Source organism: Pogonomyrmex barbatus, unplaced genomic scaffold (assembly GCF_055798465.1).
Source record: "Pogonomyrmex barbatus isolate J1 unplaced genomic scaffold, ASM5579846v1 scaffold3, whole genome shotgun sequence".
In the NCBI taxonomy this organism is placed as follows: Eukaryota; Metazoa; Arthropoda; class Insecta; order Hymenoptera; family Formicidae; genus Pogonomyrmex; species Pogonomyrmex barbatus.
This window is the reverse complement of record NW_028297127.1, coordinates 13,998,198-14,059,145: the sequence shown is the minus strand read 5'-3', so window position 1 is coordinate 14,059,145 and position 60,948 is coordinate 13,998,198. Positions and strand designations below refer to the sequence as shown.

Below are 60,948 nucleotides of genomic sequence, written 5' to 3'. Positions count from 1 at the left end.
AAAGGGCTTTTACTGTCGCTTGTACTTAAACGCCGACGTCAATATAGTGGTATCACCGAACGTGTCCGCATTCCATTAGGCTTTACGACCTTCGAGCCGTAAAACCAAGGGAAAATAAACGGGAAGGAAACGTTTCCGTTCCGTTCGCTTGAGAAAAAGGCGACAGCTGATCGGCAGAGTGTCGGGTGCATGTCACCAGCCCCTCTTCTCCGCCTCTTCTTCCGAAGTGCATCGCGTGTCTTAAGGAAAACGCACGTTTAATCCTACCGGGGATATATCCAGGATATTGTTCCTGAGGGACGGAGAGAAGATCTCTCCTGTACGTGCCTCGGTGCCTATACAATATTTCGTAAAACGGAAGACGTCCCATCCGGCGTCGTAAAAGTTTATATAAGGCAGACAGCAAGAAGTCTGATCGTTTAATAATAGATTAGAGATTTTTTTTTTAACTTGGCACATCGATCTTACACGGGACTTTTATCAATATTATTATAAAGTCGCATCTCTCTCTTCTAAGGAAGGAGCTTAAAATTTAAATTATCGATATATATTTATAGAACACTCTAGGGGGATAGATAAAATAGCAAAGGCAACATTTTTTTATTTCTCCATAAATAATTAAAATTTAAGATTAATCGTGAATTAAAAATTTGTTCGTTGACTTGAAACATTGATTTTACAAAACTTTCATTTATATAGGTAGTATTTTTTTCCCTGGAATAGAAAGAGAACTAAACATTTTGCCCTCGTTATAAAACTGAAAAATGTAGAATAATGATAAACAGAGAAAAATATGTAAAATACATAAACCGAGTTTAAATACATTTTGTCATTACGTTGCAAACTAATAAAACTAATAAAACAATTATTAATCATAGATTGTGGACAATTGATATGCAATTTTTGATATTTATCGCTGCTTTACTCTCTTGTTAAAATAATATATAATATTTTAAAATGCACGTATCTTTATAAACATATCAAAAGATAAACTCGAAACTTTGTCATAACAATGTTGATATCACAACACGACTAAATAGTTTTTAATTAAAAGCTTACAATAAATTAAACTTCCTAAAATTGATTTCTTCAACTAATTTCAAGACTACGTTCCTCGAACAGAATTTTAATCTAAAAGATTAATTTACGGATATTTTTAGTATTTAAAGTTGATTAATATACTCCGATGATAAAAATTTAAAATTAAAATTTAATGAGCTAAAAAGACAGGATTATGTATATCTGAAAGTTGATATTTATGTATTACTATACTTGAAAGCGTTTGCAGATAACGAATTCAAAATTATCGCATCAATCTGCCATAGATTGGAATTGTGTTTATTCAGCGGTGAAATACCGTTGTCAACACTAAATGACATTTAAAGAGTTTAGCTATGACTGCTGTAAGGTTTGGTAACAAGATGTAGATGAAACTTGGCTGTCCACAATGTCTGACGTAAGGTTAAAAGCGTTCACAGGGATAAGACGATGATAAGATGGACAGAGATCAAGAGTCGAGTGAAGTTGATGGGCGAAACAGAGTGAGAGAATGGGAGCGAAAGCAAAAGGGGCAGAGGGAGAGAAACTTTCGTCGGAGGGCGGTTTGCTCGCGATAGAGAGGACTCGGTGGCCTGTGGTGGAGGATGCGGGGAAAGAGAAAATGAGGGAGGAATGGGGTTGGGAACGCGGGAGAGAAGAATGGGAGGCGAAGGTTGCGGGACGTGCAGCAGCGCGGCGCCGAGAGAGGAGCGAGATAGAGAGAGAGAGAGAGAGAGAGAGAGAGAGAGAGAGAGAGAGAGAGAGAGAGAGAGCGCAAAGGGGAGGAAAGGGTGAGACAGAAACAGGAGTGAAGGGTGGAGAACGGTGGCGGAACAGGGGTGGAACACGGGCGAGGAGAGAGAAAGCCCGAGGCGGGGGTTCGTGGGGTAGGATCGGTTGGGTCGTGTGTTGCGGGCTGCTGCGGCTCGGGCACGACAGTTCTGCTCCGGCCACCGGCGGTGGATTTTCGCGGGTGCCGCGCGGTGTACCTCCGCGAGAGAACCAACCCCATACGCGCGCCAACAAGAGAGAAAGAGAAAGAAAGAGAGAGAGAGAGAGAGAGAGAGAGAGAGAGAGAGAGAGAGAGAGGGAGGACAAAGGGTGGGAGGATTGAGGACGTGCGAGCGCGCAGCGGGTTCCTCTCTCGATCCGCATCGTGCGCCCGTAACCTTCCGAGGCCTCGGCTGTCCTCGTTGCCGATAACGAGCGGCCACGGGGTGGTTTTCCGCGCACGCGACGGAGCGGCGGCCAAAGACGGAGGCGCCGAGAACGAGGTGGACGAGGGGGACGGTGGCGACGCTGGCACGGACGGCGGAAGGGGGACAAGGCCGGAACGCGCGACGGCCTGAAACCGAGACGGACGGGGGATCAATCAACGATGGCATGAGGAGACGCCTTGGGGCGCCTACCATTGTCTCGTCGTCAGCAAGCGGATACGGCCGCGTTGTCATCGTCACTACGCGCCGCTGTTTCACCCACGAGCATACGCGAGCGCTCGGCGCGCGATGGGCGCCGGATACGAACGCTGACTGGCTGTCGAACTGGGTGTCATCGCGACTGCTTCGGACGGGACTCTGGTCATCTCTAATCTAAATCGCACAGTTTCGCACGAGAGACCAGCGTTTCGGGAACGACGCGGGAGAGGAAAGAAACGCGATATAAACGAGATATAAGGGCTGAAGGCCACGCGCGTTCTACTATTGCTACTTCGTGTTGTAAACAATATGTAGAAGGATACATAAGCGACAGAGAGAAATCTTCCTTCGCACACAAGTCGAAGTCGTCGAAGTTTTTCGAGATAATCGCTGCAACTGGAAGGAAAGGAGTGACGGCGGTGGAATTAGGAGAACGCTCGATGGATTCGCCCGGAATCTCGCGAACGAGAATCCGCGTATCTCACTTGCGCGAGCTCTCGCAAAGTTAGAGCGGTAGAGGGGTGGCTTTGGGGAGAGGGAGAAAAAGCGCGCCGGGGGTCACCGATGGTAACTGGGACACCGCGGGCCGACGCGATTCTAGTTTCGGGGACAGCGCGTCCCTTAACCTTCTTGGTGCTGAACACGCGTCAAAACTAACAGTCGGAAAGTCCTGTAAAGTACGAAAAGACGGAAAGTTGAAAGAAAAAAAAAAAAAAAAAAAAAAAGAAACGACCGTTTCGGGACTTTTCGTCGTCGACGTTGTAATCGTCGTTACCTACGCCTCTTCACACCGATTTACGTACGACGTTAATAAATGTTGGTGATATCTCGCAATTCTATGGAGCCTTTCTATCCTTATCGTTAATCTCGAAGCAGCGAAAAGATTAAGCGTATTTAAGATTAAACGCACGTTCAGCACGCCGTCCGACACGCCGGAATAATTTGGGGCGACTGACTTAGTACAGTAAAACATTAATGCGTTCGATAAGAAAAAAGTGCGTATACACGCATGTACATACGGGTACACACAGACACGCACACAACGCGGAACACCGCACGGATCTATATTAGATATATATGTATATGTATATATACATGTTAAAAGTTTATTTAAATACAGCGTAGATAAATATATAAATATTATACGTGTGTTAAACCTTTTCATAGAGATCTAAATAACGACGTTGACAAATTGCATAGTATATCACGTTACGCGATTCTCGATAATCAAATATCGATAATTCGACCGCACGGAAAATATACGCGATATTGAAAAGATAACGCTTGCGAGAAGGGAGAATTAAAATTCGAATAATCGAAAAAGCGCGGGAGGAAACGCAAAGCGAAAAAAAACGTTACTCACTCTTACAAAAAAAAAAAAAAAAAAGAAACTACGCACTCGGCGAGAGTGCGGATGGAGTGAGAGAGAGCAAATACTTCAATACTCGTACCGTGAGACTCGAGCGGTCGTTTGTGTTAACGGGTCCGAATACTTGAAACAATCTTTATCGATCAGCTGATCGAAGAAAACTGCCACGAAACATTTGCCAATTACATTAACGGAAAAAAAGTAGAGGGGAACTCTCTCGCGAGACTCTCTATTCCTCGTCAATGCGCGCAAGTATTCGCGCGAGTCCACGGTGCTCAATTAGACGTATAAGTACAAAGACACGCGGGCGTGCAAATTATTTTTTTCGACCGAGGTGTGCATCTCTATACTCATTAGTAAATAAGCGCGTCGAGTCTGTCCAAAAATCCCCTGGGTGAGAAAACCAATTCGAACGATCCTCGATCTACCTCAACGACTGTCGGACTCAGCTCCCTCACTTCCCTCGAACGTTTCCGTTTCGGCAAGAAATCATTGAGGCACAATCACCTTCGCGTGAATCTCGTCCAACTGAAAGTCCTAGAACTTAAAATCTTCCACTCGACACTCGAATGTTATAATTTCGCGTTTACGGAGCAAAATATCCTCATATGATTCATCGTCTAAATTATTCAAGTTAAGCTACTCATCTCTCGATCGAGAGATTTTTCGGCAAACGCTCGGCATCATTGTTCGCTACTAATTTGAATGTTTCGGGAAAACTGTAAAAATATAAGAAATACTGGATAAATTTGTAAAGATGATCGATGTATGCAGACCCGCGGGCCCTTTTCGAATTGCGCGAAATTTCGATCGTTCACTCACTTTCCCCGAGCTCGTCGGGCGATAGATATGACTCAGTAATCGCGTTACATACACCGAGTACCTATCTTCGAGATCGATTAAATGTGGACAATTAGATTCTTAAGTCGGCACACGTTACATCGTACGTGGTCACGCGTTGTGCAATTAACAAATCAAGGAAGTGATATGCTTTATCTCACGCGGGTGCGCGAACGTGATAATGCTAGCGGCGAGAGATGAGATTAGAGCACCAAGAAGAGAAAGAGAGAAGAAACAGCCATATCGCGGGACAGATAGAACAAGTCGCGCCAAGAAAGACGCACAGCCATGTCATGGGAGTCTATCTCGTCCAGGGATTACCTTGGGTAAGTATTGTTGCTTACAACTACCGCACTAGCAAGTTTCAAATTACGAGAATAGTTAAATACGATTCAATATAATACATCTTTATTAATCCACTAAAAGCTGAAATGTAAATAGATTAAATTAAAAATCAATTTATTGATCTATTGATTAAAAAAATAATATTGCAAAAGCGTAATATGATAATAACATAATCAAAAAAAATTGTTTTTACTACAACAAGGCTATTTCACTATAATAAGGCTATTCTCAATTGCTTGTCAAACATATATAAAAAAAAAGTTTGATTACTACTCCTTTTGTTTAAGTCATTTTATATATATTTATTCGAGATTTGAATTTATCATTTATATTTGATTTATCATTTATAATGATTTGTAACAAGTAATTATTATGAGAAACATTAAAAATATATATTATTTTACAATAAAAATTATTTCATTAATATACATCAAATATCAAAATAATTATCAATTTTTTATCGAGAGTAAATGTGACAGTAGATGTATATTAAAATATATTTATATATATTTATACGTTTAAAAACTATATAGTAAACACGCTTGGAACATTAAAATAGTAATATATATTTGGCGGAAAGAAAAAAATAATATAAAAATACACGCTTTTCACATATACATTTGTAAATCTAAAAGAAAAATGAGAAAAATGGAGAAATATTAAAAGCTGAGTATAATTCATTCAATTTTTTAGTCTTTCTTTCCAGCTTATAATAACCAATTTACGAGTTGTTATTAAAATAATTTTTAACTTTAATTTTCATTCTCTGCTCAATTTCTTATTCATTATTTTTTAGAACCATATTACATCATTTTTATTTGAAATTATCTTATTGACTACCTGGCTCTTATTAAATTATTTCTATTTGATATAAAATAAATTTATCCGGAATATTAAAAATAACTTTTTATAACACTAAAATGATAAAAAAATATATAATAAAATAAAAATATAATATTTATTATAACAGCATATATTTATTATAACAAAAGTAGCATGCCTGGACAATCTTTAAAAACATTTTTTATTTAATATAGAATATTGTATTTTGTAATTTAATATCAAAGCAAAAATGTAGAGAAAGTTTTAATGTAGCAGAAATGACATATTAATGTTTAACGAAATAGGTCACTCTTTACTTCGCTACTAATTAATGTGATAAAGTAATTATGAAAACTGTTATTTTGTATATTTACGAAAATTCGTGTGTCTGGTATTTAGAGAAATCACCAACAAAGGAAATATGAAACCATAAAAATAGCCATACAATTACATATCAAAAAGTAATAATGTAATAAAAATAATATCACAAAATTTATTTTAAATACTGTCTATGGATTTTATTGTGGATAATCTTTGAAAACCATGCTGGAAAACACGTTGAAGAAATAAATTTTACAATATGTAAAGAGAGATTCTTGTAAATAAAAATCCTATTATATTCTTATACGCGATTAATTATGCGTGTATATTTTCACCCACGCCATATAGAAAAGTGTCTTTGGTTTGAAAGGGTATTTCCATATAAATAAGGTTATATATAAAGTTCGTTACGAGGTCGCGTCATTACAAGATCAAACAGGGACGGGCTGCTTACGGGAAACGGAAGGTGCGCGACAAGAGGGGACGACAAGAGCAGGTGCCTTGTATTTCGTTGATCGACCTCGACGCGTGGAAGAACCGGGGGATGGTTCGATTTTCCACTTAGAATCGCAACGCCGTACCGTATCTCGTAGCTCGTAAATGGGTCAGCGAAAGAGGTCGCAGGTGCCTCGCCCACCTAGCGAACGTGGTGGGAAAGCGATAGAGTGTCGTATACTCTTCGCTTTACACGATACGAGCTTGTATACACACATACACACCGAAACATCACGAACGAGGGGTGGATATGCGCGCGCGCGCACAAGCACGCGACTGTTTTGGGAAAACTTTAGCAGGGGTGGAAAGTAATTTGCGACAGGACGTGATTCTCACGGGATTTTCTATCGGGGATCAAACGCGGTATTGTTCTCTCTCTCTCTCTCTCTCTCTCTCTCTCTCTCTCTCTCTCTCTCTCTCTCTCTCTCTCTCTCTCTCTCTCTCTCTTCTTTACGATTTGCCTTAACTAGTTCTAATATCTCATGATCATCAATTAATTCTTTTTCGTAATTATGACGACAAGAAAAAAATATATTAATTATTTAGTAATTTTTTTAATGTCCTATATATCGCATATATTTTAATTTAAACAGTTATTCCATTTGTTAAAAAAGAATAGTTTTCTTTTGAGGGTTTTCTTTTGTTATGACGATTGAAAGAACAATAATATTTTCTAGAAAGGTATAGAAAGAATATAATTTTTATAAACTATAATCTAATTCCATTAACATATTTATTAGATAAATTATTATTATAAAATAAAATATTTATTTATAACCTTTTTATTATCAAATAAATAAAGAAAGCAATAAATAAAAAGAGCATTAATTAATAGCAAGATGTGAGAAAAAGAATATAATTTTGTAAACTATAGTATTTATAGTAATTTCATTAACATATTTGTTAAATAAATTATTAATACAAAATAAAATGTTTATTTATAAAAATCTATTTATTATCAAATAAGTGAAGAAAATAATCGTACTAATTAGTATTCTCGTTAACATAATTAAACTTCTATAAATATATAAAACGTAAAATCATGTAAAAAGATTTAATTTTCTAATATATAAAGAAAAGTAAGAAGAAAATGTAGTTGATGACTGTAATTTAGGACGAGCGTATCCTAGTGAAGAGTTTCGGTATGCCTCAACACAGAATCATAAGAAAAGAGATACAAATAAATTTCAGTTTTCTGGGATATGGAGCAAATGTGCAATGGTCGCATTGCAGTAGGGTAGGTAAGAACTTGTGATTCTACATAGGGTGTTCTAAACATATCTATCTATCATTTAGAGACGGTTGAATCAATATAAAATCGTTTTATTTTTTTTCATAAAAAGGCAAAAAGACAAGCAAATCGGATTATAAGCAATTAAGCATGAATGGTTTCTTGGAAAACTCAATTGCATAGAGACACAAATTGGTAATTATACCATACTTTAATATTGTGTGAACTGTGTTTTGATTCAATATTTTTAGATATATTAAAACAATTAATGTCCAAAATGCAAACCTTGCTTTGAAAATAGAAAATAGCGAAATATGTCAAATGTCCGCGTTAGATGATGGATGTGAGCAACTGATCTCTTACTAGGTTTCCATGCGCAAACTCTTAATTTATTTCTAAAATTTTCAGAAAGAAAAGGTCGTGCGTGCGACTGAAAATTGACTCAGAATTTTATAAATGAAAAGTGATGCGGTAGCTACGTACGAGGTACCCTGTATACCTTGTAACTTCCCTAAGCAGTTTGCAAACTCAACCTCTGGGACGGTAGCCAAAAGCGGTTTATCTCTGCGTACTTCTTCCGTTCGTCCTAGAAATAAATTAAGAGTTTGCGCATGGAAACCTGTAAGAGGTCAGTTGCTCACATCCATCATCTAACGCAGACATTTGACATGTATTCGCGAAATATCGACTAGAATCGAGAGAAGCTTTACATCCAAAATGATAGTTCAATCATCTTTTTGAACATTTTACAAATCGTTTATTATAACATGTTAATAGAAAATTGACAATGGAACTTTAAGAAACTTTAAGAATACTATTTAAATCGCATTTCTTAATTGATCATTAATGCTTAAATGTAAAGCTTATTATAAAAAGAGAAAAAGAGATTTTTTTCGTGTAAATAATTTAGTGCAAATAACACATAAATAAATTATTAATAATAATATTCTATATAATATCTACTAATAATATATATATATATATATATATATATATATAAATATATAAACAGGAAGTACATTTTTACTAGAAATTTTTAAAAAATAATCTTAAATAAGAAATAGTCCTAAAAAAGAGCAATTGTATAATAGTAGTTTAAACTTACATTACATTTCTTTTTACCGTAATAATATTTAAATATTTTATGCGTTTATGTGATTTTCACATTAATTTGCTAGGAAATTTTATGACTTGCAGACTTATGTAAATATCAAAAAGAGAACATTGTTCTACTTTATCATATCGTAAGTATAAATCATTCAAACGCGATAAAACAATTTCGAAATTCCTTCAGAACTTAAGCGAACTTAAGCGAACTTATGATCGATGTTATGAAAATAATCATTTAGCGTTTGGTTATGTCTTCTTTAAATTCATTGGATTTTACGGAAATTATAAATTCCATAGTTATTCTCTTTTGACTCGATCTTTGTTATTTTTACATAATCAACGATAGCAATCATAATAATTTAAACAGACTTTCCAACAATATAAATTAAATTATTCCAACAATATAAAATATCTGTTTTATATATATATATATCTTACAATAATACTTTTCAATAATCTCATAATCATAAAATAGTTTTGAAAATTTTATAGAGAATAATGAATAATTGAAAAATGGTGAAATTTATATGAGACATCAAATGATTAAAGTATTAAGTGATCGATAATTATAAAATTTCATTAAAAAGTTAATATTTATGTATAATATCTATATATTATATTGTATCAATATCCATATAATATATATCATTAAATCATTTGGAAAATTTATAGCGGATCGGCGAGTCACCAGCTCTCGGCAACCGCGCTGCTGGGTAGCCCTGATGGATCGAGACATCCACTCGATGTCTGCGAGTTCACTGAAGAGGATTACCGGCATCAAAATGGCAATGGTAATAATGGCCATTATCAAAATGGCAGGTCGGGTACTGGTATATGGGAATGTCTCATAAGCTGCAGAAAACGACTTGATCAACAATTAGCACGAAGGAGAGTAAGTTTAAATTTTTCTTAATTCTCTTGGAAACAAATTATACTAGATCTACTAGATCTAGTAGATTAACTTTTGATATATAAAAGTATCTCATTACAGAATTGTATTTAGTAATAAATTTCTAAAAAATTAGAAAAAAATATATATTAAGTTTCTAGCTAGATTAAATAGATTAAATTATTAATACATTGACTGTTCATTTGATAAAATATAAAAATAAAAAAAATGAATATATAAAAATATAGCAAAAACTTCTATTGATTACGATAAAATCTTTAAAATTTATCGTACTTTATTATAATTACGAATGGAAGCGCAAACAGTCGAATATCACAAAGTATATTAGATGTAATTATCGCGTCTGTGATAAATATAATGTCATTATTTATCATGTTTTGATATACATTTCATTTCAATTCAAGTATCAATTTATTAATAAAGCTCTTACCCTCGAAATGCATGCCAAGTGTTTTATCTCGTAACGTGCGAGGCGATTATAATTTTAGACAAACGCGGCACTTAGAAGCAAAATTGGCTGCACGCCACGATAACACTTACTGCATTATTAATGATCTTGCAAATTAATTCAATTATTAATTGATTCTTTAAATTGCTGCTCGACTGTTAGCCATTGAATCCGTTTAATATGTCAAAGTAATCGGGGATGTAATGTGTCAAACGGGTAACAGTATCTGAGGATCCTCTCAAGCAAACGGCGGGGCATGACGACTACATAACGAAGCGTATTTCGCAAATGAACATGCTTTATCGGTCACTGTCAAGTTCACGATGCGCATGCCATAGCTGTAGTCACGCTATCCTTTCGTAAACGCTAAAACCAAAGTATCGTGTTCATCATGTTTCCGGATGCGTTTCGCCTAGCGAAACTTATGATTTCACGTCTCACGTCTGACAGCTTATTCATGACGTTCGCTTCATGTAGTAACAAACGTTTATGTTTTCAAATTATACAATAGTACAATTTAAGTGGTATTGTGAGGCTTTAAAATTCGTATATTAGTCGTATATTAGCTTACGATATTCATTGAAAAATTATCATCAAAATTCTCTCTTCTTTTTTACTTTCTATATAAAATGGTTGTAAAAAAATTAATATTTTGTATTAATATTTTATATTTATACCGCTATGATTATTAAGAATAATTCATAGAATTCTGCAGAAGGTTGTCAGAACTCTCAATGGAAATGCTTTTCCCGAAAAATATTTCGCCCTTGTAAAGAACTTAGGAAATTAAATGCAGAATTCTAGCCTTTTTCTGTTGCTAATTTATTGTTTTATTTACGAGTTGGTTACTCAAGCTAATTCACTTACTAAAGTTTATTATTAGTTATTATTCTGTTGTAACCCTTTTTTTATTAACAGAAATTACATTTTGGTCGCGTACACGCACGTGGACATTGTTATGTACGAGGCTATTTATATTTTATTATAGAGTTTTAATCTGCCAGGGACAAAGTTCAGGGTCGAATCAATACGGCCTTCTACCTTTGCTCGTATTATCTACGCTAGGGCTATTGCTGCGTGGTAAAGAGCATAACACGTGACTTCAAGTTCTTCTTCCTGGACAGAAGCTATCTGTCATTTAAAGCTCGTTTTATATCAGACAATGTTACCTCAACATGAATTTATTCATTAAATGACAATTAAGTAAATTAAATAAATTATATAATTAAGTAAATTGAATTTAAAGTGCACTTCTATATTACTTTCTGTCCTAGTTCTGTATAGTGTAATTTTGCTTTTAATATTATTATGAATTAATTATCTTATTCATAACACTGTAGTAATATAACAGTTGAATTGAATAATAATTTTAATCTTTTCTCTTAAATTAAGAAATGTAAAAAAAAATTCGAAAAATCTTCTCACTTTATTCATTATACAGAGCGTGTTTTAGAAGTAAGAGTCAATTATTTATTAAAAAAGTTTAAGAAAATAAAAGAATTGTACTACACGGGTGAAAAAATATTTTATATATTTATTTTACTTTTTTCCATAGTTATTGTTTCTTTTTTAAACATTTGTTGTATCAAGACATCAATTTTTTAATGTCTCTGCATACTCTCAGGTAGCAGATTTTTATATAGAGCATAAAAATATTAATGTCCAATATTAATACAAAAAACATGTTTGAAAGTGATTGAAAAACAGAATTATACAGAAAAATAAAATAAAAATGTATACATTTTTTTGATAATAATATGATTTTTTTCATATTAAATGATTTTTTTCAATTAACTATTACTTTAAAAACACGCTACATGTAAGACTCTTATTGATAATTTTATAATAAAAAGTATAATATTTTTTTATATCTTCTGAAAAAAATTGTATATAAATCGATTGCACGTTATATTTTGTATTTTATTTGATAAAATTATATTGTAAATCGTGAATAAGAAGTTTTATAATAATCATCGTTTTATAATTATCGTCTATTAACATTACTCGTATTAATAGCGTGTGTAATTTCCTCTTTGACTTACCCATACGCTCTTGAACATTGCACCTCCGCTTAAGAGGACCGTTATTAACTCAATGTCAATTTCATGAACATCGACATTTCAAGGTTGGTCGTGCGTCCTCGGACTATAGTTGACTATGAGGAAATGTGCTGGTTATCGGATAAATAGTCTAGCTAACAAGGGCGCGTGCGATCGGCGGAAATTCAAGGACTTTATTGAGATAACATGTTAAGTCACGCGATGTAAATTTCATAGATGAGTAATTTAAAAAGGCGATAATCAAAGACGGTCATTTAAAGAGGTAATTAATAAAATTTCATTTTCTCTCCTGCCGAGGTCGAGCTCGTTCTTTAACGTCCCTTTGTGTGGACGACCGCTGCATCGCTGTGCGATAAATAAATCAACATGTGCAGCGAATAGAACACGCGAAGTGTTGAAATTCTATTATTTCCTATGTCCCAGGTGGAGCAAGGCTTGAAATTGTATCGGGCTCATAAACAACAAGCCGCGGTTAGAAAATGGAGAGGTGCTTTAAAGAGTATCAGACATCGCGAAGATAAATTCGCTCTCCTCGGTTACTTATATCAAGCGTACATGGACTGGGGCAAATACAGGTAGATAATAACATAAGATGTAATATTGATAGATTCAATTATTTTTTATCACCTTGCCTGTGTTATTTACATATATATATATATATATATATATATATATATATATATAACGTCAAACGATTTCGTATTAATAAACATAATACATAAAGAAATACAAGATATAGATAATAAGGAATAGGTAAAAATCGGATTCTTATTTTTATATTTATATATTTATATATTTAATATACTAAGTATTATATAAATACATGATATGATATAAAAATGTGAAAAATTAAGATATTAAGAATGTTCAACATTCTATTAAAAGTAGTTAAGCGTTAGATGTTCAATTTTATAACGCTTCTCTTTCCTTTTTTCAAAGATATTCTTTTCAACATTAACGCCGCAATTCTTCATCCGGATGATTTTTCTCTTTTTAGAGACAGCATTGAATTCGGTAACAAGCAATTATGCATTTCGGAGGAATTGGATTCGCCGAACATGCGAGCAGAAGCGTATTTGAATTTGGCAAGGGCTCACGAGAGATTAGGCGCGCTGGATAGAGCATTAGATTACGCTCGGCACAGGTTTGAATCTCTTTCATTCGTCATACAAGTTGTAATATGAATTTTTTGTAATAAATAATTTTGTAATATTCACTTTCGAGAAATCTAAACTAGATAAGTAATGTACGCGGTATTTCTATATTTCTATTGCTATTGTAATATAATTAGTAGTTGGTGATAGAACATCGATATATATATAATCGTAATGCATTTAATGTACCTTTGATTATAAGTTCAGTGACAGTTCTAAGTTTGAGGAGTTATAATCAATTCTTTGTAATCAATTGTTTAAGTGATAACTTTATTAATTTATGTGCGTGCGTGCGTGCGTGCGTGCGTGCGTGTGTTTTTATGTGTGTATTTATGTGTATATTTGGGTGTATGTTGCTAATATTTTGTGATTTTGCATTCTCGCAGCTTGTATAACGAGTGCGATCAGTGCGCGACTGCTGGATTAGTTCACTTAACCGTAGGCAGAGTTCATTTAGAACTAGCAGGGTTCTGTAAAGCCTTGGAAGCGTTTCAAAGAGCCCACAAAATCGCCCACTCCATTCAAGATCCCTCCTTAGAACTGCAGGTAATTAGGTACCTTTGTTCGCTAGTTTCTTTTTTTGCACGAGTACGTAAGCGCGCATTATAAGCCGTGATGTTTGTTAATTAACGGATGACGCAGGAGAGATTAGAAAAGCAGCAGCTGTGTAAGATAAGCCGACTCAATTTTTTCTATCGCCTGATCTTTATTTCATTTGTCGAGTAGTCGATTAGTTGCATCCTTAATCTACTAGTATTATGCACTTGATGTTATTTGGATACTCAAGCATATCAGTCTTCTTTGTAATGATTAATATTCCGAGAAATATCAAAATTTTTTATAAAATTCCTGATGTAATAAACTTGTGATAAAGCATTTTCTTTTTTTTATTTGAAAAATTCTATCTTTATATTATTAACATCAAGATGATAAAAAAAAAAGGAAACGTTGTTGTTAAATTTTGATTTTATAATCAAAAGGCACGTTGTGGTAATATTTTTTTTTTTTTAATAAAATATCCGATTCACATAGACAATTTTCTTTATTGATAATCTCTTAGTCTGCCTTTTTATAACGATAGCTATTCTGTCTATTCTGATTACATGTTATTTTTATTTCAGGTGTACGTCGGTTTGTCGGAACTCTTCTGCAGGTTACAGGATGCAGACAAGAGTGCGAGATACGCGGCGAGAGCTTACGATCTCTCCAGAAGTTTACAACTAGGAGATCTGAATTCTCGTCATCACAGGGCGGCGTTATTACAAATGGCCGCGGCGCTCAGGAAAAAAGGCGAGCTAGGCGACGCTCATGATTACTGCTCGGTAAAGTTGAAACTTAAAATTGCTGAGGAGAGAGAAAGAAAAAAAATATTACATTATTCAGATCAAAGATACAGAAAAAGGTCAGCGCAAGATTACGTTTCGAACGGGTTAAGTCGGAACGCCTCTCTAAAGATATCGCAAACTTTTTCGTGAACATTACTTTTTAAACTCGCGATTCTTTTCCATGAATCATGTAACAATTTGTGTTTCGTTAAAAATACGAATATTTTTGAAGAAAATGTACCGTGCGGGTCACGTAATATAGTTTAATCGAGAGTATTTCGTAGAGAGAATTATATTGGCTAATCGATATACCATAGTAATATGATCTAGCTGATGACATGAATCATCGTTTGTATGGACAGGAGGCAACGCGTCTGTCACTGGTTTCTGGCGACCAAGCGAGTTATGCTCGAAGTATCCGCATTATGGGAGACATTTACAGAAAGAAATCGGATATAAATGTGAGTAATTCACACAAGTTACCGGTGCAACTTGTTTCTTTAGCTTTGACATGAGTTTTCCAATCATAATCTCGCGAGTAATTATATCCTTACTTCATTTTTTTACTTATCAATATATATTTTATATAAATATACAATCTTCATGCATAAATTTATTCTAGAAGCAATTACATTTGAGAATAAAATCCTTTCATTTTTACATATCACATTTATCTATACGTAAAGATTGAAACGTGTGATCGCGTGATAGAAAATAACGCCAATATATTTATTTGCATCAAAAACGTTTCTACAAATAGATTTTTTATCGGTATTCACGTCAAGTGTTACGATGATATCAAAACCAGTCACAACCTCATTGTTCGTTTCAACATTGTTACGGTTCTGTTATTAGCGATGAAAAAAATGCCATAACTAGAGCGTTTCTTTGCATGTCACGCATGTTACAAAAGCAATTTTAACACTGTATCACGCTTGCAACGCATACCGCTTTCGTTTTGTTTCGCTACAAAACCCTTTGAACGTTGTTAAAAAGTGAATGACAAAAATTTGATAAAACGTTCACTTTGAAACAAGGTGGAATATTAAAAGTGTGATATTTGCACGATTATTAAATTAAATTTCTAAAATACTCCTGTAAAAGGAGTGTACATAAAAAATATCATATTTTAATGTTTTAAATTCGCAAATATTAGAAGACATATATTTTTATTTAAACAAATTGATATAAATTACGAATATTTGATTTAAGTTTTAGCAAATTTAATGTAAACAAATTTATACAATAATTATTATTGATATAATTATATAGTAGTAATGACAGAAATATATGAAAATTAGAAATCAGAGAAAAGCAATCACAATTAGTAACTCTGAAATTACATATTTTAATATCACGTATTTGATTATAAATTTTAGCTAAATATAGATCTTAAGGAATCAGAAAATATCTAATTATTTATAATTTATAAAAATATCATGTTATTTATTAAATACAATTTACTAAAGCATTATTACATATTAAACTTTTGTTTATCCCAGTAAATAATATAATTTAATATATATATATATATATATATATATATATATATATATAAAATTCATTATATGATTCATTATATGATTATGGTTAAATACAACGCATATACAATGAATACTTATTTTCTATCTTTAGATATGATTTAATTAATAAAACATTTCAACATTACTGTATTTTAACATTATTTATGTTGACATCTAACACATATCGTGATATTTCATCATAGAATTTAATATTGATATTTTATGATATGTTCCAATATTAATTATGCATATGTAATGTACAAATAAATATTTCTTATAAAAGCAGAAATAATTTTTCAAAAAAAATATAATTGCATATCATATTAATATATTTGTATAATAATCTCGCTTGTTATTACTAAGAGAGCCCTTGAAGTAGCATTTTATCATTTGTTCTATCATCTTCTGTTCTGTCACCTTTATCACTTGTTATATCATCATGTCTAAGCGCGCGAAATGTCAGCTCTATGATTAGTCAACTTTAATTATCGCTAATAATTTAAAAACTATTATAACCTTGACATTTTCGTATTAAAATTTTCGTCTTATTTTTAATTCAAGAATATGTCATAAAAATTTCGATCGCGAATTGCGGGACACCCATATATAAGGGTGATTCAGAACAACCGTTTGTCCTTAAAATGTCATATTTCTGAATTGATTCTAAGATAATTTTTTTCTCTATCAAATTTTTATCAGAAGCTTAGTTTTTGAATTATAACGGAAAACAATTCGCAAATTACGGACCGCATATAGAAGATAGGCAGGAGTGATGCAACTCATTATCCGACACGAGCGATTACGTGAGGACTCGATGCAATCAGCAGATAGCTACACGTACGAGTATTGATACATGCAACACATGCATGTCTTGCATCTTACCGCACACATACACGCACACGCACATACAATCCACCCGCATCGGACAGTGAGTTGCACCGTCCCTGCCTATCTTCTGTACGCGGCCCATAATTCGCGAACTGTTTTCCCTTATAATTTAAAAACTAAGCTTCTGGTAAAAATTTGGTAGAGGAAAAATTAGAATCATCTCAGGAATATGATATTTTAAGAAGAAACGGTTGTTTTGAATCACTCTGTATACATATAAAATGATTTATTATCAAGAACATTGATGGGGATATTTGTTTCATTTGCTGCTTGTGCGAATGGTTGTGCTTTCTGCGATAGAAATCGCCTGTTGAATTTACTCTGTCTTTAGTTGGCGATCGCGATGCATATACAATTAGCCTTTAGTTTACGTATCGCGTACGCCGGTCCGATTGTCAGAACGATAACATCGGTGAGATAAAGATGGACGTATTGCAGAAAGCATTTCGACAATACGAAAGCGCAATGGGCTCAGCGGCCGCGACCGGCGATCGGCTATGCCAGATGGAAGCGATGGACGGCGCGGCGAGATGCTTAGAAGCTCTCAGGCTTCAGCACAAGATATGCAACTGCAGACCCCTCGAGTTCAATACTAGGCTCCTGGAAGTGGCGGGATCGGTTGGCGCCAAGGTAAACTGCCAATACAGATTGTAGATTGATGATGCACGTCGTTCGTTCCATTTCATAGAAAGACAGTTGAGAGTAGAGAGGAGAGAGAGAGAGAGAGAGAGAGAGAGAGAGAGAGAGAGGAAAGCGATGTACTATGAAATCAATTTCCTCTCTTCTGTCAGACATGAAAACTTAAAAGTTTCTCCCCTTTCCTTTATTTTCTTTAGGGATCAATGGAATTCAAAATACATGCAGTAAACGCACGGTGTAAACTAAGCCAATATTTACAAAGAGTTGAACGTATTGAAGGAAAGTTGATTTCATTGATTCTAGAAATTGACTTAGGTTTAACATGAGATACATAAACTTATTGTTAGTTAATTCTTGTCGCATAAGTTTATTTTAATAAACAGAATTCCATATTCCATATTTTAGAAATTTAATCGATAGCTTTAACGTCTTTAAAGATAAGGTATTATCGGTACCGCTAAGATCGTAAATTATTTAAAATATGATTTAAATCAGCAAATTTTAAATACAAGAATGTGTCAATAACAGAGAAAGTTTTTTGTCTGAGGCAAAAATATGCGCTGCATTGTTTATGCATTTAATAACTACCACATGTCTAATAATTATCATGAGTTCCGATGAAATACCAAAAGAGCTATCGGCACTACAATGCCGTTGTAACGCTGCACAAATATTCCATGCATATATTACATATGTATACACACACACACACACACACACACACACACACACACACACACACACACACACACACACACACACACACACACACAATGCGCACCGAATCCTCGCGCTATTTGTGTCTACGAATCAATGGTCCTCCATTTTGACGCTCTCTCTCCGTATAAGCGCACACGCAACCGTAACGTAAAATATGCAGCTTCATCGATGCTGTTCAACAGAGCTCAATAAAGATTATTATTAGTCCGTGAATTAAGTCGATAAAATACTTCGCGCTATTTATAGTTAATTAACGTATCTTTTCTGTATACAATGAACCACAGGCTATTAACCGAAGAATATTTATAAAATCTTAAATTCTGCTCAAAAAGAGAAAAGAAATATAGATATCTGTAATAATACTCTAACATTTTTAAAAATATCAATAAAATAATATACTTTTAAGTATATCATTCTAATATCACTTTTATACAATTTTCTATGATAGGAAAAAACCATGTATTCAGAATAAGACAATCTATTTACAGCTTTTGGTGCGGACAGTCAGATCCAGATTGTCGAGAATTTACGGCTCTTTGGGAGACGAAGAACAAAAAGGACATTACGAGAGATTAGCAATTGCGATGGAAGAAGATTTGGAATTACGATGCGGAAGTTGTAACGAACCTTTCGGTTTGGAAGCTGATTCTCTGGAAGCATTACCTTGTTCTCACATATTACACGCTCGGTAAGATTTGTGGAAAAATTTCCGGACTACTTTTCTGTTAAGAAACAGATGAGTTAAAGCAAATTGAAATCAAGTATAACATCGAGTAAAATTATAATTGCTAATTCTTGTAAAAGAAATATTTCTCCTGTCCTTATTTTCTCGTGCAACATTGGCAGATGCGCATATGACATCTTAAAGAGACGCGACAAAAAGAAGAAACGTTTGTGTCCTGACTGTCACAAGTCTGTCAGTTCACGACTGTACCTGCATTGCGAAGATCCTCACGGCTTGAATACTTTAAATCATAGTTCCTTGAGCCTGGCGTCACTGAGAGCCAGCAGCCTAGCCACACTTGAGGACTGTCATGCGACGAGTAGCGTTTAAAAAAACACGACGGATTTCATTTATTTTAACGCGTTGGATTAATTCGCATGCGATTATAGATAATTTTAAGAAACCATAATGTGGAAGATAAGAATGCCAGCGGAAAGTAGTACGATATAAAAAGATTTAATGGCAATAAAAAATGCACGCCTCAATTCAGATGTGTTGTATATTGTTACCTCTCTTTTCCAATAAATCCGCATGATTTTATTTTAAAACTAAAGATCTAAACATTTGACATTCTGCATTAAAATTTATACAGCTTCTCTTACTCGATGATTGTAAGCATATAACATGGCATATTGCTTTTCAATTACTGATTTATATTATAAATTTCGAATTTGTTTAAATCGCATTGTTTATATTTTAGAGTATTTAAAACGTTCACGTTTTTGACCCAAATAAACTATTTACGATTTTCGGAATAATTAATAATATTTAATAAAAGAATTATCAATCCTTTGTATCAAATACGTGAGCGTTATATATATAATATGCAGCAAACAAGCATATATATATAATATGCTTGTTTTTATGTTTGTTTACTGATTATTTATTAGCTGTGATCGATGATATATTGTGCGTTCGATCTTATACAATATTAATTATAAAGAATCTAAATAAAAAATCTACTCTACTCACAGTTTATAAAAACTAAACATTCAATCGTTGTGTTTTTGAATGCATTTGATAAGATAAAAAACATTTTTATAATAATGTTAATAATAAAAATAATCAAATAATAAAATAATAACTTTATTATACATTGTAGTTGTTATTAATGAGTGTAATTAATGAGTGTACATAAAATAACAAGTTAAAAATACACAATAAAGTAAAAATTAAAAACATTCAGTAAATAAACCTACAGCTGGTATACCAATTTAATACTAATTTCATATCTTACTTAAATATAATATACAATATAAAAAAATAAGTAAATAAAATAATTTCTAATATATAAATTGCAAAATAAGATTAAGTATTAATTAAATATTATTATAAATGTTATTTAAACGATTATTACTTATGTGATATAAATATATATTGAAATATATTTTGATACAAATGTATACTTTGTATTATTTAAAATAAGAAAAGTGCATGAAGAAAAAGCTGCATCGCATATACGATTCCTAAGGGTAATATTACACTTGTCGATAAATGTAATATTACCCTAACGTGCGAAGTTGATCGCGCGACTTTCGAATTCTCTTACTGTGCGAGAATCAACTGTGCGTTAAATTTGTGAGGCATCACGGCAGTGGAATGGATCATGCTCTTGCACGATCATACTTTACTGACATTAATCTTCCATCTTGACGTAATAAAGAGCGGGACTAAGGCTGATAGCAGAGAACGAGATGTAAGCGCTTACGTTTACTGTTCTCTGCCATCAACCTAACATCAAGAATATCATACAAAAATACCGATTATATGTTCAAATGATTAGCATGAACGATTGTAATTAATCGAATTTCACGAATAATTGTGAATATGTGAGTATCATGAAAAGTAATTTTAAAGAAACAAAGAAAAAAGAAGGAGAAAGAGAACAGAAAAAATTTTCAGATGATGACGGAGTAATTTATAATTTATACAAAAATTAATATATTATCATACAGGGTATTCCGTAAGTCGTAGTCAATCACTCAGGAGATAAATGAAAATAAAATGAAAGAAAGTTTGTATGAACATAAGTTCAAAAATGCATTGTTTTAGAATTATCATTTTTACGTTAAATTTTGAAATTGCCTTGCTTTCGAATTTTATTAAAATTGAAAGAAGAGTGAGTCTTGTTTTTATTTATCATGTTTTATAACTCATTTTAATAAAAATTACAGTCTGCTTTAACACTATTCAGGATATACAACTGTGGGATCCTGATTTCTGCCAACCCAGTGAACAGAATATCTAAAATCGACGCATAAGATAACTTCAAGATATCTTTCAGAGTTCTTCATGATATTTTAAAGATGTTTTAAAGTTATATTCTAAAGATGTTTTTAAAGAATTCTTAAAGATATCTTAAAATTGTCTTATGTGTCGATTTTAGACATTCTACTCATTGGGAAGAGATGTTAAATGAGTTGCATCTCTATCTATGTTCTGTACAGTGTTTAAGCAGTCTGTAATTTTTATTTAACTTATGTTCTAAAACTCATTACGTTCTAAAACTAATTATGTTCTAAAACTTCTAAAATAAAGATTATCTTTTATTAACAAAAGTGATTCTCGGTGTTAAAGCAAAAAAACAGTAAAGCAAATGAGAATCAACGTTGTTAACGATAAATAATATTTTTATAATAAAACTTCAATCTTTATTATAAACTCCAAACGTTTCGACTCAAGTTTGAATCATCTTCAGTAGATATAAAAAGATAAAGATATGATAGAGATAGATATCCTGTATTCATTCGATGAGTCCAACAATAAAATCGTTGATTAATAATTATTATGACCGTACATATTTATGTTATCTTTAAAAGAAATGAAATGGTCAAAGGGCTGTCAATCATCAGATAAATACAGTTCACATTAAAATGGAGAAAGCGCTCGCAGGCAGAAACTAAGAGCACTGGTTCTGAATTCGACACTTGCAATCAAAACGAAACCACAGCTTGCTCAAGACTGAAACTCATGATGCAAACATTCAGTATTAGACTGTGAATTTAGACTGTTACTTTGTTTTTTAATAAAAAGCATCTCTGAAATCAATCATTTTTGTAAATTTCGCTCACCGTCTAATACTTTCACATCATTCCAATCAAATTCGTGGTCGTAGTCTAATCTGTGCTCGGTAATCACTAAATGTGTTTTTGTGTATGTTTCTGCGTATATGATTTTTGTGTTCATGCAGAGTCGTTTTTAATTGTCTCAGTAATTTATCCGACATCGCACGCATCGCAATTATTAACAGATCTTGTACACTACATTCTTTTTGGAGTGTGCTGATGAAGCGTCCTTATGAACTCTGATCATGCCTCTTAACTTATTGCTAAAAAATGCGAGTTTAACATCAAAATTATCAACAATTTTTTTGAATTTAGTCGCAATTCCCAAACAAAAAGTAAAGTGAACTATTTTGTTTCTTATGATTTCATTGTTGTATTTGGCATGCTTAATCTATCATCTTGTTTAAATCGTTTAAAAAGATTAATTTTTAATCTCGAATGAATATTTATCAAAAATAAAGTTGAGAGGGTATTTTCCCTCCTATTCACCTATCACCTATTGTAGACTGGAACGTAAAGCTGGGTGCACAATGAAAAACACAGGCAACAGTAACAGGGAATAGCAACAGGCAACAGATTTCGACCAATTAGAAGCTGTGAAGAATATCGAAGATATTTCTGATTGGTCAAAATCTGTTGTCTGTTCCCTATTTCCTGTTCCTGTTGCTTGTGTTTTTTATTGTGCATTCAGCTTAAACCGAAACCATGTGTCAGTATGTGCATACATAAGTCGCTTGTCTTCTAAACAAATTGCTTTATTTAAATTTATAACGGAGAAATATTACTGGCGGGTTTATTCATTTCATATATGAAGATGACATCATCCCTCGCTTTATCGCCACAAGCTGCTAGATATACATTTAATTTTTTTAAACCTAACGGTAAGTATAAGCAAGATATTTATTTATGTTGCCTGTTATTTTTTGAAGTTACATGTATGCATCTGTTGTATAGGATCATCTGGTTCAGCAACTATCTCATGGGATCATTTCTTCAATTCTTTAAACCAATACTATTACAATTTAAGACAGGAATTACTTCCTAGTCAGGATACAGGCAAAGATGTCATCCGAAGGGAATTATGTCTCAGGAAATTAAAGGCCTCGAGGCAGTGTTGTTGATTATTCAAGTAATAGCCAAAAATGATGAAATCAAGAGTTGCGACATGCGATCATTCGAGTTGGAAAGTCTTGTAATCTTTGATCGGCTTGATGATCTGTACGATATCATTCAAAGGTATGCTGATAAGGATTCTTGCGGCATTGACCAGATTATCGGAGAGTTCTTCCATCATTTGGCAAAGCTTGGAGGCTGTTCAGTTTCTGTCTATACCAATAACAAGTAGTTATCAACCAAAAGGCATACAAACAGAATTAGAAGAGATCGAATCTAGGAATGAGGAATATTTATTAACGCGCGCTGTATTAGAGCTATTAGGTGTTCTTGTCGATTTCCCTATATACTACGTTGGGTGTCAGTCAACGAAATCCAGGATTCGATCCATATTTACATTTTATTATCATACGATTTTCCTGAGATTTCATACTCGTTCGTACAAAAATCATGCTGAGAAGTGGGAGGTGGCGGAAGCCTGTTTGAAAATATTTTTGAAATTAATAAACCGATCGCCGAAGATTTCGTGGGCTATAAATTTGACTTTTGCAAAGCGATGAATCTACCTCAATCAATGCAACTCTAGGATATTAATGACGCAATTGTACACTAATTCTGAACTACTACATAATATTATATATCATAGACGAAGATTGCCATCACTTGGATACCTATGACAGTTTTCCAGTAAAAAAATATCTCGAAAGTTATACAGCTTATATTGCTTGGAAATATTGAAGCGCGGCTTAAAAATACAAGATAATTATATGGCACAGTTGTCTTCCATATTGTCCAGGAACAAAATTATGACTGGATTGTCGCGACTGTTGCTCGACAAACCGGATCACATGATAAATATTATTAAATATATGAAATATAATTTATAGCTACTGAAGCAAGCCTTTGTGACAGTTGACGTTATCCACGGCGTGATTGGAGCAGACTCAGAATTATTGTCGACATTCACGGAAATTCTTACTTTAGCGATGAATGTCAGACATCTCAGGCTTTGTCGAGTGCGTAGACGCGGAATAGGAGGACTCTCGGAGGATGACGACAAACCACAGAGTGGACAAACCGATTGGAAATTGCAAAGAAAGAATTTTACTACTGATGATGCATAGTATCACGCGGCCTGAGCCCAATCTTGCGCATTACTTACTTGGCTTTGAAATAATTAAAGACATCAGGAAAACCGAGCAAAAATCAGGAATCCTCGGATTTCCACGTATCTGTCTGCACTCCATCTTAGGCATATTGGAACAATCTCTCGAACGCGAATGCGACAAAATAACCGAAGCCTGTTACTGCTATACATTAACGGCTAACAGCAAAACATCAGCACCGTTTTTAGATTTTTACGTACTACGAGTAATCAGGACTTCGTGCAGAGACATCTCTCGAAATTATCGTTTCAGGGCCCAAATAAATCCACTGAGCTTAGTTGCATGTCTCTTGGCTATTGCAAATAGCGGCTATCGAGTCGTCAATGGTAGCAGACATCTCCTGCAGACTTCTTTAATTCAATGATTGGTGAGAAGGTTTTAATCAGGACAAGACTTGTACTTTCCCAGAAGCTTCTGATGGATCTTTTGCATTGATTTTACATTGATTTGTGTATTTGTTGTATTTGGAACCCACGAAGTCGTGGAAATTCTTCGATCCATCACAGATTGAAATGATACTGGGTAAATGCAGCATTCCTGCCGCATGGGCCGTGACTCATTGATTATCAGGAAACTGCATTCTCTCATCACCGAGGAATTGACGGTTACAGAGCAGTGCTACTGCCACTGAATGCAAACTCATGCAACAGAAAGTAAAGTCTATACTCGCATGCAAAGAAAAAGAATCAGATCAAGGTTTTGTCATATGCGACTGTTAAATTCGTGGAAGACTGGTGCCAAACTACGAAAATACTTTTCTCTGTCGCGACAAATCAACAGTTATCGGTAGCTCAATGGCAAAATTTTCTGCTGAATTTGTCGCACGACCTGCCATAGAAGATGACATCCTGCGAAGCTTTGAGCGAAATTAAGACATTAGTATCCGACACGATCTTAATGCTGCTGATAAACTTGTGAAACAGCTTCATGATTCAATCGGATAACGAATTACCATCGTCACCATCGTCGAATACAATGATGGAAATTATTCTTAGCCATATTTTACAATGGATCATAAATCCGGGGCATCTCTTCGCAGAAAGTCATGACGCATCTTTACGCGGCCTTGTTAAGCTTCCTGAGTATCATCGGCTTGGGAAAATCCGAACATGTAGGCGCAATCGATTCTATGTACATCAATCAATTAAACTTCGTTGAACAAGAACTTATACCCGTGCAAAAATGTTCGCATCGTTAAGCAACGATTCAAGTCGTCAACAATTTTGGAAACCAGTTGATGGATATTTTGTGCCACAATTACTCGGGTAGGCATGACGTGTGCAAGATGCTCGCGTTGTCCTGCCTTAATAAAATCTTAGAACTGGATTGCGATAATGCGTAGATGATTTATTTAGCGAGCAGAGGCTACTTGAAGCATATGAACAAATAGTTTATTGGAATCGGACGGTTTGTTGCGATGCATATTGCAATCAGAACCGCAGGACATTGCGTCCTTTGTACTTGTACGAGGCAACAATGGCGATCTTCTGTAGGATGGCGTCTACAAGATTAGGCGCAGAGAGTCTGCTGAAAAACAAAATCTTGTCCTGCTCCAGTATATGGATTCGATCAACATTCTAATGTACACACAGTTTTCGAAGGCGACACTCATTCATACCGTCAGTCGGACAATGCAGCAAATTTCAGCAAATTATCAGCAAATTTTCTTGTTAGCTTTATATCTCTGCTTTGTTCACCATGCTAGGAGAATCAATCGTGCGCCGTACAAGTCTGTGGATTTTTACAAAGCCGCAGAGACACTGTAGAAATGACTCTAAGAAACACGTTCTCACACGCCAATGTGCTCTTCTTGAAGGAAATTACGTGCCTCACCGGCGTAATATCCAGATCCGCTAATAGGTTTGTATATTATAGAATTAAACAAAAATTATAATATTATAATTACATTCTTATAAATATAATCATTTTTCAGGCATGTATAAACTTGTGGACGAAGCATTGGCGAAGATAGACATAGATGATTACAAAATAGAAAGCTGGAATGAAAGAATTACGAGCCTATCTTGCAGAAGTTGATGCTGTCATTGTTGCATAAATTTCAATTACATTCGATCCCGATGAATTATAATTACCAGCAAGCTGATACGAGCCAGTATATATTTCTTGTATACGGATAGTCGCCAGTGTCATGTTATATACACGCAATCAAGTAAAGTTCACAAGTAATCTACAAATTGTAATCATTATATAGAAATATATAAAGTTCTTGAAATTTTCTATCTATATGCATATAGATAAATGTTTTAATTTAACTACGCATTTACCGCGTTTCCCATAGCCCAATTTTTTATAATTTATTTATTATTTATTAGATAAATATATCTATACATATATCTATAATAGATATATCTAAATAATAATATAAATAATCTAATATATAATATAAATAATCTAATAATAATATAAGTAATCTAAATATATCTATATACATTGTGATATCTTTATTTTTTCTACAAATCTTTATTTTTTCAGATACAATACAGTTGTATGAATCAGAAAACACAAATTTGATCCTCATTTGAAGCCTGGAAGAAGACAAGATAAAATGAAAGATGCTTCTGGTGAAATATGTTTAAATACAATTGTTGAACAATTGGTTTCCGTGACAAATCTACTACATACTGAATTACCACATATTGACTCCCTAATAAAGAAAGCGCAAATGGTAATCGACATGAGTACAGCAGAATTAAAGAAGGTAAATGCTATTTAAATTTTTCAGTTGAATTTATTATTTTTGTATACATATATATTAAAAATTTAATGTGATTATAAAATAATAAAAAATTAAACGTTTGTATTTACATATAGTTTCAATTTTAATTGCATAATTGTTTATTTTGTATGCTCAATTTATCGTTAATCGTCGTTTTATTGTACCAAATATGATTAGTATTTATTATGCTAAAGATAAAAAATATAAGAAAGTCGGAGAAATTAAATTTATTAAATTTATTAAATTTATTTAATTTCTTATGAAATCCCATATGTACAATGTCGATTTTGATATATTTATGTTAAATCAAGTAAACTATTTCTAATTTTAAGTTATTTTCTTTTGCATCTTTTGCAAAATATGTTAATAGATTTATATTAACATTCTTCCACATGTTTTCTTCTTCTATCTGACATATGTATTATACAGTAAAACATATTTTTGTAAAATTATTATTTATTATATGGCTAACACAAATGATACGTAATGTTACGTAAAGATCATGATAAATATAAAAGATTGTATTGTAAGGAGTATAAGTATACAATTTTGGATTATATATTTGTTATATATACAAATATACAAATATACAAATTTATAATACATATAGAAATCTAATCCTATTCTTTTTAAGAAGCAATTACTGCTTCATCCCAAGAATCATAAATATTATCCTTATACTTTTGGCATTTGATATACCAAAGTGGACAGACAAAGTGAATGAATATTATAGCTATAATAAAAATATAGGAGAATATTATAGCTATAAACATAGGAGGTTTGTGAAATAAATACAAGGTAAATATATGGTACCAATAGTCAGAATGGCAGATATGATAATTTTATTATTTATTTTCAACAGCAAATAAGTAACAATAGAATAATGTAACAATACAAAACATTGAACTGAAACTGTTAAAAGCGAAAAGGCATGTAATGGGAATGTTAATTTGGAAGCTAACATTAGCGAACCAAAAGTTGAGGAAATTATGGATAGAATCTGATAGGAAGATGTGTGGCGATCTATATTTGCTAAAAATACCAGATGAGTTAGGAACATTGATATTGTTATGGCATAAATGTTTGTATCAGCTCCACTAATCTGTCAAAGTCTTTAAAATAGGCGACAATATGTAACTAAACATGAGAAATATTAATACTATTCGTAAATCCTTTGTTAGTTTCATAGATCGATCCGATACGTTTTTATTATATGCAAAATACTCAAGAATAGTCAATATATTGCTTGATATCGCAATAATGTTCGGTGTAGTTCATTCGTTGTTCAGCCAGATAAATATTATAATAAAAAGTACAACGATGCTTAATGTGACACCCAAATTTAGTGCTTCTATCAACGTCACATTGTTTGGTTTTATATTTTTACGCAGTTGCTCCAAGAAGGAACTATTCGTATAACTGGCCCGGCAATCCGTAGTTCTCGTATAAATTTTTCTGCCACTTATTTCTGTTATTTTTTTTTTTTTGTATTTTTTTCATACTGAATCACTCATTATAAAGCTTCACACTTCATCTCATGCTGACTGGGACGTGGAACATGCCATTTTAAGATCTGAGAGTTTTCGTTTCTGTAAAATTTCAAATAAGTTTCTAAACCACCTATTCATCTAAGATTCATAGTATTCTTTCATTAACTTGAAAATGACAATTATGTGCGAAATATCTGCTTACTGATCTTCGCATGAGAAACCGAGATATTAATTTTTGGTGCTAGAATATATCATTAATATAAATTATATATATATATATGATATATTTTATTATTAATTATACAGAAAAGCGCTTATATTATTTTGAATATATTTTTATCCAAATTTAAAGCGAAACAGTCCAAGTTTTTTTGGCAGGTGATCCACACATTCCGAATGCATAATTATTTTAAAAATTATTTTCCTATTATATTTTTTCTTTTTCTATTTAGTTTGAATATTTAAACCCTTTTTTATCATTAAAAAAATTTTATTACATTTACAAAATTAATAAAATATTGAAAAATCATAATCAGTTAAAAAAAATTCTATTAAAATTTTAAGAATTTCTAGAATTTTAAGTTTGAAGGATTAGATCGTGAAAATATTAAATGACATTTGGCAACTTTGCATTTGAAACATTTATGAATATATATAAATTTTTTTTTTAATATTTTTTCTTGTCGTATAAAATTATAAAGCTGCCTTTCCATGCCGACACTCGACGCTCATTTTTAGCATCAAACTAGATCATGTGATCAAAATTAACACAGAATAGTGAAATCTGTGGATGTCGTCTCAATAGGCACGGAAAACGGAATTGAAATCGAAAGATTCGGAAAGATGAAATGGTGGAGACAGCCAATCAGCATTTGCGTTTAGCGTTCCGAAAATTTCATAGCTTTCCATTCTAAAAAATTCATAACGCAAATATCTAATGATCAAGATTAAAAGATTAGGATTATTAATGAGACGGTATTATATGGGTTATATGATTTTTTTTTTTATACTGAAAGCTTTCAGCAGATGTCTTCGGCCTTTGCCGATGCTTCGGTCTTAATCTTAACCTTAAAAGATGGAACTGAAGAATGCTATAAGGTGCTTTAAACAACTTTATGACATTTTTCATTTGCAACTTTTAGTCCCGGTCTACAATAAGTGTAATAAGCCTTAAGCCATAAAAACTGGACGAATCATAGTCGAAGAATAGGAGAATAATCGACTATGATTGGTCAATTTCTTATGGCTTAAGGCTTAAATCACCTATTGTAAACCGGGACTAAATCGGATTAACGTTGCTTAACGTTGCGTATAAACGTAGTCTGTGTCTTCTTGGAAAATTCTTTATATCATATGATCAAGATCGCGGTCTGATTCGCGCTCAAAGCACTATTGGCGTCATTCTATTCTTGTTTTACATCTAATAAACAATAAAGATAGAATGACGTAAAAGCACTTTGAGCATGAATCAGACCACGGCTCAAAAGTGAGCATATACCACATATACATTCAAATTTCATTATTCGTCAACTTTGATCACGTGATTTATTTTATTGCTAAAAACGAACAATGCGTGACACATGAAATGACTACCTTAAGATTCTTTAACATAATTGGTTTTTGCCTTTAGTTCCTCATTTAAATATATAAATCAATCGTATTAAATAATCTTGGAAAAAGAACTTCTTTTATTTTACGGAACGGAAGATTTTTAAGATAAAAACGAACTCGGATCGAACTCGGATTATTGAATATCTCATGTTTGCTTCCTGCGCATTTCGATTGTTGCGCGTCAGCCTTTCGTGACTGACGTTAGCCGCAAGTTACGGCATGGCCGCCATGGCAGCTGATGCCCCGTGTTGCAGCACTTGACGTTTAATCGGAACATGTCATTTTGCAGATTTCATTTTCACAAATGGCAGACACGTTTTTCGGTTTCGATACCACGCTCGGAGTAAGTATGGTAATGGATCGCCCGATCGCGCACAGCTCGCGTCCGGCTCGTGCGAGTTCGAAACTGGTAACGCACGAGCGTGAATCTTCTCCCTGATAAACAGGCCGCGTCGCGGCACGTCTCTGCCTGGAAGAACAAAAGTTTGGACCTGTTTGGGCCTACTATCTGCGCGACGCTCGGTAGCCTTGAATATGAACGGTGCATCTCGCGAGCTTGTCTTTAACCACGTTTTGTCAGAGTATTCGTCCCTTTGAGGATAAAATTTCTCGAGCGGCCGCAGGTTTACATTGTCGTCGTCTAACCTCATTCCTATTTTCCTCGCCCTAAAGGTCATTAACATCGAACGTCGCAAATCCCGATCGAGCTTCTTGACGAATTTGCGCGTGCCGTCGTAGAGTTTCATCGACTTAAATCTGATGTTGCTTTGGACCGTCGCTACAAAAAACGGCTATGACTTTTGTAATAACTCGTAACAGTTTTTTTCTTTTTTTTTTTTTTTCTTCAAGAATCCTTACCATAATTTTTTATCTGCTTTATATTGAAAACAAACATAACATTGCTATATTATTGTTTTCTCGAAATAATTAGGAGAACAATCTGGGAGAGGATGGACTGGATTGTCCATTGGAAGAGGATCTTGAAGAAGAAGAATATGATGCACTGAATGATGAAACATTTGGTCCTGATGCTAACATTGGTGATTGGGAAGAAGATCATGAGAAACTTGCCGAAATTACAGAATCAAATCGCCTTCATAATCAGAGTGCAACAAGTAAAAAGGTATGTTATTTAAAGTATTTCCATTAATTATTTTCTATAACATTTTGAAATAAATCTTGAAGAATATGAAAATTACAAAAATAAGCAATGATCACAAATCAGATTTATTTTGATATTCACAAGTTAATAGATAAACACAATTAAAAGTGACTTGAATGTCATAAGAATCTTAAAAAAATATCAGCTCTTTTACCATTATTGCCATTTTACTACTATCATTATTATAAGAACATTTTAACATGTTATTTTAACATTTTAACATGTTATTTCCTATATTTATAGCTATATTTATTATTTTATAATTTATAGTTTATAGAAACATGTTAAAAAGCAATTAACATTTTATATATTCATATTTATTGTAATATATACTTAATATTTTTTCTAGAATATTTCTAACATAGATATTGAGGATAATTTATCACATCTGGTATTGGATAAGGAAGGGATAGTACCACGACCTGGTGTATGGGGTAGTCCTTTAAATTTATCTCCTCCAAAAGCTCAACCACGATTATCCTTACCAAATGCTTGTACAGTGGAAGAGTTGGAAAGAGGACTTGTTGCAAATAGGCCACCTCCCGGTCTCAGCAAACCACAAACGCAACAACAAAAAAAATGTGATAGAGATGTCTCAAATTTTTTTGAAACTATTTCATTGGAGAAACTTCATGTCAATGGCCTACCTCCTCCGCGTTTTCCACCAGGCTTTGGTTTGCCTGGAGGACATCCCATCGTTTTGTCCAACATAAGAACACCACCTCCACAATTAATGCAACATCCTAGATTATTAGGTTTAATAAGTAAGCACATTAAATATTTTATTAATTAAAATATTGTATGCAAATTTTTATTTTATATATCTGCGAAATATGAATTAATAAAGGTTTAGCAAATATGTACGAATTTCTTAAAAATTTCTAATATTTACGAATTTCTTAAAAATTTCTAATATTTAAACATTTTTATTTGAATTAAATTATTTTAAAATATTTTAAGATTAAAATTATTTATTTTGTAACTTTATTTATATATCTAATTTTGTTTGCTTAATAAAATATATTTGGCCGTGATTAAAGACTGAAATAAATTTTAAAAAATTTAGTTATTTCATACTGAAATATTTCTTGATATTGATTACCTTTCTATTGATTAGATCAACCAGGTAATGTATTACGTTATCCTCCACCGCCACATTTAATGCTACAACAACCAGTACCAAGGCAAGCTCTTCATGGCTCCTATGGTTTTCCTCCTGTAAGTTTTATATATTATGCATATATTACTGTAATTTTCACATTATCAATGCATTTTCTTCATATTTTAGCAACTACATCCTAATTTAGGAGGTCCACAGTTCCTTCGGCCAGATCACATGATGCCTGCATTTCCTAATAACCAAACCAATCATCAGCAACATCAACATTCTTATTCACATTTAGGAAATCAGAGAAATCAGAATAGATCTTACTACCATAATGAGCAACAAGCTGGACATCAACCATTTTTTAAAAATAATCAATATCCTCATCGTAACCATGACAGAAATAATCAAAGATCTTATCATCATCAACATTACTCTCACAGCATTAATGGCATTGCTTCGGGAGAATACGAACACTCAGGAAAACTTGCTATAAAAGCTCATGAGAAGCAATGGTTAATTAATATTCAATTATTACAACTTAATACAATTCAACCATATGTTGATGACCATTATTATATCGTCTTCTGTGATAAACGGAATAAACAACATGCGAATCAAGAACAAAAAGATAAGAAACACCATAATAACAATGGATATCACAGAGATCATAGGTATGTTTTTTATTTTCAAAATTTGTATACATTTGTATAATACTGGTACTTTATATCTATATATTTTTATTTAAAATGTAACATTAGATGCATAGATACACAGTTTTCATATTTTGATAATGTAATTACAAAATAATATATATTATACATATAATATATATATATATATATATATATTGTGCTAAATATACAATATATCCTTTTTCTGTTATAATTTTAGAGTCGAATTTTTAAGAAATTGATTTATTTAACAATTAAAAATCGTATTTATTTATCCTGTATTGTAAGCATATTAGTCTTTATTTGCTTAATTATTAATAATTGTGGAATTTATTTATATATTATTTATTACTATCTTTAATTTTTTTATTCGGCTATTAGAGATTGGGAACCAACACCTCAAGCTGCCTCAAGATCAGCATATACGCCAGCTCAATTTGAAAATTCATTAGGCAAACTTCATTGCAGCAGTGTAACAGCGCCACGTAAACTTATTGATATGGACGTTGTATCAAATAGCGACTCTCAATCTCCTCCTCAAATTCAACAGAAGGACACTAAAAAAACACGACAATTACTTCTTGAAATTGAGAGAGTACTATCAATGTTCTAATATATAATTAATAAAATAATTAATTTAGTAACATTCTTTATCAAAGAAACTTTTTCTTCAGCTGTATACATTGCTATTCAAACTTGAGGATTTGAGTAACCCTCTTGCTGCAATTCCGGAATCGCAACAGCAACAGGAAGGTGAATCTGAAATAAATATGCCTAAAACTGAACCGGAATTAATAAACATGACCTTAATGTGTCTACAACAATTAATACAAGACGATAAATTAGCCAGTATGCTAAGTATACGGAAAGGAAAGGTAATTTGATAAGTAAGAAGTGAGAGTTAAAGCTTCCAATTTTTTCAAAAAATATCTCATATTTATATATATTTATATTTATTGTAGACATTATTACTGCGTTTTTTACCTCACCTGAATGTGACAGAATATAATAAGCAGTTAAGAGAATTGTGGACTGCGATATTTAAAGGATTAGCCGTGATAGGCCGTAGAGATTGTCATATATTAACAGACTTTTATTCCGAATTTCGAAGATGGCTTGATGCCGTAAAAAATTTTGATACCATATTGCGATTAGCAAGAGCATTATCCGACTCGGCTACTCATTCTATTAAAAATAATAGTTTAACTTTTGCTCTTATGAATAAGGTTAGTTAAATAATTATATATATATATATATATATATATATATATATATATATATGTATTATTTTATATAATAATTATAATAAACATGAATGCTTTAATTTATGCATATAGAAAATATATATGTAAAACGAGATAATGTTTATATTTTTTATTTGTTCTTTCAGTTTGGAGTGTCTGCTATAGCGGCGATGCTTGAGCAAGCTGAACAATTATGCGTCACAGACGATTCTCTGCCTTCTGAATGGTCAACTTTTGTAGTTACAATTGTCGAGATAATTGGTGACTCGTCACCCTGTGTTACACCTTGTCAACCAATTACTGCAAATACGCTCAATAAACATCTGAACCGGATTTCCAGTTTAAAACTAGAAAGGTATACAACGCTAGCGTGCTTGTTGACTGATGCCAATCCTTTACGATAGTCGTAACGTTATATAAGTTACACTCGAATTCTTTTTAAGATTTGTCTTTTTTTTTAAATGCGAAAAATAAATTATGCTAAAAAAGAATGATACATACAGACAAATATTTTAATATAATTACTAATGTTATTGAAACATCCATTGTGTATGATAATATTTCTAAATAGATGCCATTATTTTACAAAGTAGATTAAGTATCTGATGCGGGATATTAAAGAAAAAAATTTATATATGTATATATAAGTAGAAATATTGTGAACATCCTGATGCACAATGAGATTTCTTACTCGTATACATATATAATATCATCTTTCATTGTACATTTTGTAAACATTAATCAGTTTAAGTTCATAATTTATTGCATGGAGTAACCATTATAATATCAGAAAAAAGTAAACATGCATCAGATAGAAGTACTAGAATTGCATGCCAATAATCTTTTCAAAATGGCTTTTTTTTAAATTACTGTATGTCTTGTTTTGTTCTGTATAATTAGTATCTAATATATAATGTAAGACATCTGAAATTATAATATACTTTACATTGATGATATCATTTGATAAATGAGTGATTAGTGATATTGATCTAAGTTTTTCTGTGTTATATACATTATATATTTTGAAATAAGTAAATGTAATAATTTCAGATGTTTTATTTTGTATTAAACTGCACATCCTATCTTCCTGTTTGCTATATTTCATACTACTTTTAATTAATATATTTAGATTTTTAATATATTTAAAAATATAAATTTTTCTGCTACTATTGGTATTCATGTACCATTTATGTACCATTCTGCCAATTGATATTTAAATTATGTTGACTATAGTATGTATCAAACTTTTTTATACAAGGATTTTAAATCCTATCTAGAAATGTAATATTTTACACTTACACATACACACATTAAAAGAACAATTTCTTTTATTTCCTCGTACACTAATTTTTGTTTTCGATATCATGTTTTATCATAGGTGTAAGATGCAGAAGCGTTTATATTAGCAGCTTTAAAATTTATGCTGCTAAATACTAATCTTTTAAAGTTCAATTTTGTGTATATTTTGCAATTATATATATATATGAATATATGTATGTAATGATATTTACGGAAGAGACGGGATGTGTATGTTCCCCTTTTTGTTTATATAAAAAGCAAATATCTATATTATTATGCATACATTATGTATTGTTGTAAATGAAACCAATAGTACTAGAAAAAGAAAAAAACTTCTAAGCTATCAGTGTACAGACTTATATTTTGGAAATAATGACAGATAATCATTTACACCGCACTGTTAAGATATAATTACAAAGACAAGAGTATACAACAATTGCATAAATTAGTTATTAGCAGCAAAACTGTAATAGTCTTTTTATAACATTTGTATTATATATTAAGTACCAAAATTGAATTTCTATCTGTTTGAACATTAGAAGTGTACAATAATGTTTTTAATCTAGTTATAAAAGACATTACAGATTCATCAGTTTTAAGAAGTGCGATCTTTCTTTTTTTTTTTTTTAAATACAATAATTGTTATAGATCAGAAATAATCTTATAATGAAAGGAAGAGAGGAAGGACGGAGATTCTATAATTGCATTGTATGTTTGCAGTACCATAAGAATTTTAAAGATAATCTAAAAAAATATATGAAGTGACATGGCCTTTAGAATATTAAATAAGATGATTACTTTTTATCGCAGTTTAATCTTGTTTATGTACTTTTAGCTTGTACATAGAATGATATTACGATGCGTGAATGATGGATGCATTTTGTAATCAAATGCAGAAATATTTAGGTTTCTGCCATGTCATATGATATAACAATACAATATTTTGTAGAAATTTTCAAAATTAAATCTTCTTGTTATTAATTTGTAATTTTAAAATGTAATAATGACTATCAATTTAAGTGATATTTTTGAGAGTTGCAGACATTTTGTAAAAGAGAAATTATTAAAATATTACAGAAACATTATGCGCAATTTTAATTTTGTAAAAATATGATTTGAATTTAATTATAATATTTTTATACACGCGCCAATTTTTTTACTACAACAGTTTTTTATTAAATTGCTTCGCTATGTTAGGCCACTAAAAGTTAAGGATTGCAGCATTTCAATTGATTTATATATTTATATGAATTAAGTTACATTACTATATAAATACACGTTATTTCAATTCGATTAGTTTGTATGATTTAAACAATACATAATAAATAGTGTTATACAGTGTATAATTTTTCTACTTTTATTAATTATCAATACAATTTTGATGATAATTAGACGAATTGAACAAAAAAACGAATCAAATGAGTACTCATTTATTAATGCTTACGAATCATTTATTAATGTACAGCTTAAAAATTTTGCTAATTAGTGTTCTTATTAATATGTAACAAGGTGGCAAAGAGAAATAAAGTCTATGTTTTTACATAAATGCTGAGAATCTAGGGGATACACAATTGATCCCATTGATCTGTAGACAAGGATGCATGTTTGAGAAGCCCAAAAGCTACAATACATTCTTCTTACTATGTAACTGGGCTCGCACTTTAGAGCAAATTGTAGATGCAATATATTTATGAGTTGTTTCTTAGTTTCAAGCACTAAGAATTTTTTAAATGCCTTATTTAAAGAAATAAATTATATGTTTTAGAATAGAATCTTTATTTCATTTTGAATGCTTAAATTCTACTTTAATAATTCATATGTTAAGTGGCAGGTAAGCAATTATTGATGAGTATAGTATTTTCTTTTCTAAAGGCCACTAAAAATATGTGTATGTATAATTTTTAAAATATATTTTACAAAAATATGCATACATTGACAAAGCAATATGCTCTCGTTCGTACAGATTATGTAACAATAGAATTTGAATTTTTTTTTACTGTCATCATTCATAATTCAATAATTAATTCATGTTGTGTTTTTTCACTTTGGTCCAACATTAATTGTTGCAAAAGTTCAATGCTATGTTACTATTGTTAATGGATTAATTACTCTAAAAATTTATCATAGCACAGTATAATGATATAAATCGAAATCTATCCGATTTTTATAATGACAAAAAGATTTTATTACCCATATTATATACTTTAGTTTAAATCAAGAATATACCTACTCCAATATGGATATAAATTACATAATATATGATGAGTGATGTTCGATATTCTGTTTGTATCATTGTTATACAAATCGAAGCTTTCGCTGATGGAAAAAGCGCATGAAATGTCTTCTTGTAAAGTAGATAAAGCGATTAGAATGAAAATTGTGCGTTTACTTTTTGTGATTAAAGATATATTTTTATAAAAATGCTATGTTTATTATGTTTAGAAACGAAACAGATGTAATGGAGTGCTATGAAAAAAACGAGATCGTTATAAATTAACTTAAGGATCCTTCATAGTTTATCATCTGTATTATGTCTATTATGTACTTGTCAGTAATGCTTGTACATTAAAAAAAAAAAATGATTGTAAATTTATTAAATTTATTAAATTTAACACAGTCTGAAGATATAATTGTAGCTGTTGTGTATGTACAGAATTGATCTAATTTGAAATCAAAGTCTTAAATAAATGTTTTGCATCCTATATCTTTCATATTTTTTGAATAAATTCTTTTCTATCGCTATGAATAATTTTTTTCTATCGCTATGTTTATAGTAAATCTCCATTGTGTATTTTAAAAGAGAAAAACTTGATTTTTTTATAAAATGAAAATTAAATGTATTTTTAAATCAATTTTGTTTTTTTAATGTTTATCGCAATGTCTTTATATTATTTTTAATATTGGAAATATAGATTACTGCAAGGGTTCTGTATTACATATATTAAAGATAATGAAAGAAATAGTACATATACATATAATAATAATACATATTTAATATGAAGTTATATTTAGATATCAAACAATGTTTTATCTATAAATGCTATATATCTATAGATGCTATATCTATATATCTATATATCTATATATCTATAGATGCTATATATGCTTATTAATTTAAGAGTTAATTTAAGAGTAATCTTGATTCTATTTTTAATTTAAATCATTATTTATATCTTGAATAATGTTGGTATTTTTCTCAAAATGATAGTATTTTTCTATATTATTATTGACTGTTTTTTTCTTTTTTTAATTTTCTGTTTTTTATTGTTTTTTTTTCTTATCTGATCATCTTTCTGTTTTGTTTCAATTCACGTTATTTTCACTTTAAGAGCACTCTCTTTTTCACTATCTCCAGTATTCTGTCTACTTAATTTATTTCTTTAATTTTCTCTTAATGGGTATGTTGAATTCTTTTACATCTTTCTCAAAAAATTTAAGCTTCTGAAACTTGCGAAGTTTAATCCAGGAAATATAAAATTTATCTATTATATATTGGTGTGCCATCCGTGTTTATTCTATTTTCTCAACTTGTAATATTTACCTTATTTTTCAGATCTATTATTTCTTTAATTATTTCTTTAATACGCTTGTTCTCGATGTATCTTTTATTTTCTTCGATTATAGCTAAAAATTGTTTTATTTTTTTTTTTTGCAATAGTTGCAATAAGTCACATGACATTTTTCCAAAAATCTTTTTAACTACAGAATGAAAAATACATCAATTTAACATTGATATATCTAATAATATATTCGAAAAATTATATTCTTCAATTTCATTAAAGTTTGTTTTTTTTTAAATACCTATATTATACAAGATAAAAATCCGGAAAATATATTTTATGACTCATATGCTGCACAGTCTAATAAAAGTTTTAATAATATTATCTTTAAAACTATTTTCTACTAATTGTGATTTCGATACTTTCAAAATACAAATAGAAAGTATAGATTCCACTGTAACTGCTTTATTCCTAATGTTAAAATTATAAGAATTTAAAAGAAAACAATCTGATTTAAGATTAATTATCCTACAATCATTATTATTAAGACTTAAAAATAATTGATATCTCGAAAAAAAATGGCAAAATAGATATGAATATTCCGGTTTTCTTAGAAATTATTATTAACATTTCCAAATAATGGAATCGCAATAGATAGTCTTGCACAATTGGATTGATTTTTCTTATTTCAAGAATGATCTGTTAAGAAATAATTTATTGCATTATCCTAAACTAGTATATTATTTTTATTGATCAAAAATAATAACAAAGTTCACTTAAACTAGCTAATACACAACTAATATATAACAATGATCGTAACATTGATTTATCTTTTGATTTGATTATTAATTCTATTCAAAAGTAATTTATATATTGCAATAAGTTGCTGTATATAATTATATACAGTCTGAAAGTCGAAAAGTTTGCCTGGAAGAAAATAATTCCTTAAGAAAATAAAATTTTGAATGTTAATAATAAATATTATAAAGATTACATACAATAAGTATTTAATAATTAATAATTACCTTCTTTAATACTACATTTTTTAAGTTAATCAATTGTTTGACGAGCAGAGAGACATGGCTGTACGAAGTACCATGATCAAGTAGATAAGTTTCGATCTCATGAAATTTATTTTTAGTAATGTACTAAATAAAACAGATATCGCATTTTCAATATATTTTTCATACATGATCTAAAAGAAACTTTAATGATATAATTGTCTGCAAATCTTTTCCTTTTTACTGTAATATGTGGACCTTATCTTTAACAATTCAAGCACAGATCCTTTGTTAGTTGTAATATGTAAAATATTTAAAAATGCTACAATACAAATGTTTTATCTGCAGTTCACCATAATTCTAATATTTTTAATAATGATTTAGTTAAAAGTGAGAATGATTGAATATAAGGCAATATTTGGTGAAGATACTTCAAAAGTACTACGAGAATATTTGTGGATGATCTTACACTTCGTAATAGCTGTGAAACAAATGTGCGTATTGAGACAACATATTGTTACCGAACAAATATATATATATATATACACGTATATAAAATATAAATAACAAATTATAGATATATACTTTAACTAAGTCTGACAGATATAATTCCAAAATTTTTTGTTTCAAATGTTTTAGATTTATATGTTTGTTGCACTTTTGTATCCAATTTTAAAAAGCGTCCTAATGCATCAGGTAAATAGTGTGTTATACACGTAAGTATATTATAGTTGTTACATCATTAAATGCTAAACATAAATTTTGATAAAATTAAAACAAAATTATTTGAAAAATAATTAGTAGCTCAATAAAAATTTGGATATCTTTTTATTTTATATTGCGTTGTACTGGTGATACTGCAATATTATTCAAAGCTGGAAGACCTCTATAGTCTTTAATAGAAAATGTATGTATGATGTACAAATTAAGAATAATATATTTTTACAATTATTACTTTCCAATTATTATTTTAATGATTTAATGAATAAATAATGAATAGGAGAGAACTTACTCATCTATTTGTATTTTTTGTTGCCATGTTTTCAGTAATTGCATAATGCTCTTTTTATAGTTTATATTTCCATTATTTTTTTATTTAAAATCACTATTATCACTAGCAATCTACATATTAAATAATATTATTAAAAATATAATATATAAAATTATACTTATAAAGTACTCTAAATTTACATTAGAAATTCATTTTCCACATTGTTTATCAATAAATTATTATCATCTTCTGATATATTAAAATTTAAAAGATTTTTATCATTTTCTTTCAGATGTTTATAAAATTCAAGATTATTATCTTTTAATTGCATCAATTTTTCGTTTTCTACAGAACGTAAGATGCTCTTGTTATTGCTATTGCTGTTAATTTGCTTATTCTCATCATCTGTATAAAACAAAAATTATAACAAAAATTGAAATATACAAAATAAAATCTAAGATCTAAAATATAAAATCTAAAATATAAAATCTAAAATATGAAAATCCAAATGTTTTAAATTATATTTGTATTTTCATTTTTTTCTTCATAATTGTCATTACCAAAATCACTTTCTGTTGATGAAATCTTGTTGAAACACTCAATGTTACTTTGTTCAAATCTCTTTTTTTCTTCTTAGTAATCGCTAATTTCTTTTTTCCTAATTTGATAGACTCTTGGTTCACTTTCCTTATCATTTTCCTTTTCATTTTTATGATATATATATGAATATGAATTCTTTCGCTTATATGACAAATTCAAGTAATCTAAAATAAAATATAAATGTAACACATGTGAATTAAGATATGAATATAAGCTTTTCATTTCCTATACAATATCTTTAAATAGGATTTAAAACTTACATTTAAAATTAAAAAATTTAATTCTAAATTCTTAATTCTAAACTTTAATTCTTTTATTCATAATATGTAAATTACTTATACATATATAAACAGTATATATTTATACATACATATACACTTATACATATATAAAAGTATAAATTTATTTTACAATTTTTTCTAAATATCGCAAAATCTTAACAATTACACACAGAGTTGAATCTTTTCCAATACAAGATTCTCTGATTATTTCTAATGGTACTAGTAATGGTATACGTATCAGAAGCGTGAATTCTGCTGATAGTAACTGCAAAATGATTGGAGACAACATAATCTTCCATTAATGTATAAATACATTTCAAGTACTGGAAATAAAAATCTTAATATACATCTGGAGTGAATTAATAAAGTTTAAAAACCGCTACACGGCAATAACAATTACGAGTACTGTTAAAGTTGACACATCTGATACACACATTTACCGGTATTGTTAGAATAGATATTTTTGATGACGAACAAAAATAAACAAAACATATTGAGAGATCGATCTTAGTATCAACAACTTAACATTAACTTTCATTTTACATTATATTATAATTGAATATAATTAGTTATATTGGAATAACGCCCTTAAGAAATTATTTTTTTATATAATATATTCTATTATATAATATATTCTATTCTATTATATAATTATACAATAATATACTCTATTTATCTATATTTTTAAAAATATATTTTATTTATCTAATATAAGTCGTTGTATGTACTTGGCTCTTCCTTTTGCAAATTTTTATTGGCACACTGAACTTATTATAATATTCTTTATAACGTTACATAATTTATTATTTTATACAGATTACTGCATTCTGAGATCACTATTGAAAACGACTAAATCTTTTAGATTGATACATTGTATATAATATTCGAGCAATTTGCTCGTTTGAATCCTATTTGAATAAATATATTTCTGAGAATTCAATGATTATGTAGCATATAAACATAAGTAAACCTTAAAACTGTAATAACAACTGTAATAATAATTGGAAACCCACAATACCAGTCTCTCTTTTATAAGGTTTTAAGATTTATTTCATTTTATTAACATATGACTCATCAAGATTAATGCTTATACTTTTTTTTATTAGTGCAATTCCTGCTAATAACATTTGCTAATAAGTACTTGGAGTAATATGATGTCGATAATAAACAATCTGCAATATACTTTGTTAGTGACTACAATAATGAAATTCATCGTTGTATGTTAGAAAAAAATATGACGCATGCACAGGAATTCTTAATTTTCAAAATAGATATAAGAAAGAAAATTTCATGAATATTCTTCGTATATATCAGATAATTTCTTGTCTTGCTTTCTATTCTAGTTTTAATTTTATATACTCTAATAATACATATTTCATTTTAATAATACATATTATTTTAAAGATCTTATAAATATAAATATAATGGTTAAATATAAATTAATTAAATTAAATATTAAATATAAATATGATGATTATAAATATGACGGCTGAAGACAGCATAGAAAAAAAAATACGGTAAAAAAATATGTAAAGATAAGATCCATAATGTTAAGGTCGTTACAATGATCGGGTTTATTTTAAGTTTTTGAGTATCGCTTTACTCGTAATTCTATTCGTAATACTTTTGGAAAATGTGTAAGATATATGACAAATATTATTGATTTAATTAAAATTTTACCTTTGCAAACAATTGAATAAATTATATTTACAACAAAGATGAAAGATCATACTTCGAATTTACATTTTCATAAACTTTCGTGGTCTCACTGTGTAGTGCATCTAATAATTACGTGCGTTAATTTACTTAGATTGTTAGTATTTCATTTATGCTATTGAAATGTAATTATTACATTTATAAGGATCAAATTATTTTAATGAAGATTTGTGTTTTCATTAATATTATTCATACTATTGCTTTTGAATTGAATGAAGATGTAGCGATATCTTAATATCGTCCTTAATTAATTCAACATTATTTAATTACGATTTTCGAGATAATCAAGACATGATAAAAATTAAATGGCACATTTAGTATATTATACAGCTGTGTAAATATTTTGATATGTATATAAATTATGTCTCAAACGCATTTGCCATTACTGTGTTTTTCAAAGTTGTCAGGCACGGTGTGAAAATAAACAGCTAAGCAATGAAACAATTGGCGTGTATTCTGATCGCATTAGCGATTGTAGGTAAGTTAACTATTAGATAAATTGTCACACAAGATTAATCATAATAAATATTTTATAATTAATATTAAATTATTAGTTATATTAATATTATTAAATATTAAATTATTATAGATTAAATTTATACAAAAGTATAATGTAACATGTTTTGAATTTTATGCACATGTAAATATTGTATATGTATTTAAATTCCATAATTTGTAATACGCGATTGTGATATTTAATTTTATCAATTACATTCCTATTATTGTATTGATATTATAAAATTAGAAACAAATTTTGTCTCTATAAGATTCTGTCTTACGTCACAAAAAAAAATACAAAATCAAATAAGTTTTAAAGAATAAAGTTAGCTAAAATTGTTTGTAAGCTATGTGAGCTATGTGTGCTTGTAATTATACAAGTAATTCTGATTGATAATGATCAGTAACAACACCTTGATATGAGCTACAATTTTATATTCAAGATTTATTGTGTCATCAAAATATTTGTGAAAAAATTTAAATTTATTAATTTTTTTTTTTTTGTGATACAAATAACATTGTACTGTTTTTACCATACATTCATAACATGAATGCACTTTACAGGTGTTTATGGAGAGGATCCAGAGAAATTAGTAGGTGGGACACCCACCAAAATAGAGGATCATCCGCAATGTGTTTCCATACAAATAAAAGGCCAACACTTTTGCGGTGGTAGCCTAATCAGTAAAAAACATGTCCTAACTGCCGCGCATTGCGTAGACAGTCTGAACTCTAATCCCTTTTTAAAACAATTTTTGACTGTTGTTACTGGTACAACCTACTACAATTCAGGTGGAGAACATCATAAAGTGATAAAATATAAGCAGCATCCCAAATATTCCGATGATGTAATAATCGATGGTGGTTATGACATTGGTATGCTTGAGGTACAATTTTAAAGTTGCACATATGTTATACTATTATATTTACATATATATGGCAAATTTGTAATACATAAATATAACACATTAGTTATATTTTTGCTATATTAACAATAAGCAGTAATCATACAAAATCGTTAAATAATTCGTACTCTAATCACTATTACAATCTGATTCATTATTATAAAATATTTTTAGTTGGCTGAAGAAATCCAGATCAACGAAAAGCAAAAGCCAGTTAAGTTGCCAACAAAGGATTTGTCGAAGGGTGACGAAGTTGAAATAGTAGCTTGGGGATCTGAAGGTTACCAAAAAAATGTACATAAGGATTTGCGGAAGGTGGGCGCTCGTGTCATGCTTTCGGATGAGTGTCAAATTTATCACGATGGAACTATTACCTCGAGCGAATTCTGCACCCTCGTCGGAGAAGGAGTTGGAGCGTGCAATGTATGTAATCGATCCTATCATAGTATTAAAATAATTTCATTGTTGCACATTTTCATAGATTTAACGTTCTCTATTTTATATGTGTACATATGTGTTTTTCATGCATTTTAAAACTATTTAAATTTTTTTAATTATACTTAATCAGTTACATATTATTTGTCTTATAATTTTATATCCTGTTTAGAATAATATATATCAAGAATAATTTATTAATACTTTTGATGCTTCTACTGATGGTTATTATCTTCAAAAAGATTAATGCATTTATGAGTATTATCCATGTCATAGTATATTGTTGAATGCCAATGTTTCGTGAACATTTGCAGTTCATCAGGGCGAGGAACAGTCTGATAATACGCATTATCAAGCAGCTCCTTGCCCTGATGAAGTGAACTGCAATGTTCACGAAACATTCAACAATGACATTCAACAATGTATCACTACACGAATAATACCTATAAATATATTAACCTTTTTGTAGAATAATTTATATATATATAAAACAATATTATTTTTTCCAAGTAGCCGATTTCTATGACTCATTAGTCTCTCTTTGTCATAATTATTCATAAAATTGATAATGTTAAAATTATTAGAATTCTGCTGTTTAAAATAATGTCAATGTTTTATTCGGTATAATGCATAAGATATTATCAATTTTGATTAAAAGATGGTATAATAATCTTCATTTTTTTGCAGGGTGACAGTGGTAGCGGAGTGATTCGAATCAGCGATGGATGTATCGTTGGTGTGGTATCTCGTGGAATACCGTGTGCTCGAGATTATCCAGATGTATTCACTACTGTCCTCTCTTATCGCCCTTGGATTGAAGAAAACATGGCCTAATATTATCCTTCTTCATGTATTGTATATTATTAATATTTAATAAAACTCATTGAGAAAATATAGCGTTTGTTATGTATTATTAACGTACATTATTGTCACGATAGTTTTCGCATAGTTACGCACAACAAAGTTTGCAATATTAAATATATCATGTGTCTTAATAACAATTGTATGTATGTGTCTAAAAAACGGTGGAAAAGTTTGAATGTACAAAGATTCAGTAAAAACTTTCACTCGTTAATACAAGCATATGAATAAATTAATTACAAATATCTTTTATGAATTATTTGGTAACTATTTCATCATTTATGTTATATTAACAATTCAAGATCTATTTAAGATATTAAGAATTATATTAGATAATATTGTATATATTAAATAATATTGTATGAGTCTCTTGCACTCTTGTTTAACCCATCGTGTCATGTGAATTGTATAGAATTGTGATTTTGCAAAGCTTGCGAGTGATCTGATTGACATATTTAACTAAGTATTGCGTTTTATAAGTTTTTCATTATAAAATAAATTTTAAAGTAAAAAATATCAAAATCAAAATTAAAAATTATCAAATATCAAAATTAATAAAATTAAAATGCAATTGAAATGATAAATATAAAATACGAGTTTTTAAGGGATTATAAGATTCTGCAGAATAAAATGATATTATTAAAACCGGCATAAATTTTTAGATAATTAACCGTTACTGCCCTTTTTTCAGCAATTTGGATGCTTTTTCTGAAAATTATACATTATAAAAACTTATGTAATATAAGTTTACTTAATAATGTAATACGAAAATAAGAATAATAAATGTTGCATTCACATCACTGAACTTTATATGCAATATTTTCATCGTCGATCCATATAAAAAAACTGCCATTAATTAAATACATCCGAGAGTAGGGTGTAAAGGGTATAAAGTACAATTTTATGAATTGTGCATTCTTCAGCATTGCTGTAGATAAAATCTTAGGCATCTAATATTCTAATAAATTATTATATCCTTACCTTCCACATTTAACTTAAATTAACTTCTAATTAACTTCTGCTGCTAAAATTGTACTTTATACCCTTTACACCCTACTCTCGGATGTATTTAATTAATGGCAGTTTTTTTATATGGATCGACGATGAAAATATTGCATATAAAGTTCAGTGATGTGAATGCAACATTTATTATTCTTATTTTCGTATTACATTATTAAGTAAACTTATATTACATAAGATACATTCTTATATAAATATCACGCTTCAAACAATTTATTCTTTAATCTTATATGTATGATAAAAATCTTTTAGTCTTTCTATACATAAATAAGATTAAAAAATAAATTATTATCATTAGATATAATGCTAATTGAATGACGGAAGGTAGATTTTGAATCGGCAACTAAGTTAAATTGTTTTGCATTAAATTATTCTTCGTATACAGTGAAATGTTCGAAAATAGCTTTGACAGATTTTTATCGGGCTTACGTGCGTCATTATCATTGCTTCTGTTTATTTTTGAAATGATGATCCATAATGCACTCGCTGATAAGAACTTGAGATGACATGTCATAACAGTAGACAATTGACTTTTATTAATAATAATAATAATGAAACTAGTGATCATATTGTGGAAGAAATTAGATAATCGATTCAATTCAAATAAATTAATTAATAGTAGAATTTTCAAGATAATCATTGAAAACAATCAAATTTTCTAAGAGATCCACATGAAGTAATATTTACTCCTGTGCTCGTTTAGATCCTTTTCACATCATCAATGTTTTTAAGAATTCAATAGCCTTGTGCCGTTTAAATACAAGTAGGCCTTGAAAACTGTAATAACAATAACAATTGAAAACTTACAACAGTAGTTTCATTTTCATCAAGATTTCATTTCATTTCATTATCAAATCAAGTTCGATGTTTATCCTCTTTTTTATTGGTGCGATTTCTGCAACATTTCCTAAGAACTTGAAGTAACATGATGTGGATAATAGACAATATACAACACATTTTCTTAGTGACGACAATAATGAAATTCGTTGTATGGTAGAAAAAAATAGATGTCATACACAGGAATTCTTAATTTTTAAAATAGATATAAGAAGAAAGAGAATTTCGTGAATATTCTCTGTATTATATTAGATTAATTTTATATCTGGTCTTGCGTTCTATTCTGTTTTTAATCTTAATTTTATATATTCCAATAATACATATTTTATTATTATTTTAAAGATTTTATACTAGCTATAAATATGATGGCTGAAGACAGCATAGAAAGAAAGACATGATAAAAAACGATATATAATGATAATATAAAATAGGTCTATAATATTCAAGTTCTCAACAATAGTTGGATGTATTTTATGTTCTTGAGATCTTTTTTATTTGTAATTCTATTTTATTTTGGAAAATCTATAAGATACATATAACAAATATCATTGATTTAAGATGTTAATTTCATAAATTTAAGTCTATCATAAAGATAAAAGACCATATCAAATTTACATTTGTCTTATAAATTTTCATGGACTTAATATGTAATGCATTTAATAGCTACTAGTAACTTCCCAGTCAGCAAAATGTTAGCAAAATGTTGGCAAACTGGCAACAGATTTAATCAGAAAATGTTAGCAGACTGACTTCATCTGAGATCTCATTCTGCTTACATTCTGTTGATAGAACCTGTTGACATTCTGTGACAGCAGATTGACAGCAGAAATTGAGCAGATCCTGCCATCAAATTGTGTCGCGCAGGTCCTGTTCGCTTTCTGCCGCCAATTTGACGGCAGACTGCAGCAGGGTCTGCTCGATTTCTGCTATCAATCTGCTGGCACAGAATGTCAACAGATTCTGTCAGGTTTCTGGCAGCAGATTGCTAACATTGTTGCAGACATTACAGAATCTGTTAGCAATCTGTTTAGCTTTATAACAGCAGAAATTTATAACAGACTTTGTGCATAATCTGTCCTTTCAGGTTTGGCTATCGAGGTTGCTTAGATTATTAATATTTCATTTATGCTATTAAGATCTAATTATTACATTTGTAAGGATCCAAATTACTTTGATGAACATTTACGTTTTTGTTTAACAGTATTATTTATAACACAATGTGTGATTTTTTTAATTAAAAAGAGATGTAACGATATCGTAATCACTTTTTAAGTCAACATCATTTAATTGCGATCTCTGAGATAATCTCATCAAGATAAAAATTAGACGGTATATTGTTAATATACACCTGTGTAAATATTGCAATATGTATATAAATTATATCAAATCCATTTGCTATCACTGTGTTTTTTTAAAATTCGTCAGACACGGTGTGGAAACAGATAGCTACGCAATGAAACAATTGGCGTGTATTCTGATCGCATTAGCGATCGTGGGTAAGTTAACTTTATTAAACAATTTAATAACACATAAGTTAGTAATAAATCCTGTACAATTAGTTAAATTACATTTTATTAATTTATATATAAAAGCATAATGTAAAATATTTTGAATTTTATGCATATATATTTAAATTTCATAATTTATAATACATTTATGATATATTTAATCTTATCAAGCACTATTCCTGTTATACTCCTATATATTCCTATATTATTATATTATATTTCTGTATTATACTATATTGTTCTTATTATATTTCTATATTCTATAATATTCTTTCTATTATTGTATTAATTTTATAAAATTTGAAACAAATTCTACCTCTATAAGAATATCTCTTATGTTACGAAAAAGACATAAAATTGAATGAATTAAAAAAAATAAGATTAGCTAAAATTTTTTGTAAACAATATGAAATATGTAAACAATTTAGTCTTAATGATTGGTAACAATATCTTGATATGATCTACAATTTCCACAATTTTATAGTCAAGATTTATTGTGTCATCGAAGTACTTTTAAAAAGATTGTTAGACATGATACGAATAACTTTGTACGAAAACTGTTTTCATCATGTATTCATAACATGAAGGCACTTCACAGGTGTTTATGGAGAGGATCCAGAGAAATTAGTAAATGGATATCCCGTCAATATAGAAGATAATCCGCAATGTATTTCCATTCAAGTCAGAGGCAGTCACTTTTGTGGTGGTAGCATAATCTCTGACCGTTACATCCTAACTGCCGGACATTGCGTAGACGGTTTAAATCCCTATATACTGCCTTCTGCAGTCGTTGTTACTGGCACATCTCGGCTCAGTTCAGGTGGACAATCTTTTAAAATTAAAAGGATGGTCCTTCACGAAAATTATAATGCAAGAACTATGGATGGCTATGACATTGGTTTGATTGAGGTACAATCTTAAAGTTGCATATATATTATACTACTTGTTACATTTGGTAAATTTGTAATGCACACGTTAGTTATATTTCTACTCATCATATCAATAATACAGAATTGTTAAATGATTCTAATTTATTATAGTCTATTATTTATAATTTATTATACTCTATTTATTATATTATATACTTTATATATATTCTCTCTCTATACATATTTACTCTAATTAATTATTTCAATCTGACTTATTATTATAAAATGTTTTTAGTTAGCGACTCCCATTCAGTTCAATGCAAGGCAAAAGCCAGTTTGTTTAACAAGGAGGCGTGCGGCGCAGAATGATCCAGTGAAAATAACAGCTTGGGGTTCTACAGGCTACAGACAAAACGTACATGACGATTTGCGACAATTGACAGCTGTCGTTATGCCTCCTAACGTCTGTCGACCTTATCATCGAAGGATTATGTCCATTAACGAGAAAGAGTTCTGCACTCTCATCAAATCCGGAACTGGAGCGTGCAATGTATGTAATCCATCCTATCACAGCATTAATATAATTTCATTGTTGCACATTTTCTTAGATTTAACGTTCTCTATTATATTATTTTCTTTTATATGTGCATAGGTTTTTAATACATTTTAAAATTACTCTTATTTAATTGAATTATAATATCATCCATCTTATAATATTGTATCCTATTTAAGATAATGTACATCACGATTAATTCATGTCTATAATAACACTATTTTTCAAAGCAGAATTCTTATTTTATCATGTAACAATAAAATTAGATAGATTCCATTATTTTCTTTATCGCTACAATTGTTCTTCAAAATAATGCTACGTCGTTTTAATGCTACTAATTAAAGCCAATGTTTTATGCGATATAATGCGTAAGATGTCAATCTAATTAATTAAAAATAGTATGGTCATTTTAATTTTTTTGGAATTGCAGGGTGACAGCGGTAGCGGAGTGGTTCGAACCACCGATGGATGTATCATTGGTCTTGTATCTCGTGGTATGCCTTGCGCTCGTGGTTATCCAGATGTATTCACTGAGGTCCCTCCCTACATGCCTTGGATCGAAGCAAATATGGTTTAATAATGTCCTACTTTATATATTATGTATTATTAATATTTAATAAAAGTTATTGAGCAACTATAGCATTTATTATGTATTATTAATGTACAGATCATGAATACAGATTTTATAACATTTTTTTTTCTTAATATATTTAGAAACGCGAAATTAAATTCAAGATACAAATTACTGTCTGCGTTCATGTGCGATGAGTGATTGTGATATTGCAAACTCGTATATAGCATATAACATAAATTAAATCTAATCTAGAAAAGTCTATTTCTAATATGATGTTAATTTAAAAAAAAAATACTCTAATTCTAATACAATATCAATTTTAGTGGCAATATGCTTGTGTTTAATAATTCATTACTAATTGTGAAAATCGTAAAATGATATAGGATTTTTGATCAGTTTGAGCAAAAACATTTAGAAAAATTATTTAATTATTAGGTTAAGTGACAAGTGTTGATAAGCAAGAAATCTATAATAAATAAATATCAAATTTATCATAATGTAGAGCATATTACAAGAAATATTAAATTTTTTAACATTATTAATTAATAAGTAAACAATCTAGTAACATTCTCATCATTCAGTCCTATTGCTCGTGTCCGAGTGTGGTGATCTCTCTCATACATCTCTCTCATACAGTAACATATTTTAAAAATTATAAAATTCACGCAAATATAACATTTAGTAGAGAACCACTTCGAATAAAACTTTCTTCCCATTTATTTGTATTAAATTTTTTTAATCTGACTTCGATTTAATATATGAATAGAGATCAAGTCATCATAAATTCGTATTTATTTGATAAAAATAATTGCGAAATCCAATTACCAAGTAGCATATTTACGTCAAAATGATGTAAAAAATTGATAATTACTGATCTAATAACGTCATATAATCAAACAAAATTTAAATTTAAATTTAAATTAAAGTTATTTTTTTATATCTCATCTTTATATATCCGATGTTTTATAAGAACATCATAATATCATAATTTTTAAGTGATTTTTATAAATTGATTTAAATTTTCGCAATTAGTAATGAATTATTAACTATTAAAACTCACCGAATCAGTGCGTATTCATCCGGTCCTGATTTAACAAACTATGCTAAGCACATAGCGAGATGCGCCTAGCGTTACGTATGTTTGCGATCGAAGTGTGGCGTGATATTCAGTTCAATGATAAAACATTCTTGTAGTACACACCTCCAACATTTCGTTGTGTTCTTAGCAATTGCGAATGCGCGTAACTAGGCGATCATACTAAACGATCATATCTTACGGTTTTATTTGATACGCTTGGCATTTGTCAATGGATCGAATGTATACGCGCTTGTTCGGCGATTTTTAATTCATTAATTCATTATTAATTTGCAAAAATCGCAAAATAATAGAGAACATTTTTGCTCAATTTGATCCGCTTTATACATACAAGTGTATTCATTCGAATCAGATAGTCTGTATATAAGTTGCATTATTACTATTTTTAATTACAGATTAATTTAAATTTTCATAAAGTTTTAAAATATCTCTTAAGTATTTAAAAAAATTTTTTTTAGTTTTTTTATTACTCTTAATGAAAATATATTTTATAATCAATATCGTATGTAATAAAATTAAATAAAATAATTTTGTGTATATTTTAATTTTTATTTTCATAAATTTCTAACATTATTAAAATGTTATTAAAATTACTAAAAAATTGAAAAGAGTCATGAAATTACGTCTTCTTAACTCTTAACCAGGCGCGCCGCGACACTGAGTGCCGCAAAATTCATTTTTCTGAAATAATGCAGGTCTTTTTTCTATTACTGACTTTCTGTATTCCTCATTTAGCATCTCAGCTATAAGACAGTGCAAACTGCCGCATTTTTCCTATTAAGCGGTTAGCCTTTTATCTACTTTAAAATCGGAAAGATACGTTTTGCGGCACGGAGTGCCGCGCACATCTCAGAACGTAAGTAAAATCTTGCTTACGTAAATAATTATAATAATGCGAGATGTTAAATCATTTTTCACATTAACTTATTTTTAATTTATTTTTATTCGCATTAATGCTTAATATATCTTTAGGTTAGAGTTAGTTATGTTTTAAAAAGCTTAAACAATACGAATTTTGAAACAATTTTAGAGACATCCTGAATCCAAATCTGATCCTAAGTTTCCTATCATAAATCTCAAAAATAAAAATATCTTAAATCGAGAGGTTTTCTGTAAATACTGCGAGAGATGGAAGAAGATAACAAGAAGAAATAATTAATTTTAATTAATTTTATTTTATTTTATTTTTTTTATTTTTTTTCTTATTTTAGTGAATTTTAATAGTTTATTTCATATCATTATCTTATAAGAACATTATTATTATTTTTCTATTTTCGATTTTAAATTGATGTCTTTATTTTTAAAACAATTATCTTATTTTTAATTTTCTACTTACATCTAACCAAACTTTTATTTTTATAAGAAAGTAGACACAAAATTTTAATATTATAATTAAGTTTTAATATTATATTTCATTATAAATATATTTTACTTATTTTTATGATGATTATTCAGTTATTTATCTAATTATTAAACTCCCAAATAATAAATTTGTGATGCGGCACTCAATGCCGCGCGCGCCCAATAACGTTCGGCCGGAGGCGCGTCCGATTAAGGATTAAAATATCGTCATTAGTTCGTGATTAGTTTATCATTTTTCTATTATTTTGACATCATTATATTGATCATTTTAGACTATTTTTTGACTAAGTTTTGAGGTCATTTTTAAATATATCTGTTAGTGGGGAAGCATATTGTCACTAAAATTGGTGTTAAAATTGATATTATATTAAAATTATATTCCTTTTTCTGATATTCTGATCTAAAATTGATATTATATTAAAATTAGAAACAAGAAACGCTTTTAAGAAATTATTTTTTGGAATATATTTTATTTGTTTAATACAAATCTTTTATTATACATTTTGCATTTAATTTTGCAAATTTTAGTCAAGATACTTAATTTGTTATAAAATACTTCGTAAAACAACAGAATTAATTATTTTATACAATTGCAATATTATCACATTCTGAGGTGATCATTGGAAATGATCAAACTTTTTAGGATTGGTCGATATTCATAGTCGATTTCTTATTTCAAGATTATTATAAATAATGTTTTAAGATGCTAATATGACTTCAATGGTGATAACATCTAAGATAATATACATAAATATATAAAAATATATATAATTATATACAAAATATATCTATATATGTTCATAATAAATTCTTTCGTAAAATTTCTGTTTGATATAAGAGAAATAACAGCAACAATTAAGAGACATAAAAAATAAAATTAAAAAAATAATTACGCGTTGGTTTTTTTACAAAAAGTTAAGTTTGAAGAAATAAGAAAAAAATAGCATAATCATATACAAGTGTTCTGTAAGTCGAGATTAATCACTCAAAAAATGAATGACGAAAATAAAAAATGTTCAAAGATAAGAAAAAAGTTGATATGAATGATTCGTTATTTCGAGTTATTGACATTTTTATGATGATATTTGAAATTGCTTTGCTTTCAAACTTTTTTTGTTAAAATTGAAAGAAAATTGATCTTTATGAGTTTTATAACATACTTAAAGTGAATAAAAGTTGCAGATTGCTTTAGCACTATTCAAGATGCACAACTGTAGAGACCTGATCTTTACTAAGAGATCTTTGTTAAGTGAGTTATACCTTCTCGTGGTGCATCCTATGTCGTGCTAAAGCAGCTTGTAACTTTTGTTTGTATTTATATAGAACTCATGAAGACTTCTTTCAATTTTGACAAAAAAATTTGAAAACAAAGCAATTTGAAATTTCAACGTACAAATGACGTGACAACAACGTATGCGAAAATAACGTATCTGGATCTATTCATTTTTTTCTTGTTGTTTGGATTCCCTAACATCTCTCGCGATTGAGCTTCACTTTTGAAACACTCTATATATATTTTTAGTCATAAATATATATGATTATATGTATGATTATATATATATGATTATTGCGCAATTTTTTTCTTATTTCTTCAAACTTAACTTTTTATAAAATAAATAATGCGAAATTATTCTTTTAATTATTTTTTCATGTCTCTTAATTATTACTATTATTTTATTTATACCAAAGAGAAATTTTACGAAGGAATTTAATATGGACATATTTTATATATAATTACATATTTATACATGTTTACATATATTTATATATGTTCTTATGTATATAAAAAATTTTTTATTTTATCGAGTAAATATAAGAATCGATTATGAATACCGGCCATCGAATACTTAACATATCTCGATAAGTCTTGACGAGCTTTGACATTATGTGCCGTCATGCACATAGAAATTACTCACGATCACTTGTCGCTACTTGTCGTGCTGATCGGATCAGAGACCGCATAGATCTCGTTCCAGTGTTTCTAACCTTAAAACCTTAACATGGGTGATACCGAGGATCCGGGAGACCGGAATGACGGTGATAATCAAAAGAATGACAAGATGTTTACCCTGAAGAAATGGAACGCCGTCGCCATGTGGAGCTGGGACGTGGAATGTGACACTTGTGCCATTTGTAGAGTTCAGGTTATGGGTAAGCAACTTCGTCATTTCTTCGTCAATTCAGTCTCGTTTTTCTTCTCTTGTAATGCTCTGCCATGTTCATAATCAAGCAGAAACGTTACTTCACGTTCTTTGATTATAATTGATAATCATGCTGACAAATGCGTGCGACGAAAGTCGCCTATTTATTTCGAAAATGTAATCAATTAGATGAAAGATTCTAGTAAACAAGATCTCAATAAGCAATCTATCCGCAGTATGCCAACAGATTGGCAACAGGTTTAAAACTTAGGTTCAGAACCTGTGCAACAGATGTATTGTCATTTGTATTTGTTTTAAACTCCTGCTAGTAAAAACTTAATAAGATCTAACAGTAGATTATTGACAAAAGCTGAATAGAATTATTGTTTCATAAACATTTAAAGAGGATACATTATTTAAATAGTTACAAAATAACAGATTCTGTACGATTCCTGCGATTAAGTTGGCATTGTATTCTGTTAATAGATTCTATTACATTTTTGCTGGCATTCAATTTTGACACTTGAGTCTAACAGATTTAGCTATCTAAAAATATTGGCAGCATGCTAGCTATGTGTGTTTGCTAGTTGATTCAAACAGAGTATCTCCAGTATATTTTATCGATCTAATCTGACAATAAATGTTCAACAGAAATCGAGCAGAATCCATTATTTTAAGCATATTTAAATGAATACATTATTTAAATTATTATCAAATAATAGATTTTATTAGACAGATTAATCCATCTGCCATTATATTCTGTTAGTTGTATTTTTGCTGACATCATGTCGATAAAATTTGCAGTAGACTCTGTGAAAAATCTGTTTTTCCAGATTTTATTATTTCTGAGATGTTCTTCATCTGCGTAGAATCCCTATATGATATATAATGTGTTTACATATGATTTATTTCCTTTCTCTTATGAATTCTAATGTGCTTATTATTAATATAAAAAGTTTCAAATATATTCATGACTATTCCTTTGTTATGACCGTGATTGTAGATTACTTAATATATTCATTGTCATCAGATGAATTCTCGATATCTAGTCAGTATCCTTCCATTTTTCACATTATGAAATTGGAGGAAGTTGGGCATCATGTTATTAACTTAACTCTTTTCTGTGACGGTGAATGTATTCAATGAGAATTATGTTACATCATTAATCACAAATTACATTTATTAAAAATTTTACAAAGTTTATGTTAACTAATTGATAATTTTTAACATAGAGATATTATAAGTCCCTCAGAAAAAATAAAAGAATAGAATTCTATTTTTAATGATAATATATATAGCATCCCAAATTCTGAATTTGTTAAGACACTGCAGAAATTTAATTTCTACTAATAACTAATAAAAATCGCGAACTTTTTATTTTAAGTAAACTTTTTGAGATAAATATTTAAAATTTTACTAATTACTAATTACTAATTAAATAATCTATTCATGAATTGTATGTAGTTAATGATTATGTAATTCATGAGTTCATTGACAAATAAAAAAATCATGTTGTCATGTGCACATTCAGTCAATATTTTTATGAATTGTACATCTTACTGATACGAGAATGTATTTAATCACATCAAACAATACAATATATATGTCATATTGTTAACAGTATTTTAAGAAAATCCTGAACTTATCTATTTTATCAATCGAATGTATATTTGATACTTGTGCATTTTCTTCGTTATTCTTACATAGGATAAAAAATTATTTTCAAGTAAAAGAAAATTTTCAAATAAATGAAAAACTATTAAATTAAAATTATTAAAATAAGAGATATGATGAAAGAAAAAAGTTTTATAAATATATTGTTTCCACTTAGATCACTGTATTCATTCGATATAAATAATATATATACTAACAAGAAAATAAAGTGTCAAATTTTTTGAATAAAACTTTTTATATATATAGAATACATATAGAATACATATAGAATACATAATTAAAAAATAGTATATATAAATTTATAAAATATTAGTTGCAACTAAAGAATGATTTTTAGGAATGAAATCACTCCTTTTAAACAAAGTAGATTTTAAGTTTTTTTATTATATCTCAAAATTATTTAAGATATAAAGAAATGTTTTATAGAAAAATTGTATAATTAGCTCGATTTATCCATAATATTTTTAATATTTTTAAAGAATAATTATTTTCAAAAATTTTCAAAAATATCCAATCGTACGGTGTAATTATGCATATCCAATTATGCGTATCCAATCGAGCAGTATCTAATTGTTATATTCCAAAGGGAGAGCACCTGTTGAATTCTCTTTATATTCTCACAAGTTTTTCCATATTATCTAAATCCATAAACAAGAGATTGAATCATTCTTATAGTTTTCTTTAGTATGATTAAAATCCATACATCTTTATGGCTTTCTTCCTACAATCCTACAATTTTATCTGAAACGATGTCTATGATAATGCGTCATTTACAAGATATTTGAAGTTAAAATAATGAAAATGAGATACATATATCATATATGTACAGGGTGTTCCATAAGTTGAGATCAATCACTTAGGGGATAAATGGGGATTCAAAAACAATAAAGTTGATATGAATATAGATAGGAAATATGTTGTTTCAACTTATCGAGTTATGAAAAATGGTGTCCTGATCCTTGCCAAGATTTTCTAAATGGACTGTCATATCTCTATGTGGTATATTCTGAGTGTTAAAGCAGTCCATAACTTTTATTTGACTTTATGTTATAAAACTTATAAAGACCATTTCTTTTTTTAATTTTTCATTTTAACAAAAAAAAAATTTGAAAGTAGAGCAATTTGAAATTTGAAACATAAAAATGGCGACTACTCGAAAACAACGCATTTCCGGGCCTATATTCATACCAACTTTTCTTTTTGTTTTTGGATCCTCAATTATTTCCCGAACGATTGATCTTTACTTTTGAAACATTCTGTACATGTCTGATTTGGAGATTCATTCAAAAAGCTGTAAACTGAAAAGATGACAACCATAATCTCTGACCGAAAAAATCAGAGATATGTGACAACTGTGGTAATATTTTACATCGAAATGATATTATAGAAATTATCGACAGAATATTTTAGTTTCTTCTAGATGAGGATGCATTCCATCAAATTTTGATCTCCAGTTCAGAATCCCCTTAGACTGTAAACTGTAGAGTGTAATTATTACTTATGTCGACCAATTTTCACATTCTACAAATTATTATTTAAAAAAAATTGATTTTATTTAAATTTAGTATTTTTTTTTGCAAACTTTTTTTTATAGTAATTTGATGTATAAATTTTTATATACTCTGTATCATGTAGCATTATTATATTTTTCAATTTTCTTATTCTTATCAATTATACACATTTATTCAATAGAAAAATTGAATAGCATTGCTGACGTTATTATTACGTAAAATATCAAAAGGAATAGGTGAAAAATTGAAATAACAATTTTTTACATAAAAGTATTATTTTATATATTTTAAAATCATACTACATAACTTACAAATTACTTGTAAACTTAACATGAGTATTAAATTATCAAAAATATTCCGCCATCTTCATTGCTCAGTGCTTTGGCAAATAGCTTATGAATAAGCGGTAGATATTATTTGTATAATAACAAATATAAACAGTAAATACGGGAAACAAAGAAATGCTATGATTGATCATTGTACTACGGAGAAGATAATGCACTCATATAATTCTCATATAAAACAATGTATTGTACACTTATTGCTCTATATGATATTAGAATGAGTCGTACATTGCATTTTGCACGATCGCAAAGGAATGATTTTTTTGTTCGAATGGTGGTTCTACAATTTCAAAATGAAAGAGTTCGCTGTGGATTTTGTTCGAGCGGTACTTTTACGCGATTAAAAACAAAAGACTTTCGCGTGCTGTAAAGATGATCTCTCTATCGAGATATAATCATTTAACATGCAAGCTAAAAAAAACTATGAGAAACGTTTTGAGAGTACATTTTAGCATTCTTATATTTCTATCTATACAAACGTCTTACTAATGGAATTCTTTGATTCGGACACACGCAACTACAAGCACACTCTGATAAATTTATAAAAACATATATTCATAAACGTATTACGTATACTTTTAACGCTTTCTAACGTGATCGTCAGTTGTCGGTTATGATATGCATTTAG

The 60,948-nt window shown here is 29.9% G+C and overlaps 6 protein-coding genes and 2 pseudogenes across 11 annotated transcripts in view; 6 read left to right on the top strand and 2 right to left on the bottom strand.

Annotated features, from left to right (window-relative positions):
- The first annotated feature begins 1,912 nt into the window (after positions 1–1,912).
- On the top strand, positions 1,913–19,862 carry LOC105425929 (43 kDa receptor-associated protein of the synapse homolog). Of its 2 annotated transcripts, none has more exons than XM_089080487.1 (10): positions 1,913–4,988; positions 9,659–9,878; positions 12,828–12,979; positions 13,402–13,548; positions 13,945–14,104; positions 14,680–14,880; positions 15,246–15,344; positions 17,718–17,924; positions 19,142–19,341; positions 19,500–19,862. In XM_089080487.1, the coding sequence occupies exons 1-10, from the start codon at positions 4,951–4,953 to the stop codon at positions 19,705–19,707; spliced, it is 1,632 nt and encodes a 543-aa protein (XP_088936613.1). In that variant the 5' UTR covers positions 1,913–4,950; the 3' UTR covers positions 19,708–19,862. The 2 variants fall into 2 exon arrangements, with proteins under 2 accessions (XP_088936613.1, XP_088936614.1); XM_089080488.1 differs by having other exon boundaries at positions 1,916–4,988; positions 17,733–17,924.
- A 1,121-nt stretch (positions 19,863–20,983) lies between these two features.
- Positions 20,984–27,542, top strand: LOC105425937 (nuclear pore complex protein Nup205-like; annotated as a pseudogene). The gene is made up of 5 exons (XR_016139717.1): positions 20,984–21,073; positions 23,006–23,323; positions 23,397–26,580; positions 26,652–26,891; positions 27,215–27,542. The product of XR_016139717.1 is annotated as a nuclear pore complex protein Nup205-like (transcript).
- Positions 27,543–28,087: 545 nt separating this feature from the next.
- On the bottom strand, positions 28,088–30,608 carry LOC105425896 (phosphatidylinositol N-acetylglucosaminyltransferase subunit C-like; annotated as a pseudogene).
- A 136-nt stretch (positions 30,609–30,744) lies between these two features.
- On the top strand, positions 30,745–38,745 carry Patr-1 (Protein associated with topo II related - 1). 2 transcript variants are annotated; one of them, XM_011636901.3, is made up of 9 exons: positions 30,745–30,902; positions 31,491–31,682; positions 32,071–32,485; positions 32,839–32,939; positions 33,010–33,500; positions 33,882–34,095; positions 34,175–34,375; positions 34,463–34,726; positions 34,891–38,745. In XM_011636901.3, exons 1-9 carry the CDS (start codon positions 30,864–30,866, stop codon positions 35,146–35,148), a joined length of 2,175 nt encoding a protein of 724 aa, XP_011635203.2. In that variant the 5' UTR covers positions 30,745–30,863; the 3' UTR covers positions 35,149–38,745. The 2 variants fall into 2 exon arrangements, with proteins under 2 accessions (XP_011635203.2, XP_011635211.2); XM_011636909.3 differs by lacking the exon at positions 30,745–30,902 and adding an exon at positions 30,929–31,361.
- Positions 38,746–41,899: 3,154 nt separating this feature from the next.
- Positions 41,900–46,861, top strand: LOC105425913 (chymotrypsin-1-like). Its single transcript, XM_011636931.3, has 4 exons — positions 41,900–44,610; positions 45,195–45,517; positions 45,710–45,958; positions 46,658–46,861. Exons 1-4 carry the CDS (start codon positions 44,568–44,570, stop codon positions 46,802–46,804), a joined length of 762 nt encoding a protein of 253 aa, XP_011635233.2. The 5' UTR covers positions 41,900–44,567; the 3' UTR covers positions 46,805–46,861.
- A 3,190-nt stretch (positions 46,862–50,051) lies between these two features.
- On the top strand, positions 50,052–52,255 carry LOC105425946 (chymotrypsin-1-like). Its single transcript, XM_089079280.1, has 4 exons — positions 50,052–50,184; positions 50,795–51,105; positions 51,361–51,615; positions 52,049–52,255. The coding sequence occupies exons 1-4, from the start codon at positions 50,055–50,057 to the stop codon at positions 52,193–52,195; spliced, it is 843 nt and encodes a 280-aa protein (XP_088935406.1). The 5' UTR covers positions 50,052–50,054; the 3' UTR covers positions 52,196–52,255.
- A 4,305-nt stretch (positions 52,256–56,560) lies between these two features.
- The window catches only part of LOC105430520 (RING-box protein 2), a 45,616-nt gene continuing 41,228 nt past the window's right edge, over positions 56,561–60,948 (top strand). Inside the window, exon 1 of the mRNA XM_011644131.3 lies at positions 56,561–56,801. Within this exon, the coding sequence (XP_011642433.2) occupies positions 56,651–56,801 (151 nt within the window). The 5' untranslated portion in view covers positions 56,561–56,650. The remainder of the gene's footprint in view (positions 56,802–60,948) is intronic.
- Positions 60,460–60,948, bottom strand: part of Tret1 (trehalose transporter 1) — a 25,641-nt gene continuing 25,152 nt past the window's right edge. For all 3 annotated transcript variants that reach the window (XM_011644109.3, XM_089080378.1, XM_089080379.1), the window contains one exon: positions 60,460–60,948. This exon is cut by the window's right edge and continues 2,796 nt beyond it. The gene's annotated coding sequence lies outside the window, so the exon portion shown is untranslated.

Bases quoted from the DNA above. Each gene is read 5' to 3' on its own strand.
- LOC105425946 (XM_089079280.1), top strand. From the start codon at position 50,055: ATGTATATAAATTATATCAAATCCATTTGCTATCACTGTGTTTTTTTA. The intron at 50,185-50,794 runs GTAAGTTAACTT...GGCACTTCACAG, and splicing joins GATCGCATTAGCGATCGTGG to GTGTTTATGGAGAGGATCCA. The intron at 51,106-51,360 runs GTACAATCTTAA...AAATGTTTTTAG, and splicing joins ATGACATTGGTTTGATTGAG to TTAGCGACTCCCATTCAGTT.
- LOC105425913 (XM_011636931.3), top strand. From the start codon at position 44,568: ATGAAACAATTGGCGTGTATTCTGATCGCATTAGCGATTGTAG. The intron at 44,611-45,194 runs GTAAGTTAACTA...TGCACTTTACAG, and splicing joins GATCGCATTAGCGATTGTAG to GTGTTTATGGAGAGGATCCA. The intron at 45,959-46,657 runs GTATGTAATCGA...ATTTTTTTGCAG, and splicing joins AAGGAGTTGGAGCGTGCAAT to GGTGACAGTGGTAGCGGAGT.
- Patr-1 (XM_011636901.3), top strand. From the start codon at position 30,864: ATGGCAGACACGTTTTTCGGTTTCGATACCACGCTCGGA. The intron at 31,683-32,070 runs GTATGTTATTTA...TATTTTTTCTAG, and splicing joins AGAGTGCAACAAGTAAAAAG to AATATTTCTAACATAGATAT. The intron at 32,486-32,838 runs GTAAGCACATTA...TCTATTGATTAG, and splicing joins TAGATTATTAGGTTTAATAA to ATCAACCAGGTAATGTATTA.
- LOC105425929 (XM_089080487.1), top strand. From the start codon at position 4,951: ATGTCATGGGAGTCTATCTCGTCCAGGGATTACCTTGG. The intron at 12,980-13,401 runs GTAGATAATAAC...TTCTCTTTTTAG, and splicing joins ATGGACTGGGGCAAATACAG to AGACAGCATTGAATTCGGTA. The intron at 15,345-17,717 runs GTGAGTAATTCA...GGTGAGATAAAG, and splicing joins GAAAGAAATCGGATATAAAT to ATGGACGTATTGCAGAAAGC.